Raw genomic sequence first — 72,089 nt, forward strand, 5'->3', positions numbered from 1 at the left:
ACACATCATAAAGAATAAGTCAGGCATAAGATGGGAGACATGAAACTGAAATGACTACAGTACATAGAAATCCAGAGTAATTTTGAATATACTGTATATACCTTTGCCAAGTTTCACAAGAAACTCCAAATTTGAGTAATATGTGTTGGTTCAGGTTCAATGTCTAAATTTTGCTAGTCTGATTTGTATCATTCCTCCCCTTCACCCCATGATCTAGTATGTTTTCCTCTCTCATTCCTCCCTTTTCTTTACTCTATGATCCATCATCTCTCTATCCTACCCCCAAGTTTTTAATATCTCATCTTCATCGCCACATCTTCCCTGGGTCCAATAATTCTCCCCCTCCCCCCATTGACCAGCATGTCTCTATCTAGCCTTTACCTCCATCCACGCCCAAGTCAGATAAACATCTCCACATACAACATTCAACTTTTCCCTGTGATCTGGCATTTCCCCAGTGTACCTTTAAATGTGATTATCCCCTTGGACACTAACAGCTGCACATTAAGCAGCCTGTGTCAGCCCCGAAGTCCTTCTCTCTGCCATGCCTTGCTCCCTCTGATGTAACTTCCTGTTTCTGCAGGGGCACAGCAGAGAAAAGTATTCTAGCCCAACGCAGGCAGCTTAATGTGAAATGCTGCTGCTGTTAGTGCTCAAAAGGGAAAAAAAATATGTTGAAAGGTACATGGCTGACGTGAACTCCCGACGTTGACTGATCTGCACGGGACAGGAGCGTAGGAAGCCATTTCAAAAGCCATGGTACTCCATCAAACCACAATCAGAGTCCTGCTGTATACCATCTTGGATGAATCTGTTCATAAAGGCAGTTAATAAATCTCAATAGGGGGTGTCACGCGCCTGTTACAAAGATGGCTGCTTAGCGATCTTGCTCCGTTCTAGCCCACAGCGAGAAACAGATCTTTTTGCCTCATCCGAAAGCATATCGGTCAGTATTTTACTGCTTTATCTGCAAATATGTCTTCCAAGGTGGCTAAAGCTGAAAACGCCGCCTCTGCGGGCACTCCCGCTGCACACACCGCGTCTAAGCGGTCTAAGCATGAGCCGCCGTCCCCTGTTAAGGCCTGCCCACCTGACTCTGCTGAGCACAGCGCCTCCATTGCAGCCGACTTCCACATACTTCGCGGCCTCATGCAGGAGAATTTGGCTGCCACGGCCGATATAAAAAATGAAATCGGCAACATCATGTCGCAGCTCAAACAACACAATGCCCGAATTGATCTCACAGAGGAACTCCTGGCGGACCATGACTCCCAGCACCTGGAAATACAGCGTGAACTCCGCAAAATAACCCTGCTTCAAAGTGACCTGGAGGATATTTCTAACCGCATGCGATGGAACAACGTACGTTTAATAGGCCTGCCGGAAAATACAGAAGGTAAAAATATTCTGGAATTCCTCCATACCTTTATTCCTACCATCTTAGTCTGGCAGAAGCTTCAATTTACTCCTCCATTAGAAATAGAACGTGCACACAGAGTGCCTTCTGGGCCTCCAGCTCCCTCCAAACCGCCCAGGCCCATTGTCCTCAAAATACTTAGATATCCTCAAACATTACAGATCCTGCAAGCTGCAAAGACTAACCCTTCCTTAACAGTAGAGGGCAAAAGGATTCTGTTTGTCCCTGACCTATCTAAATCTTCAGCACAGAAACGCAAAACCTTCCTCTCCATGCGGCCCCATCTCAAGAGCATTGGCGCACAATATGGGTTGTTTTACCCAGCCAGAATGCGGATAACTTACCACAATACTACGAAAAATTTTGATGATCCGCTGGAGCTGCAGAAATTTCTGGATGATAATGCCAGCGAAATGACCTGAACTGTTTTCACTGTTATCTTGAGTTTCTTTTTGAGGCTCAGTTTCTCTGCTTCTTCTACACTCGCCTGGACTGGGGAGTGAGCTAACTGAGTGCATCTTGTCAGCATGCGATCCCATTTTTGGATGTTCGTTTGTTCTCTGTTCTTGCATTTATTCAGCATGAACCTTCGTTTTATTTTTTGTTTGTGCTCCTTTTCCTTACCTCTATGCCTCTCTGCTCTGGAGTATATCCCTTATTTTGCTTCTATACTTAGACCTGATCCGTCGTCTACATCCACCTGTACGGAGCTCCTCATCTTGCTCTCTGAGGTTTTTCCTACCCTCCTATGGTCAATATAAATATTGTTTCCCTTAACATTAAGGGCATCTCTAGTCCCATCAAGAGGAAAAAAATACTTCATTATTTTAAGCATCTTGGAGCGGACATTTGCCTCATTCAGGAATCCCATCTTAGTCTGGCAGAAGCTCAGAAATTATCTGGAGGCTGGATTCAACACTGCTTCGCCGCTCCAGCCGCAGGGAAGAAAAATGGTGTTATAACTCTGTTAAGCAAGTCCCTCAACTTCCAACTTTACTCTCACAAATTTGATCCTGATGGTCACTGGTCCTTCCTTGATGGATCCATTGATGGAAAACCTTTGAAAATTCTCAATATCTACGCTCTGAATGCAGATGACCCCTCCTTCTTCAACTCCTTCCATATCATTTGCAACTCCACCTTGTCAATAGACACTATCATAGCGGGAGACTTCAATTTCCCCTTAGATCCATTTATTGATAGGTCTTCCTCCTGTCATCCCTCCAAACTCAGAGTTCGCTCGACGGTCTCCAGCCTCATGACAACCTACGGATGGTCTGACATCTGGAGGATTCTACATCCTACCTCAAAGGACTTTACATTTTATTCTGCGCCTCATCACTCATTCTCTAGGATTGACTACATTTTGGGCTCCAAGGACATTGTCAACATCACCACATCTGCGAAAATACATGATATTACCATCTCAGACCATGCAGCGGTTTCTTGCACCCTGAACTGGTCTATCCTTCCCAAATTGAAGCAATGGAGATTGAATAACTTTCTTCTGCAAGATGAATCTTTCATCTCACATATCAAGAATGAGTCTCAAGTCTTTTTCCTTAATAATATCTCCTCTGTCTCTGACTTTTCTATCATTTGGGAGTCATACAAGGCTTGGCTACGAGGTGAATCGATCAGCTTTGCTGCTTCTCGACTTAAACAAAAGAAAGCATCTCTTCACCAACTTGAAACTGAAATTCACGCTCTTGAAACCCAACTTTACCACAGATTTGACTCCTCCACCTATAAGAAACTACAGCAACTGAAATTTAAATATAATGAAATCTTTAGTTCCCTCGCCTCTGCCTCCATATTTAGACGCTCAGTAACATATTATGCATCCTCCAATAAATCTGGCCACCTTCTGGCCACATATCTCAAAGGTAGACGCTCTAAACACCGGATCACTCACATAAGAACTTCAACTGGTCAACTGCACACTACCACAAAGGACATCTTGGAAGACTTCCGTTCCTTCTATGAACAACTGTACGCATCAGAATCCTCTTCATCTGAATTATGTATCATGGACTTTCTTCACTCTCTTAATCTCCCTTCCCTCACCTCTTCTCAGCAACATTCCCTGAGACAACCACTTTCTCCAGAAGAAATCACTACAGCCATCTCTTCGATGCCTCCTGCTAAAGCACCCGGTCCTGATGGACTTCCTTCTGAATTTTACAAAACCCTCTCTTCCTTCTTGACGCCACACCTCCTTACCTATTTTCAATATCTGATCGACTTTCCTGACAAACTACATCGATTTCTGAAAGCGAACATCATCATCCTTCCCAAGTCAAATCGTGATCCTCAACTGGTGAAGAATTATCGTCCTATTTCCCTTTTGAATCTGGACTACAAAATCTTTGCTAAACTGTTGGTTTTACATTTAGAAAAAGTCATGTCCAGTTTGATACATAGAGACCAAGTGGGTTTCATGAAAGGGAGATATGGTGCTGACAATACTAGACTCCTATGTCATGTTCTCCACTCCGCCCTGTCGGATGCTCACGCTTCAGTAATTGTCTCTTTGGATGCGGGGAAGGCCTTTGACAGGGTGGAATGGAAGTACCTTTTTTGTGTGCTGTCTCATTTTGGCCTCCCTCAACCGTTTATTCATATGATCTCTCTTTTGTACCACAACCCCATGGCTAAATTGGTAGTTAACAATGATGTTTCAGCACCCTTTACACTGTACCGGGGAACAAGACAAGGTTGCCCAATGTCTCCACTATTGTTCAACCTTGCCCTTGAACCTCTCCTTGCGGCTATCCGCCAATCCCCGAGTATTAGGGGAGTTACAATTGCCAATGTAGAATTCAAGATATCAGCTTATGCTGACGATGTTCTTCTGTATTTAACTGATCCACATTCCTCGCTCTCTTCTTTAGTCCATCTCATTTCTTTTTTTTCTACAATGTCTGGTTACAAAATTAATTGGGACAAATCTGAAATAATGCCCCTCAATGATTCCTGCATTACCTTCTCTAACTCATCATACCCCTTTACTTGGGTCTCCACTGGGATAAAATATTTAGGCCTACCATTTGACAAAGACATCACATCCTCTTCTCATGTTATAGCCACCAAACTTCTCTCTCAACTCAAAGATACCCTAGCCTCTTGGTCTCCTTTACACCTTTCTTGGTGGGGGAGACTTGATACTCTAAAAATGATGGTGGTACCTAAAATTACCTATATCTTCAACATGTTCCCCCTTATGTTTCCTCTTTCTCTATATAAACAACTCAAAAGTCTTATGCTCCGTTTTCTCTGGAATGATAAGCCACATCGTATTTCCCTCCAAAAGCTGAAGGCTCCCAAACAATCCGGAGGGGTCAATTTCCCAGACCTTCGCTGCTACCACAAAGCTTTCATCCTGAGACAGGGTGCAATGTGGCTTTCCTCCTCGAACGCTTCCGACCTTCCCAATTGGCTCTCCCTAGAAATGGCACTTCTACGCCCCTACCCGCTTTTGAGACTCTTGGGCTCCACTCTTCTTCAACACTTCCCCCATAACCCCATCATTCTGACCACTCATAAAATTCTCAGAGAACTAGACAAAAAACTAGACATTCCTTGGTGCAAATCTGCCTACTGCCACATATGGCATAACCGCCAATTTCTAATAGATAAAAAACCTATTGCTTGGCCTACATGGTTTACTAAACATATCTGGTGTATAGAATCCATCTGCGATTCTGATGGCTCTTGGCTAACCTTTGATGAGCTCATGACAACCTTTTCACTTGCAGAGTCACAATTCTACAAATGGTTGCAACTATGCTCCTCCATAAAGAAATCAGGCTTCCACACCTCCATCTCCAACTCTATCCCAACATTGTTTACCCTCTCCAACCAATATCTAGCTGTTGGTCACACTGCTTCTCATTTTTATAAACTTCTCATGTCCTATTCTCCCAATCCGACCCTCCCTCTTTAAAAATCCTGGGAACTGGACCTAGAACAGATCATTTCTGAGGATGACTGGTCACACATTTTCCGATCTACCTTTCACACCTCCAGATCAACATCTTTTCTCCAAAGCATGTTCTTTCTTTTACATAGGGCCCAATGGACTCCTATCAAATCCCATAACATAAATCCCTCCTACTCCAAGAACTGTTGGACCTGTCACAAAGAAATAGGTTCTTTACAACATCTTCTCTTTTCCTGCTCCATGATACGTTCCTTTTGGAATGACGTTTGGGACACCATTTGTTCCGTTTTCCACATTAATATTGCTCTCACTTATCAAATGCTTCTATTGAAGTCTTCTGCCCTGAGGATGACACCTATCTGATGGACTTTTTGCTCTCCCTAGCTCTCAAGGTCCTCCTTAGTTCTTGGAAAGACCTTACTCAGGTTTCACACTCCCAGTGGTGGAACTTAGTTTGCCTTACTTACCGTACTGAAGCTTACTTGGCTAAATCCACCTATAAATTCCCTCACTTTAAAACCAGATGGAATTCATTGAGGCTATTTCTTCATATTCCTACTTTTTGATTTTTCCAACTACCTTCTCTCTTTTGCTTTTGTCTCCTCTCCCATACATTTCCTTTTGATTCATGCTGTTGAAATGTTTTTCTACTAGTTGTACAATTATGGGTTATACAAATGTTATTTATATTATTTACTGTGTCACTGTTACTTTATCTCATTGCTAGTTTACCTATATCTCTGGCTGTGCAACTCGTATAACTCTAGTTTTGTCATAAGAACATAAGAACATAAGAACTGCCATCTCCGGATCAGACCCATGGTCCATCGAGTCCGGCGATCCGCACACGCGGAGGCCCAGTCAGGTATATACCTGATGTAGTTTTAGTCACCCATATCCCTCTATGCCTCTCGTAAGGAGATGTGCATCTAATTTGCCTTTGAATCCTAGCACAGTGGATTCCTTAATAACCTCCTTTGGGAGAGCATTCCAGGCGTCTACCACTCGCTGTGTAAAGCAGATCTTTCTGTATGTATATTTCATTCCAAAAACTTTTCAATAAAAAAACCTTGACTAAAAAAAAAAAAATAAATCTCAATAAATAAATAATCTCCAAATGTACACGTCAAACAATGGTGAATCTTCCCAGAAGTAGATGGTCTGCCATAATTACTCCAAAGATGCAATAGTAATTCATCTGAGAAGTTACAAAATATCACAGTTGAACATCCAAAGACCTTTAAAAAAAAGACAATTAAAAAAAAAAAAGCCGCCCTGACAAAGTGCCCCTCCCTCCTTGCAAACCAAAATGCCCGCTGCCACCCACCGATGCGCACCACCACCGCAGCTGCATACAGAATGGCAGAAGGGATTCCCACTTCCTCCTGCCATTGGCCCCTCTTCTTTCCCCCTCTGTGCAAATCATATGCATGCAACAAAGATAGTGAATCGATTGCTGTTTCAAAATCGGCCAGAGAATTGGCCAACAGCGATTGAATCGCTATCTTTAGTGAATCTGGGCTCATGTCTATGGGATATATTCAAAGTGTTATGCTAAGAGATTCACAGTTCACAGTTTTTGGATGTTTTCTTCTTTCGATTATGAATCCCATTAGGGTTCAACTTCTAAAATACAACTCATTAAAGCTGCTGCTGATTATTGCGACATGCCTTTCTGGATTTTTTTTAATGTCAGAAATATGATTGCATGAATGGTGATAGTATCGTGGTATGGCGATGCTTTGCTGCCTCAGGATCTATAAAACCTGATATTATAAAGAAACCTTTCATTCTGCATTGTATCAGAAAATTCTTAAGAGGAATGTTGGGTCATTTGTCCATGAGCTAAAGCTGAAGCAAAACACAAGTACAATTCTGCATCTGAATGGCTGATAAGAAACAAAATTAAAGTTTTGAATTGTCTGACTTGAATCTATTAGATATGTTGTGGCAGGAAATGTAATGAGCAGTTCATGCATGAAAACCTCCAAATGTGTCTGAATTAAAATCAGTTCTGCAAAGAAGAGTGGGCTAAGATTCATCACAGTAATATCAAAGACCGATATCAAATTATAGGAAGTGTTTGATTGCATTTATTTCTCTAAAGAAGGTGCAACCAATCATAATGTTTAGGGGGCAGTTACTTTTTTACATGGATGATATCGGTACTGGATAATTTTGGGATGCTTATACTAAACTACATTAAGACCATAATGTAAATGAGGGGAAAAGTCATACTTCAAAATGTGTTAAAGGTTTTTATGGTAATTCACCTGTTAAAAATAAAAACAAAAGACTGTGGATGTTCTGAAGTCTGAATTTGTAATACACGTATGATTGTCCTACGTGCAGGGCAGGATTAATTCGTCGAGGGTCCCTAGGCACACAAGTCCACTGGGCTCCCCTGCCCCGTCCCACCATGTCCTGCCCCCATTTTCTTATTTTCTTCTTTATTTCCACTTTATTTCTTTAATTTTAAAATTCAAAACAAACAAAGATTACCATACCAATCCCAGTGTACACTTTTTCTTCTATGCAACCTCCAAACATCTCTGAACAAATCCCCCCTTCCTTCCTAGAGTAAGAGATCTTCAGCTGGCAGGGCTTTGGGAAGCCCACCAATTTATATTTTGCATTTGGTTTGGCAGGAAAAAAATTTAGCGCCTGTCATTTTATTGGACTAATACATTTCTCAATTAGCTTTCAGAAGTTAAAACCTTTTTCTTCAGGTCAGTAAATTATACTGCTCTTACAATATCCCTATCCTGACCTGAGCAAAGGAGTTATGGTCTCTGAATTAGTAAAAAAAAGTATTAAAATTAGTCCAATAAACAGGATCACCTTATTTCCATTTTCTATTAATAAACGATTATCAACACAGCAAAAATAAATAATTAAAACAAATAGAATTTTTTTTCTACCTTTGTAGTCTGGTTTTTGCTTTCCCCATCTTCTCATCATTCTCTTCCTTCTATCCACTGTGTGCCCTCTCTCTGCCTCTTCTGTATGGCATCTGCTCTCTTTCTATGCCTCTTCCAGAAACTGTCTGCCTCTCCCTTCCATTCCCCCCCCCCCCACACACACACACCTTTGGTCTGGCATCCATCATCTTCCTTCTGTTTTCCTCATGGTCTGGCATCTCTCTCTTTCCATCTCTACTTCCCTCCCCCCTGTGTTTTTTAGCAACTCTCTCTTTTCATTTCCTCCACTAAGATCTGATATCTCTGTCTCTGGCATCTCTCTCTCCTCTCTCTTCCCTTTCCTTCTCTGGTCTTCGATCTCTATTTTCTGCCTCTGTCTAAATTAAATTATTTCTTACTATTCAGCCCTCAGTTTCCCTCTTTTCACTGTGTCTACTCACAGCTTTCCACCCCTTTCCTTCACCCCCTCCACTATCTCACTAACTCTGTCTTCTTCCCCCATCCAGCATATGCCCTTTTTCTTTATCCCCACTTTCCATCCAATATGTGTTCTCTTTCCCATTCAGTATTTGTTCCGTTCAGTATGTGCTCTTCCATTCAGCATTTGCTCTCCCCTCTCATCTCAACTGACATCCGTTTGCCTTCTTCTCTCTCTCCCCTTCTCCCCACTTCCATCATCTGCCCCCTTCTCTCTCTCTCCCCTTCTCCCCACTTCCATCATCTGCCCCTTCTCTAACTCCCCTTCTCCCCACATATCATCTGCCCCTTCTCCCTCTCCCCTTCTCCCCACTTCCATCATCTGCCCCCTTCTCCAATCCCCACTTCATATCTTCCTTGCTCCCTTCTCTCTCTCTCCCTTAAGTTCTGTGCAAAAATATGCAATCAGTAGGTTATTTGCCCTTTTTATTTGTTACATCATCACTCCATACTTGAGCGCGTCACCCACCTGATGCTCCAAATAGCTCTCAGCCAGAGGCGCTGTGCTGTCATGCTAGTGGAACTGCCATAGGAGTGTGTCTTGGTGCGGGCCAGGCTCTGGGAGAGCTGGGCCTCCGACTCGAACCCCGAGCGCAGGAAGATGGGTGAGCTGAAGTGTCCCATCCCGCCCTCAGCGTGCAGCAGCATCAAATCATCCGCCATCTGCCCGCCACCACGGCAGCATGAACGTGGGTATCAGCAGATGCTGTGCAGCACAGGTGGAAGGACGGAATGACGCGACCCCCCGATTCATGTGGCGGAGGTGGGGGAGAGCCTGTGCACGCCACGCTGCTTCTCCTGGGGGGAGGGAGATGGGGGCTGTCATCGCCATATGAAAAAAAAAGCTGAGTCGCTGTTGTTTGCCCTCCTTCAGCAGGCCCCCCCTGACAAGTTTGGGCCCTAGGCACGTGCCTACTGGGTCTATCCGTTAATCCAGCCCTGCCTGCCGGACCCTACATCGTCCATGTTTCGACGAGACTGTCTTCCTTAGGGGTCCAGATGATGTAGAGTATACAGATAAAAATATGAGCTAAAAATGTATGTGTCTTTGAGCAGAAAAACGAAAATGGCTTGAAACAAGCAGAGTGAATGAGATTTTACGCGTAAGACAATCATACGTGTATTACAAATTCAGACTTTTATTTGTATTTTTATTGAGAAGAGCGAATAATAAATCATCTTTCAGAACATCCACATCCACAGTCTTTTGTTTTTATCTTTGGATTGTTTTTACTGTGGAACATTGGGTTTTTTTTTGTTGGAATTCACCTGTTAATGCATGCTAATCTTTTTTTTTTTTTTGGAAGGGGAAAAAAGGGTTGCCCAGCTAGTGTGTTAACATTAGTGTATGCTAACTGGATAATGCAGCTTTAAGACAGGAGCACTTAGGGCTAGATTTTACAAATAGCACAAGCATTTATAGGTGCCTTTAAGCATGGGAGGGCCTACTTAGGAATTGCTAGGCATCCTAAGAGTTTGGCGCAAAACTCTTAAATTGTTTAATTAATGGGGGTTTTTTGTTGTTGCTGTTGTCACCTTAACGGAAAGTGGTAGATGGAAAAATTAGCACAGGACCTGAAAAAAAGAAAGAAAAGAAAATCTTTAAAATACTGGTTATTTACATATGGACTTAGCACATGGGAATTTTCCATGTTAAAATTCAGTAAAGCTATGTTTTAATTAAATGACCCCTTTGTTCCTTAAATAAAAGAAGTCATACTGTATTTTTTGCTCTATAAGACACTTTTTCCAACCCCAAGGAATGATGAAATTGCATACAGTGGGGAACCATAGGAGCGCTCATAGATTTATCCTACTTTTATGTTTTATAAGATGAGTTTTTATGGTGCTCTGTGTATGTCCCACATATAAAAGATGACAAGGACAGGTTATTACATATATAACCCATGATGATTTACAGTGGGTAATAGATTTTAAGACGTAGGATTTATGAGTACATGGATGGACCCACTCATTGGATTCTATAGTGTTTTTACAAATATCACATGTGTTATTGTCACATTTTTTGTGATACCTACTATGGCCGGGGTTCTTGATCTCTGATGAAAATCTAGAATGAACTACATGGTCTGCCACATTTTTAGTCCGAGAATAAGTAATGCATGGTTGGTCCTGAAATATAGAATGGAATTGAAGGACATGCCAATGACGTCTGATACTCCAAGCTATGTTAGCTGCTTGGTCTGAAAATGTCAATACGCAAACAGTCTTGTTCTCATCAGAAGAAGCTGTATTCTGTAACAAAAGATTCCTGTTAGCGTACAAAGCTCTAAGATAAGCACGTTGGAGAACTCGATGAGGATACCCACATTCCTCAAAGTGGGTATACATAATACGAGCTTGTGTCTTGAACTCCTGGATGTTCGAACACAATCTTCGAATCCGAAGAAATTGGCTGACCGGTAAAGATTGCTTCAATCGGGTAGGATGACAACTGGTGTAACTTAAGTAATTGTTGACTTCAACCGGTTTTCTGTATACTGTGGTGGTTAAAATGGAGCCATTCTTCCGGACTAGGACATCCAAAAATGAGACTTGATCCATATCAAAAGTCATAGTGAACCTTAAGTTCAAGTCCTGAGAGTTCAACCATTCAAGGAAAGAGGGTAAAAGTTTCTGTGGACCAATCCAAATGCAAAAATCATCAATAAATCTCAGCCAAGTCTTAATGTATATATACCATGGCGAAGGATATAGATATTGCTCTTCAAATTGGGAGACATATAAATTAGCAATGCTAGGGGCAGCAGCCATGCCCATAGCAACGCCAGGAGTTTGAAGGAAATAGTCTGTGTCAAATCAAAAGTAGTTATGTTTCAAAACTAATTTTGCCAACTGGATGAGAAAATTGGCCCTTATACGATCATGATAAACTTATTGCTTAAAGATCCTAGATATAAGTTCGAGAGCTGTTGCTTGTGGTATGTTGGAATATAAGGATTCCAAGTCCAACGTTATAAGAATATAGGCATCCTTCATATCTGTAATCTGATGAATGACAGATAAAAAGTGTGTTGTATCTTTCACATAGGACTTGGCCTTACTAATCAATAGTTTAAGAAACCAATTAATAAATTTAGACAGGGGTTCCAGAATCGTGCCTCTAAGGGACACAATAGGACGTCCGGGGGGAGGTTATATACCCTTATGGATTTTGGGAACTGTGTAGAAAACAGGACACCGGGGATAGCATACTTTAAGATACTTGGTTTCTGCTTTAGTAATCTGCCCTTTTGCAGTCTTCCCCATTTTGGGTTTTTGTACTGTTCATTTGAATCATGCTTACAGCATTTTGTCTTTGCATTAAAGTGCTCCTAATAAACAACTTGTCACTGAGTCCTTTACTGGGATTGTTTGAACTATGTGAAAGCAAACCTGCCTGGCTGTATCCCTCACGTTTAACAAAACCCCTTGGTGCACTTCGATTTTAACATTAGGGCTTTATCTTTAGGCTTTAGTATTGCTGCAGCCATGCTTGTCAATTAGTGAGGGACAGAGTTAAGGATTCCCTTCCCCCACAGTAAAACTTACGGGAACTGAAACTGTCCTGAGACGTGTCAGGTTTACTCTTCAGTGCTTCTCACTGTAATACACATTCAGACACACACCACACTCATTCCTTATGTTTTAGTCCCCTGGTTCCTACTGCATTTCATTACTCTCCAACAAGCTTATTGTATCACATTCCCCTTCACTCATGCACATGTCATACTCTGGCTGAATACCACTTTCCCCAGATAAAGACACTAGGTCTATCACAGGGGTGTCCAATGTCGGTCCTCGAGGGCCGCAGTCCAGTCGGGTTTTCAGGATTTCCCCAATGAATATACATGAGATCTATGTGCATGCACTGCTTTCAATGCATATTCATTGGGGAAATCCTGAAAACCCGACTGGACTGCGGCCCTCGAGGACCGACATTGGACACCCCTGGTCTATCAAAAGAACATAAGAATAGACTTACTGGGTCAGACCAATGGTCCATCAAGCACACTAGCCCATTCTCACAGTGGCCAATCCAGGTCCCTAATACCTGGCCAAAACCCAAGTAGCAGCAACATTCCATGCTACTGATTCAGGGCATGCAGTGGCTTCCCCCATATATCTCTCTTACAACAACCTCTATATCTTGCCTACCTGCTGCCGGGGTTAAAGCCTGACCAGCCCTTTCTATAGAGCTGGATTTGGAAAATTCCCTTGTCAGAAGTCCTGGGTTAGCTTTGATTTCTCCAGTAGCTTGACCTCCTGAGGGAATAGGCTTCTGCCCTATGACTTCATTGCTGTATCAGGAATGAAGCTTTGGTTGGGAATGGAGATATTCCTGCTGAACCATAATGTACGCAGGTAAGGCTAGACTTAGGGCACTGGTCTTTGACTTAAGGGCCGCCACGTGAGCGGACTGCTGGGCACAATGGACCACTGGTCTGACCCAGCAGCGGCAATTCTTATGTTCTTATGTTCCTTAGCTTCAGTTCTCTCGTCTGTTTATTTACATCTGCAGGGACAGCTAGAGTTTTCATTGGCTGTTCCTTAAATAGCCTGCCTGCAAGCTTTCCTCAGTGTGTTCTTAGGTGGAATTGTTTCCACCCCACATCCTCTCTGGGCTTTTCCTTTACCAGGAGAAGTGGGATTTGGAATAAATTGATGACTCATAGGCTTCTCACCTGGTACTTAGTATACTGGACTACTGTAATTCAGTTCATTTGGCAGGTCTTCAGTCAAATTTGCATAGATTGCACAAAATCCAGAATGCAACTGTGTAAAATTTTTTATTTGAAAAAAAAATTGGATCATGTTACTCCATATTACAGGCAACTCCATTGGTTGCCTTTTGAGGACAGGGTTTGGTTTAAATTTGGGACACTCTGTTATAAAGCCGTATATGTCAGGCACCTGGTTATTTACTAGAACAATTTACATTTTTTAAGGTGGTTCGTCCACTAAGGATAACTTAATTATTTGTGTTCCCTCCAGTACGAGGATATCTTTACAAGAAATTTTTGTATCAAACAATTGCATATCAGGCTGCTAGTTGGGATTCGGAAGTGCGTATTATGTTTGCTTCTTCGATTTCATATTTGCATTTCTGAAAACTATTAAAGACATCTCTTTTCATAAAATTCTTAGGAAAGTAAGGAAGATGATATTTTTCTTGTATTTCACTGTGATGTACAGTCTCTTGATGATGTAAACCACAAAGATCTGGAAGGTATTGAGGTCTAGAAATGTATTTAATGTAATGTAATGAAGGCACATAAGCTTTTGTTATAGGAACGTCTCTGATTTTTGAAGCCTCATGTTTAAACAGAGTGACATTCTTACTGGGCTTCTCTTTAGTGGCAGGGTTTGACACAGCCTGCACCTTAGACAATTTGCTGACTGCGTGCTTTTCCCTGTCACACATTTTATACTCTGCATGTAGAAACCATGTGCTAAAAAATTATTTATTTTTTTCATAGTGGGGGCATGCCCAGGGTAGAGACAGAGTATTTCTATGCTAACCATTTAGTGCATTGGCAATGCCAACATGCTGATTAGTGCGTAAGCTCTTATCACCTAGAAAATAGGGCATGGTAAAGGCTCATGTGTTAATATTTTTTTAATGACTGCAAAGTAATGGGAACATTACCATATAGTCTTTAAAGCCAGAAATCTGACATTTTCCAGATGCAGGAAGAAATGGCCTTAGAGGGCAGGAAAAATCAATTTAAAAGTATAAAAAGGCCACTTTTTCTTGCTCCTTTGAAAAAGGACTCCTTTATGTGTCTATGGGGTTCATTAAAAAAAAAAAAAGTAAAATCATCCAAAAAGTGACATAAAGGGCAGATTGATATTTTTCATGATAAAATGTCAAAATAGTTATTTTTGAAACCCAATTTGTAGATGGTTTTCTATGCTGTTCATCTATAGCATATCTATATCTCAAGGGGGAATGTTAGGTGTGTGTTTTGGATGGGACTAAGGTAAGTTTTTGAATCTGGGTGTTTTTCTGCAATAATGGAACATTGTAGAAAACTTCTAGGGCAAAACTTGAATGAAGTTAAGAGGTGATAGGCTCAGGAGTAATCTAAGGAAATACTTTTTCATAGAAAGGGTGGTACATGCATGGAATAGTCTTCCAGTAGAGGTGGGACTGTGTCTGAATTCAAGAAAGTGTGGGACAGGCACATGGGATCTCTTAGGGAGAGGATATAGTGGATGCTGCAGATGGACAGATTGGATGGACTATTGGACTTTTATTTGAAATCATGTTTATATGTTTGAGGCTAGACCTTTTTCAGTAATGAATAAGGGCCAAAAAGATGCTCAAACTGACAATTTGACCACTGGGGGGGGAGTAAAGCATGACACTCTTATTCCCCCAGTGGTCACTGACCCACTCCTACCTCCAAAGATGTGAAAGAAATAGTACATACAAGCCTGTATGACGACTTCAGATGTTATGGCCAGTCCTATCAGAGTAACAAACAGGTTCTTGATATAGCCTTCCTTCCTTTATACACTAATGCTTAGTGCTAATTTTTATTGGCCAGCTCTGTGGGTGTCCAAGCACCCCCAATATTTTTGGGACCTCACATGGCTGCAGACACACTACTGCTACTTAAACTACTATTACTACTATAATGGCGTACCAAGGGTGGGCAGCCTTCCCCAGTGCAGCTCATCGGAGGTGCTCCAGTCCAGAATCCAGTCTCTCCATGCTGCAGCCTGCAAGCTTCAGACCACTAGCAATGTTAATGAACTGAACACAATGTCTTTGGCAGCCCTGGAAGCTTTCATTCTGCTGCAATGTCCTGCCTCTGCAGGGACAGGAAGTTAAAGCAGAGGGAAAGCTTACGGCTCCGCCAGAGGCAGAATGTTCAGCTCATTAACATTGTCAGCAGCCTGAAGCTTACAAGTGGCAGAGAGAGAGAGGTATGAGAGTATTGTATCTGGTTTGAGGGAGGGAGAAAGGAGAAAGGCACCAAAATGGAAGGGAGGAAGAAAGAAAAAAGGACCACTAGGGAAGGGAAGGGGGAGGAGAAAGAGATGCCAAACTATGGGGAAGGAAGGGAAGCAGAGAAGAGGAGAGAGATAGAATGGAAGGAAACTGATACCAGACCATAGGGTGGGGGCTGGGACAGAAAAGAAAAGGGAAGAGTGAGGAGAAAGAGATGCCAGACTATGGAGAGTTAGGGAAGGGAAGCAGGAGAGAGATGCTAGATCTAAAGGTGGGAGGTCTCATTCCATCTCCCCCTCCCTTCTTCCTTCCTTATGGTAGCTAATCCCCCAACTTCCACCTTACCTACACTAACAGGAGCACGTTAAGAAATGTTTAATTTGGTAATTCTTGCCATCATTAGGATTAGTGAACTGTTTCTGTGATATAGTCCTGTACATGTGCTGCATCTTCCACATTTGAAGAATCCTGTAGGTAACACTTTATCATTCTTATTCCCATCTGGAGTGTTTGTATTGGGAGATAGTATTTCCTTCAAATTTCTCTCTCTGGAAAACGCGATTCTTAGATCCATTTTCTCAAAAATCATATTGGTTTTAATTATTTTCCAGTTATTTTTGAGAATAGTGGCGATATCATTGCCTTGACTGGAATATTTTAATATGCAGGTCATTATTTGTTCATCATTTGTTTGTTCATCTTGGAAATGATCGGTTTTATTGAGGTCAACTTTATCTTGCATAAGCCACTCTCTATGATAGTGCTTGGCTCTTTTTAGAGATTCAAACTTAGAGGGATCAGAGCCCTGATGAAACCCAGTATAGGGTGAAACATGTTGGTGATAGATCCCTTTGAATGCACTACCTCAGATAAGTATTAGCTTTATAATAAGATTATTGGAAAAGAGTCAGAGCAAAGTTCTTTCTTCACAATAGATTATAAGTGACCCGGTGAGGATATAATGTGTAAATCCAACCACTTTTGAAACTAAAATGGAGTGGATGGTGGCATTTCTGAGGGTCTGAAGACTAATTTATTTGAGTGGATTCATTGGTGTTGGTTTACAGTATACCATCTCCTTTGTGTATTGAACTGATATTATCCTCTCAAAAACATTTATTTACTATCCTTCCATCAACATATTCTATATCTTTTAAGACACATTGTTTAAATGTGTGTACTATAGGGTCTATAGGAATTGGGGGATACCAAGTGCTCTTAGGAGATATGATTGTGTGATCCACTGGGGAAGGAGAATCCTTGAAAAAAACTCATAGTTGTAATTTCCTTATTAATTTCTCCAAATCTATGTGAAATTGTACCTGATTAAACATAGTAGACGGCACAAAAGACAAGCCATAGGAGAGAACCTTTTCTTCTGTGGGAGTCAGAACACGTTTAGATATGTTCACTACCACTGATTCCTCCTGGCTTGTGACCGAGCATTGGGTCTTTGGCATTGTGTACCCCTTCCTCGTGTGTGACCCCGTTTCTGTCTTTGACCTCTGTTTAAAAAATGAGTTCTATCATTCCCACTAGAAGATGAGGAAAAAGAAGAAATATCTGAACTTGTGGCCCCTGATTGTACTGTTTCATTATTATCCATTGTGTTCATCCACGGGTATACTTTTTGATTGACGTAATCATTTTCATCCCGTTTAAATGGTCTTCTGACCATTTGACATTTTTTTTCTTTCTTCATGCTCACCATTCATCTTCTATCTCTGTGTTTGTATGTTCCCCATGTTCAGCATCTCCATTCTCTACGTCTCCTATATACCCCTTCCCAGTGTACAGTATCACTCCTCTATATTTCTATACCCCTGTGCAGCATCTTCCTTCTGCATTCTTATTCTCCCCCCATGTCTAGCAATATTCTCTCTGTGTCCATATACCCTCCCAGTGCGGTAGTAAGGGGGGGGGCGAGGGAGGCGGTCCACCCCAGGTGCCATATTCCTCAGGGCACCAGCACCTCTTTTCCTCTCTTTTCCTCTTTTCCACAGAAACAGTTCACTAATCCTAATGATGGCAATAATTACCAAATTAAACATTTCTTAACGTGCTCATCGGATTATATCATTTATATCATTACCTGCTCTTGTAACAAGTTTTATGTGGGCATGACTACGAGAACTTTTAGAACTAGAATGATTGAACACAAATCAAATCTTAAAAACAATAAAGTTAATGCTCCGTTAGTAGAGCACTGCACTTTTATGTACCACAGATTTGAAGATTTAAAATGCTTCTGTATAGACAGAGAGAAACAAAATATCCGAGGGGGAGACAGAAAAAGACGTTTACTTCAAAAAGAAATACGCTGGATATACAGACTCAACATGCTGAAACCAAAGGGATTGAATACTAACGTAGATTGGACTCCTTTTCTCTAATCTCTAATTTCTTTTTCTGATTTCTAAATCTTTTTTCTAATTTAAGAATTTTAATGTTTTGAATATATTACACGTACACGCTTGAAGTTGTAGTCTGTCATTAAGACGATTGAGTAAATGTTTAAAAGTGCATGCGTTGGCGTCTGCTGGTTGCCAGCGCCATTTTGTCTCGTTAACTGAGCTAAGCTGCACAGTAAGTTGTTTAAACAATTGAACTAAACTGCACAGTAAGTTTTCTATCTAAAGTTTTACTAAGATGTTTTTATAGTAGAAGGTTTATTGCATTACACTTTTTCGTTGTAGATTTTGACCCCTGATGAAGCCATAGATGGTGAAACGGGTCCCCGTAGGGCTAATATCTGACTACAACTAATCTAACATCAGCACTTGAAAATTAACAAGATAAGTGTGATGTTTGAGTCACTTGGCATTATTTATTCAATAAGTTTATTTAAGCACAATCTTTATTGAAGCACAATTGATTTTCCTACTGTACTCAATGAATGATACCTACTCCTGCAATTCTGGATAGAAATCTTTGATGATTCACCAGAGCAGGCATCTGAGAGTTCAGTAGAGCTTTGATAACATCATTAGTTGTACAAGTCTTTATTACAGTTGATCTTGGGATTTATTTGACTTGTTTCCATTGATACTGATTGAGTATCTCCAGAATTGTACACAATATTCTAAATGAGGTCTCACCAAAGTCTTATAAAGGCCTTTTTCCTACTGGCCATACCTCTCCCTATGCACCCTAGCATCCTTCTAGCTTTCAGCATCATCTTTTCAACCTATTTGGTCACCTTAAGATGATCACGTACAATCACACCTAAGTCCTGCTCTTCTGTCATGTGCATAAGTTCTTCACCTCCTAAACTGTGCCATTCCCTCAGGTTTTTGCAGCCCAAATGCATGACCTTGCATTTCTTAGCATTACATTTTAGCTGCCAAATTTCAGACCATTCTTCTAGCTTCACCAGGTCTTTGGTATCAGCTGCAAAGAGACAAATCTTACCTGACTGCCCTTCAGCAATATTGCTTATAAAAATGTTAAAAAGAACAGGCCTAAGAACAGAACCTTGAGGCATACCACTGGTAACATCCCTTTCGTCAGAGCAATCTCCATTGATAACTACCCTCTGTCACCTTCTACTCAACCAGTTCTTGACCTAGCCCATCACTTTGGGACCCATCCCGAGGGCACTCAGTTTATTTATTAGACATCTATGTGGAACACTGTCAATTTCTTTGCTAAAATCTAAATACACCACATCTAGTGCATTCCCTCTATCCAATTCTCTGGTCACCCAGTCAAAGAAATTGATCAGATTTGTCTGACAAGACAATTGATGTGGTGACCACTTGAAAATTTCATATTGAGGCAGCATACTGCTGTTTATACCAGTTAAACATAGAAGGCCATATTGTGTTTTCACCTTGTAACTGATGTCTGGGACTGCGTTAATCTATTACTATTTTCACTATAACTGCTTTCAATTGGAGCTGGTGTGCAGTGGCGTGCAGTGAGGGCTTTTTTATTTTATTTTTTTAACTTTTTTCTTGATGCAGTTTGATTTGTTGAGCAGGCAGCCTGCTTAACCAGTCAAATTGAATCAAACAAAAAGTAAGCAAAAAAACCAGGGCTCTTGGGTTAGGGATTCTCCAAACTCCCTGAAGGCCCCAACTATACTGCTTCTGCCTGTTGCTTGCTCAACCAATCAAATTCAGAACAGTACCCTCAGGGACTTTAGTGGGTGGAGTGAATCGCTGAAGGCCCTGACCGCATGCCACTGCTGGTGTGGGAGTACATCTTTTATTAGCCATTGACAACTCTCTCTAGGAGAGGATTAAGTTATACAAAACAGGCTTCTTCTGTATGGACAGAATTCTAATCCAGCTTAATTGTTACAAGTGATCTGTTGATTATTTAATTTGTCATTAATTATTAAAAGTGATTGGATTAAGGATTTGGAGTCTTTCTTATTAATAGAAAGCAGTCTCAGTATAGCCATAGGTTTAACTTCTGGTATATGCTTGAACGGAAGATCAAGCAGAGTTCTAGACAGTGAAAACACTTTTGAATTACTATGTTAAAAGATTTCAGCTTGAGAAACCAAAAATAAGAACAGTGGTGTTCAGTTTGCCTGAATTGAGAATTCAGCTGTTAAAGGACATTGAATTAGTGCCAGAGATAGTCAGTGTTGAAGCTACTAACGGCAATGAACTGTGATCTGTGATTTGTGTGGGACCGACAGGATTAAGATTTCAATATAAAGCTAATTTAACATTTTAAAATGTGGTCAAAGTCTGTCATTGAAGCTGGGAGCTTTGCGACAGCTACGCTTGTGCCATATAAGAAATCTATTAGCAGCCCCCACCTTTGCTACCTTGGCAACATACATTTAAGCAGTTCCTTCACAGCCATGCTACGTCAGTACTCAGAGCTTAGAAGAAAAAAAAGGTTTATTTCTCATAGTGTGATAAGATGATGGCAAGTGAAGAGATTGCAGTAAGTGAATTGGCAGAATAGCTGCCACAGGCCACTGCAGAGGAAGCCAAACACACATTAACAGATACTTCTGAGAGTGGAGAGAAGCTGATCAGATCCCATAGACTCTATAATTTAACTAAGAAAGCTATGCAGAATTGCATAGCAGACAGTCAAAACCATCTGACTAAACTGAATAGGAAGTGACACAAAATACAGCAGCTTGCAGAGAATGTACTCCTGCCTTCTTCAATGTAAACCGCCTAGAAGTCTTTTGACTGTGGCGGTATAGAAGAATAAAGTTATTATTATTATTATATTTCCTACAAATCTCAATATTCATATTTAGTAGTTATAAGCTAGCTTTTCAGAATACCAACTTAAAGATAAGAACTTAAGAATAGCCATACTGGGTCAGACCAATGATCCATCTATCCCAGTATTACATTATATTAGAGATTTCTATTCCGCCATTATCTTGCGGTTCAAGGCGAATTACAAAAGAGTTATAGAAGGTGTGTTACAAAAGAAGATCTCCATTTCCACAGTGGCCATTCCAGGTCACAAATACCTGGCAGAAACTCAAGTGGTAGCAAAATTCCATGCTACAAATCCCAGTGCATGCAGTAGCTTCCCACATGTTTGTCTCAATAGCAGACCACGGTCTTTTTCTCCACAAACTTGTCCAAACCTTTTTAAAACCCAGCTACACTAAGTGCAGCTATCACACTTTTCAGCAACACATTCCAGAACTTAACTATTCTTCAAGTGATAAAAATATTTCCTCTTGTTTATTTTAAAGATATTTCCATGCGACTTCATGGAGTGTCCCCTAGTTTTTGTAATTTTTGAAAGAGTACAAAATTGATTCACTTTTACACATTCTACACCACTCAGAATTTTGTAGACCTCAGTCATATTTTCCCCTCAGCCTTCTCTTCCAAATTGAAGAGCCTTAACCTCTTTAGCCTTTCCTCCTATGAGAGGAGTTCCATCTCCTTTATTATATTGGTCGCTCTTCTTTGAACCTTTTTTAATTCTACTATATATATTTTTTAGATACAGCATCCAGAATTGAATGCAATACTCAAGGTGAGGTTACAACATAAAACAATACAGAGGCGATATAGTATTCTTGGTATTATTTACTATCTCTTTCATAATAATTCATATTTGCTCTTTTGGTCACCATCATACATTGGACAAAAGATTTCAACATATTGTCTACGATGACACCCAGATCTTTTCTTGGATGCTGACCCCCCTAAGGTAAACCTTAGCATCAGGTAACTGTGATTTTGATTATTCATCCCACTATGAATCACTTTGCATTAGTCCACTTTAAATTTCATAGTAACATAGTAACATAGTAGATGACAGCAGATAAAGACCCGAATGGTCCATCCAGTTTGCCCAACCTGTTTCAATTTAAAATTTTTTTATTATTATTTTATTTTATTTTATTTTTTAATTTTTCTTCTTAGCTATTTCAGGGCAAGAATCCAAAGCTTTACCCGGTACTGTGCTTGGGTTCCAACTGCCAAAATCTCTGTAAAGACTTACTCCAGCCCATCTACACCCTCCCAGCCATTGAAGCCCTCCCCTGCCCATCCTCCACCAAACGGCCATACACAGACACAGACCGTGCAAGTCTGCTCAGTACTGGCCTAGTTCAATATTTAATATTATTTTCTGATTCTAAATCTTCTGTGTTCATCCCACGCTTCTTTGAACTCAGTCACTGTTTTACTCTCCACCACCTCTCTCGGGAGCGCATTCCAGGCATCCACTACCCTCTCCGTAAAGTAGAATTTCCTAACATTGCCCCTGAATCTACCACCCCTCAGCCTCAAATTATGTCCTCTGGTTTTACCATTTTCCTTTCTCTGGAAAAGATTTTGTTCTACGTTAATACCCTTCAAGTATTTGAACGTCTGAATCATATCTCCCCTGTCTCTCCTTTCCTCTAGGGTATACATATTCAGGGCTTCCAGTCTCTCCTTATACGTCTTCTGGCGCAAGCCTCCTATCATTTTTGTCGCCCTCCTCTGGACCGCCTCAAGTCTTCTTACGTCTTTCGCCAGATACGGTCTCCAAAACTGAACACAATACTCCAAGTGGGGCCTCACCAATGACCTGTACAGGGGCATCAACACCTTCTTCCTTCTACTGACCACGCCTCTCTTTATACAGCCCAGCATTCTTCTGGCAGCAGCCACTGCCTTGTCACACTGTTTTTTCACCTTTAGATCTTCGGACACTATCACCCCAAGGTCTCTCTCCCCATCCATGCATATCAGCTTCTCTCCTCCCAGCATATACGGTTCTTTCCTATTATTAATCCCCAAGTGCATTACTCTGCATTTCTTTGCATTGAATTTTAGTTGCCAGGCATTAGACCATTCCTCTAACTTTTGCAGATCCTTTTTCATATTTTCCACTCCCTCTTCGGTGTCTACTCTGTTACAAATCTTGGTATCATCTGCAAAAAGGCACACTTTTCCTTCTAACCCTTCAGCAATGTCACTCACATACATATTGAACAGGATTGGCCCTAGCACCGAACCCTGAGGGACTCCACTAGTCACCTTTCCTTCCTTCGAGCGACTTCCATTAACCACCACACTCTGGCGTCTGTCCAACAGCCAGTTTCTGACCCAGTTCACCACTTTGGGTCCTAACTTCAGCCCTTCAAGTTTGTTCAACAGCCTCCTATGAGGAACGGTATCAAAGGCTTTGCTGAAATCCAAGTAAATTACATCTAGCATATGTCCTCGATCCAGCTCTCTGGTCACCCAATCAAAAAATTCAATCAGGTTCGTTTGGCACGATTTACCTTTTGTAAAGCCATGTTGCCTCGGATCCTGTAACCAGTGTTCCCGCTAAGCTGCGCTGGCGTGCGCTGGCGCACAAAATATTACATCGCAGCGCACAAGTTTCACGTCACAGCGCACACTCGAGCGGAGGTGAGAGGAAGCGGCGGCGGTCTGCCCTGATCGCCTAAGATGCAGCAGCGGCGGCTCCTTTCATGATCCCCGTAAATTACGGGGATGCCGCCGCTGCTGCATCTTAGGCGATCAGGGCAGACCGCCGCCGCTTCCTCTCACCTCCGCTCGAGTGTGCACTGTGACGTGAAACTTGTGCGCTGCGATGTAATATTTTGTGCGCCAGCGCACGCCAGCGCAGCTTAGCGGGAACACTGCCTGTAACCCATTAGATTCAAGGAAGTACACTATCCTTTCTTTCAGCAACACTTCCATTATTTTTCCAATAATTGAAGTGAGGCTCACTGGCTTGTAGTTTCCTGCTTCATCCCTGTGACCACTTTTATGAATAGGGACCACATCCACTCTCCTCCAATCCCCAGGAATCACTCCCGTCTCCAGAGATTTGTTGAACAAGTCTTTAATAGGACTCGCCAGAACCTCTCTGAGCTCCCTTATTATCCTGGGAAAGGATCCCGTCTGGTCCCATCGCTTTGTCCACCTTCAGTTTTTCAAGTTGCTCATAAACACCCTCCTCCGTGAACGGCGCAGAATCTACTCCATTTTCTCGTGTAACTTTGCCAGACAATCTCGGTCCTTCTCCAGGATTTTCTTCTGTGAACACAGAACAGAAGTATTTGTTTAGCACATTTGCTTTCTCCTCATCACTCTCCACATATTTGTTCCCAGCATCTTTTAGCCTAGCAATTCCATTTTTTATCTTCCTCCTTTCACTAATATATCTGAAAAAAATTTTATCTCTCTTTTTTACATTTTTAGCCATTTGTTCTTCCGCCTGTGCCTTCGCCAAACGTATCTCTCTCTTGGCTTCTTTCAGTTTCACCCTGTAGTCCTTTCTGCTCTCCTCTTCTTGGGATTTTTTATATTTCATGAACGCCAACTCTTTCGCCTTTATTTTCTCAGCCACTAGGTTGGAGAACCATATCGACTTCCTTTTTCTCTTGTTTTTATTGATTTTCTTCACATAAAGGTCCGTAGCCATTTTTATCGCTCCTTTCAGCTTAGACCACTGTCTTTCCACTTCTCTTATGTCCTCCCATCCTAACAGCTCTTTCTTCAGGTACTTTCCCATTGCATTAAAGTCCGTACGTTTGAAATCTAGGACTTTAAGTATCATGCGGCCACTCTCCACTTTAGCTGTTATATCAAACCAAACCGTTTGATGATCGCTACTACCCGGGTGAGCACCCACTCGAACATTAGAGATACTCTCTCCATTTGTGAGGACCAGATCCAATTTCGCTTTTTCCCTTGTGGGTTCCGTCACCATTTGTCTGAGCAGAGCCTCTTGAATGGCATCCACAATCTCCCTACTTCTTTCCGATTCCGCAGACGGAACATTCCAGTCCGCATCCGGCAGGTTGAAATCTCCCAACAGCAGAACCTCCTCTTTCCTTCCAAACTTTTGGATATCCACAATCAGATCCTTATCAATTTGCTGTGATTGAGTCGGAGGTCTATAGACTACACCCACGTAGATAGAAGTTCCATCTTCTCTTTTCAGAGCAATCCATATCGCTTCTTCCTCTCCCCAGGTCCCTTGCATTTCAGTCGCTTGGATATTGATCTTTACATAGAGAGCTACTCCTCCACCTTTATGACCATCTCTGTCCTTCCTAAAAAGATTATATCCCGGTATGTTTGCATCCCATCCATGTGATTCACTGAACCATGTCTCTGTGATAGCAACAATATCTAGATCTGCCTCGATCATCAGGGCTTGCAGATCATGAACTTTGTTGCTTAGACTGCGAGCATTTGTGGTCATCGCTTTCCAGCTATTTTTCAGCAATAATCTCCTTTTTCGTATGGATTTTTGTGTTGTTTCACTTTCCATTGCAATACTAAGAAATGAGTTGCTGATATTGCTTATGTTGCAGCCTTTACTACTATCACATCTTTTCTTTTGCCGGGGGTGGTCTCTATAATTGTCCTTCGTACATACACCACCCCTACCTTCTAGTTTAAATGCCTAGAAAAATATTGTCTAAATTTCTCTGCAAGGTTTCTTTTTCCTGCTGTAGTAATATGTAGCCCATCAGTGCAATATAGCTTCTTGTCCTCCTATGTACCTGAAGCCTTCTTGATGACACCTGGCTCTGAGCCATCTATTAAAGTCCTCTGTGTTTTTCACTCTTTGCTCTCCCTTTCCATATGCAGACAGTATTTCAGAAAAAGGTAAAGTCTTTACAAAAGGTTTCACGCCCTCACCAAGCTTCCGAAAAGCTTTCTGTGCTGCAAGTGTGGAGTTGTTGGCCAGGTCATTTGTTCCCAGATGGATAACAACATCAGTGTTAAAATTGTTAGTTTCTTCCTTAATTATAGTCAGTATTTGCCTGGAACTCCTGGTAGCTGAGGATCCTGGAAGACATTTCACTATTTTGGTCTCCTCGCCCTGTGTTCCAAAGTTAATGCCTCTGATGATGGAATCCCCCAACAGTAATAGTTTTCTGTTTTTGGCTTTTTTATTTGTACTTAGGGTGCACTTGTTCTCTTGAGTTACCTTCATTGGTTCCAGTCCCACCTCCCTTCTGTTTTCTTGAGTATCGCAGTGCACTAGTGGAGCGAAGGAATTCTGTAGAGGTAATATTAGTGAAGGTGGATGTTTCTGTGTTACATGTCTCAGTCTTCCTGAACCTATTGTGACCCATTTATTCCTGGGCTGTTTTATTCTTTGAGGTAGAGGTGGTAAGTTGGTATGATTTTGTGGAATGATGGAAGCTGCTTTAATTGTATTCAATTCCTGTTTAAGTTTGCAGAGCTCCTCCTTAATACTGGCAAGTTGAAGACAGATGGGGCAAGCCTTAAGCCTCCAAATAGTATGTCTTGGAATTAAAGCACCACAGTGATTGCATAGAATAAAGGTCATCTTGATTGGTTGTGAAGTGACTTGATTTGACTAGTCCTGATTATATGGGTCTCTATATATGAATAGTGGTCCCTGGGGTTGGTGGGACTATAAGTCTTACCCTTATTCCTATGAAGGGAAAGGGAAAGAGGAAATAAGATTTAACAGAGGAAAGAAAAGGGTTTATTTTTTTGTGCTTTTTTTTTTTTTTTTTTTAGTAAGAAACAGGGATGAGAAGAGAAATTAAGCAGATATAATGCTGAAAACCAGTGATTAGGATCTACCATCTACCATCTATCATCTACCATTTGGATGTCCAGTCTTCCAGTTTCCTAATGTCTTCCTGTAATTTTTCTCAGTTTTGAGTCATCTGCAAATTGAATCACCTCAACTGTCATTTCAATTTCCAGATCATTTATACATTTGTTAAATAGCCCCAGTCCTAGTACATAACCCTGTATCACTCCACTATTCAAACTCCTCCATTGAGAGAAATAGCCATTGAGTCCTAACCTTGGTTTTCTGTCCAATAAGGAATTCCTAATCCAGAACAGAACATTGCTTCCTATCCCATAACACTTTAATTTTCTCAGGAGTCTCTCATGAGGAAAGCTTTCTGAAAATTTAGATATGTTGCATCAAGTGGTTCACTTAAAGCAGAAAGCTATTGTAAGTTTGTAATAAAAACCAGCACAGAAGATAGTTTACATGAGCAAAGGATGCAGGAGAGTCTATTTAGAGATGAGACAAAGAGTGATAACAGTGGCATCAATGGCAGTAACTTTTTTCTCTTGTTGCAATGATTAACTATACTTTCTTATATGCCATGATGGCGATAGTAATGGCTTCCTCAGCAACTGCTTTGGCAGCAGCCTGTGCAATTACCTTATTTCTTTCTTCCTCTATTCTTAGCCTCTCTAGATTTAAAGCTGCTTCTTGCTTTCTACAGAAAGAATTTGATTTAGCAGCCTCTTCCTTTGCCTATGCTCAGATGGCTGCTAAACTGGTTGCAGATAGAATTAAATTGATCTGTTTCATGTGACTATGATGTCCATGAACTATATTTTGAGGTGCAAGAGTGCTTAGAGGTATCATCTCTGATAAACCTTGTCCTTAATTCTGCCTTTTTAATGGTCTTAACTAAAGCTCTTGAAGCAGCTACAAGGCAGGATGTCAAAGAGAGCTAGATTAGTCACATTACTTCTGTATATCCTGCTCAGTGAACCGAAGTTTACTGTAAATACTCAAATATAAATCAATCTGAATATAAACTGAGGTAACCCTTTTTTTCCCCTAAAAAGGAGGCAAAAAGGTTGACTCAAATATAAATTGAGATTAGAAATTTGGGTATGTGAATTTTGTTTGTCAGGGATCATACCATAAATAATCACCTGGCCTCAGTCATACATGCAAAAAAAACAAAACAGAAAAAGAAACCCTTTTCAAATACAAACCCACAAACTAAAAATGCTGTTGTACACAAACAAAACCCTGATATTCCATAAGAGAAATAGAAAAAAAATACATTTCTTTCTGAACAGTCCAAAATATAAAAACAGATGTAAATTTTCAAAATTAACATTGACATATTTCAATCACTAAATTGAAAATAAAAACATTTTTCTACCTTTGTTATCTGGCAATTTTATTTTTCCGATCATCTTGTTCCATCTGTTCTCTTAACTGTTTCCAAGGCCTCCTTATACATGTGAAGTTTCTTTCCTTTTCACTTTTTACACTATATCCTTCTTTGGCATTGATTTTCATATTCAGTTTTCTTCCATTTTTCTGCTTCCATCTCAAATCTATCTTTCCAACTCTTCCCCTCTTCCCTCTTTTTTCTTCTCTCCTACTTCCCTCCATCCATCGGTACCATTTCTTCCCTCTCTTCTCTTCTCTCCCACTTCCCCGTCCATGTGCTGCCATCTCATTCTCCTCCCCTTCATCCATGTGCACCATCTCTGCCCCTTCCCTCCATCCATATGCACCATCTCTTTCCTCCTCTTCCCCTTCCCTCCATCCATATGCACCATCTCTTTCCTCCTCTTCCCCTTCCCTCCATCCATGTGCACCATCTCTTTTCCCTTTCTTCTTGCCTTTCCCTCCCCTCAATCCATGTGCCACCATCTCCTTCCTCTCTCCTCCAGCCATGTGCCCCATTCCTCTCCTCTCTGCCCCTCCCATTCAGCATGTCTCTTCTTCATCCCTCCCTCCCTCCTCACCAAATGTTCTCCCCACATGGTTCCAAAGCCCACCTCACCACAAAAACTACAAAGAAGTTGCCAGTGTGGCAGCAATTTTCTTGTGCTGCCTGTGGCCTCCTCTGCACGGTCCTTTTGCTGCAGTCTGCCCAAGTGGAAACAGGAAGTTTCTTCAGAGGGGAAGTAGACCACGGCAAAAGAACAGTGCAGAGGAGGCCACCAGCAGCACTGGAGAAATGATGCTGTGTCAGTGCACTTCTTGGAGTTTTTGAAATGACAGGACTTTGGAACCTGGTGGGGAGCTGTGAGCTGCATAAGAGGTCCCCACAGACTGCCATGGACTTGCAGGTCTTGCAATGTAGGCACTTCTATCCTCCACTACCAGCTCCCCCCCTGAGTGCAACATTGCACTTACAGTTCTTGTGCTCAGGAAGTCGAAGTCAATGCTCTGTGTTGGGTTGATGCATGGCCTTAAGCATCTTCACATGCTCACGACTTGCTGGATTTCCTTCAAGAATCTCAGAGAGGGTGAGAACCAGCAGGCCTTGAGCATGCATAGATGCTCAAGGCCCCTCACCATCCCAGCACAAAGTATTGGTGTTGGCTTCCTGAATACTAGAGCTATAAGTGCAATGTTGGTCTAGATGAGGTGATAGTAGATAGTGAAGGATAGGAGTACTGATCATTAGTGGGGACAGAAGTGCTAGTCATCAGTGAGAAGACAGCAGTGCCGGTCATTAGAGGGTCTGGAGGATAACAGTGCCAGTCATCGGGGAAGGAGATAGGATAGCAGTACCAGAAATCTGGGGGGTGGAAGATAACAGCCTTGGTCATCGGATGTGGAGGGGAGGGAAAAAGTACCATAATCAGAAGGATGCTCAAATATAAACCTAGATCCACATTTTTGGGCTATTTTTTTGGCCTCAAAATCTCTGTTTATATTTGAGTATACTGTATACAGTATGTGACAGCTTATGCCTCAGCATTCAATAGTACACATACACAAACCGACTCAGAAGAGTCCCCAGATTCAGAGGAATCATGGCTCCTTTCTTTAAGAGCTATCTTGCCCATAAGAGGCAAACTTATGAGGGGGTGCTGAAAAGTTCTCAGCCCAACCAACCAGTTTCATAAATTCTGAACATTATTTTGCCACTGTAGATGAAAAGAGTGTTCTTATTTTGTTAAGTGCCAATTTGCAGAAACAAAATTCTTTGTTTTGGCATTGTTTCAGATCACTGATTGAATCATATCCATGTCATTCTCTTTTTGGTTGGGCTGAGAATTATTCAGCACCCCCTCGTAAAGTATAACTTACCCTGAAAGCAAATCACCATTACAGTGATTAACACACTTGCATGCATACAAATGCACTACCCTTGGCTTATCCATCAGGTATACACAGCAAGGAAGATGCTTCCTTTCAGCCACAGAGTTCAGCAGCACTAAATGGAAACTTGGCACAAGAAAGAGTTGAACCGGTTGAATATCCTTTGCTCAAGCAAGAGGCACCTGAGAAGCCTCATGCCACATCTATTTTTAAAGAGACGAAAACTAACAACCAGACAAAGAGTGATTCTTCAGCTAAAACTTCAGAAAGGAAAGATTTAGGGCTCCTTTTACTAAACTGCGATAATGGTTTTAGTGTGCGCTGAATTGCCACACGCGCTAGACCTTAATGCCAGCATTGAGCTGGCGTTAGTTCTAGCTGTGTAGCATGGGTTTAGTGCACGCTAGAATCTTGCGTGCACTAAAAACGCTATTGCAGCTTAGTAAAAGGAGCCCTTAGTATCTTATTTTGCTTATAAAGACATGGCAGCACAAGTACAAGCTCTACAGGGAATGGAAAACAGGGGATGGAAATCCGACTTCAAAAGATGCTCTCACACATATGAAGCTCACTGCAAAGCAAGAGATGAATATGAAGCTGAAACATGTGGAAGGATTAAAATAATCTTATTTACATGATTCCGCTAAAGGTTTGAGAGAGATGTGGGAAAGACTTGAACTCAATTATGGCAGCTCAGATGTTATAGAAGACTCCCTGTTAAAAAGAATGGATAACTTTCTAAAGATATTGAGTAAAGACAACTGCAAGCTGCTGCTATAGCTAGGTAATCTCCAAGAGCTAGAAGCAGCCGAGGCTGAGCAGTTTGACAAAGACTGAGGCATAAAGCCCATCTTAGCAAAGCTATCATTGGACATAAAGGAGAAATGCTCACCACTGGGCACAAAATGCAAAGAATAAAATCAAGGGAAATTATTCTCCCTTCAATATCTTCACAAAGTTCTTATGAGACTTAGCAAAGAGGATAAACAATCCCAGTTTCATGATCAACACACCAGAAGTGAGCAAAACAAGCCACTTGTTCCATGACAAGGCAGTCAAGGAGTATGACTAGTATGTATCTGTCAATAAGACTGAGGTGTTGTCTATTTCCTACACACTTTCTGATCATCCTACTACTACAGACAAAATAGAGGATCCAAATTGACAGTGTAAAATCCAGAAAAAACTTCATCCTCTCAAAAAATGTTGAGGGTTTAGAGTGAAAACCTTGAATGTGCATAAAGAATTGTTGAAATAGTACAGAATATGTTACATATGCTGTTCTTCAACCAATCATTTGGCCAAAGAATACAAGGCCAGCATCAAATGTACATTACATTAGTATTTATGGATCGCTAATATGACCCAGAAGGAGTTCAAAGTGATTTATAATTTAGAAGAGCCTGGCCATATAGAGGAATTATATTATTTCATTAGGGTGCATGACATAGATAAATTGGTTTGTGTTTGTGTAGGCATATGGTTTGGAGAGAAGACTGGCTATTTTTGATATTGTCTTGATATTATGGATTCTAGTATGGGTAAATGTGACAGTAATCGACCTGTTAGTTCTCTGCATTCTGACAACGTCAAATCTGCTCCTCTAGAAATATCAGCTCTTGAGTCAAGCCATGGCGGGGATAAAGAGACAGAACAAGACACATCAACATCTGATGTCACACTCAATTGCACAGAAGTGTGTGAAAAGGCTGCAATATAATACCATGCACTAAGATATGCTCAATTAGAGTATATCCCAAAGAGCATACTAAGGAAACAGTTAAGGTGTATGCTGCTGTAGATGAACAGAGTAACAAGTCTCTGATGAAATCAGAATTCTTTGATTTGTTCAACATCCAAGGAGATTATTTTTCTTATAGCCTTAGAACCCATTCAAGGGTGGAGAGTTATGGGGAGAAGAGAAAGTGGGTACATCATGGTTTGGCCTCTCTAGCCCGGGAGTGGTCTACTGATTTAGGGTTGGGGGTCACGATCCATGATCTCCATCGCCATGGCTTGACTTGAACTGCATGTACACTAATGCAAGGAACCTAAGGAACAAAATGGGAGAATTGGAAGTCATGGCCAAAAATGAGAACCTAGACATCATAGGGATCACGGAAACATGGTGGAACGAGGAAAACAAATGGGACATAGTACTGCCAAGGTATAAACTCTACCGAAAAGATAGGACTTATCAGAAAGGAGGAGGAATAGCACTGTACATAAGGGAAACCATTCACTCAACCAGTGTGGATACAGCAGCGGCAAATGGACAACTAGAGTCATTATGGGTTAAAATACCAGGAAGAAACGGATCCGAGATAAAGATGGGACTGATCTACCGTCCACCTGGGCAATCTGAAGCAGTGGATACAGAAATGGTAGCCGAGCTGAGGAGGGAATGCAAGAACGCTAACACTATAGTTATGGGAGATTTCAACTATCCCGGGATAGACTGGCGTCTTGGAAATTCAAAATGTACGAAGGAAACGGAGTTCCTGGAAGCCGTCCAAGACTGTTTCATGGAACAACTTGTCCAGACTCCAACGAGAGGGGCAGCGATCCTGGACCTGATCCTCAAAGGGCTTAAAGGACCTGCAAAGGGAGTGGAAGTAATGGGACCGCTAGGAAACAGTGACCACAACATGATTCTGTTCCAAGTGGAAGTAGGACTACCAAAGGGGAAGAGAACAAAGGGAACAGCGTTTAACTTCAGGAAAGGGAACTATGATGCCATGAGACAAATGGTGAAGAAGAAGCTCAGAAACAGCTACAAGAAAGCTCTATCTGTGGAGCAAGCCTGGTCCCTACTCAAGGACACGGTAAGCGAGGCACAAAACCTATATGTACCCAGATTTAGGAAAGGAGGCAAAAAGAATCAGACTAAAGACCCAGCATGGATAAACAATGAAGTAAAGATAGGAGTAAAGTGATAGGAGACAAGAAAACATCATTTCGGAAGTGGAAGAAGGACAAAACGGAAGGAAATTGGAAAGAGCACAGGAAGCATCAGAAAAATGTCACCGAGTGGTCAGAAAAGCCAAGAAAGAATACGAGGAGAGACTAGCCAAGGAAGCAAGAAATTTTAAACCATTTTTCAGATATGTAAAAGGGAAACAGCCAGCGAGGGAGGAGGTGGGACCTCTGGATGAGGGAGACAAGAAAGGAGTGGTGAAGGAGGAAAAAGAGGTGGCTGATAGACTAAACAAGTTCTTAGCGTCGGTCTTTACAAAAGAAGACACATCCAGCGTGCCGGAACCGGAAAAAATCTTCAAGGGGGATCAGGAGGGTATATTATCATGCATGGAGGTAAGCCTCGAAGGCGTTCTAAGGCAGATAGATAGATTAAAAATTGACAAATCTCCTGGCCCAGATGGGATCCACCCGAGAATACTGAAAGAGCTCAGAGACGAAATAGCGGAGTTACTCAGACATATTTGCAATCTAACCTTGAGAACAGGGATAATCCCAGAAGATTGGAGGATAGCAAATGTTACACCAATCTTCAAAAAAGGATCGAGAGGCGACCCGGGGAACTATAGACCGGTGAGCTTGACCTCAGTTCTGGGGAAGATGGTCGAATCACTGATCAGGGAAGGTATCAATGAGCATATAGAAAAAAATAAACTGATGAGATCAAGCCAGCACGGTTTCTATAAAGGACGATCGTGCCAAACGAATCTACTACATTTCTTTGAGGGGATAAGCAAACATTTGGACCAAGGTAACCCCATTGACGTAGTTTATCTGGATTTCCAAAAAGCCTTTGACAAGGTACCCCATGAGCGCCTGCTGAAGAAACTGTGGAACCACGGGGTGGAAGGGGACGTCCACAGATGGATCCAAAATTGGCTGGCAGATAGGAAGCAGAGGGTAGTAGTAAAAGGACACTACTCTGACTAGAAAGGGGTCACGAGTGGTGTCCCACAGGGGTCAGTGCTGGGACCGCTGCTGTTCAATATATTCATTAACGATCTGGAAACGGGCACGAAGTGCGAAGTTATCAAGTTCGCGGACGATACAAAATTCTCCAACAGGGTCAAAACTGTTGAGGAATGCAAAGAACTGCAGAGCGACCTGAACAAACTGTGTGAGTGGGCAAAAAGATGGCAGATGAGCTTCAATGTGGAGAAATGTAAGGTCTTGCACATGGGGAAAGGGAACCCCCATGTATAGCTATACGATGGGAGGAAGGGTGATGGGGAAAGGCACCCTAGAAAAAGACCTAGGGGTATTGGTGGATACAACAATGAAGCCAGCGGCGCAATGTGCAGCGGCCTCAAAGAAAGCGAACAGAATGCTGGGCATTATCAGAAAAGGTATCACTACCAGAACGAAGGAGGTTATCCTGCCATTGTATCGAGCAATGGTGCGACCACATCTGGAATATTGTGTCCAATACTGGTCACCGTATCTTAAGAAAGACATGGCGATACTTGAGAGGGTCCAGAGGAGAGCAACTAGGATGATAAAAGGAATGGAGAACCTTTCATATGCCGAAAGGTTAGACAAATTGGGGCTCTTTACCCTGGAAAAGCGGAGACTGAGAGGAGACATGATACAGACGTATAAAATCATGAAAGGCATAGAGAGAGTGGAGAGGGACAGATTCTTTAGACTAGCGGGGACAACAAAAACAAGAGGTCATTCAGAAAAACTGAGAGGGGACAGATTCAAAACGAATGCAAGGAAGTTTTTCTTCACTCAGAGGGTGGTGGACACCTGGAACACACTTCCAAAGGAGGTAATAGGACAAAGTACAATACTGGGTTTCAAAAAGGACCTGGATGACTTCCTGGAAGCGAAGGGGATTGCAGGGTATAGATAGAAGGTTACTCTACAGGACATAAGCGAAAAGCGTATATGAGTTTTAGGTAGGAGCACTTTCAGGTCCTGGACCTGAGGGGCCGCCGCGTGAGCGGACTGCCGGGCACGATGGACCTCCGGTCTGACCCGACAGAGGCAATTCTTATGTTCTTATGTCCATCAGTTTTTCCAATCCCTTTATGCTCATATAAAAGCTGTTTCCCTTCAGGAGACCCAATTCAAAATTCTGCACAAAGCATATCTCACCCGTTCTCGGGGGCACATAATGGGCCTCTGGGATGATTGTCTATGTCTTAAGTGCAGACTCTAGCAGGGTACCTTTTTGCATTGCTTTTTTATTGTACCAAATTGCATTTTTGGATTCCAGTACATGCCTGTTTACAGAGTTTACTTAATTGTGCTATCCCATGGAATACTCCTGCTTTATTGCTAGGGGATGTAAAGGAATGGATCCAGCTCAGCTTGGACCCATCCTCTTTGAAATTTGCTATGCATGCCATTTTGTTGGGGAAAAAACTTATTTTACAATTGTGGGCCTCTGAAGACATTCCCACTTATGCTATGTGACTTGCTGTGATGAAGCAGCAGGCCTGATATGAACTGGACTTCTATTCATCCCGACCACAGGATTCTTGGAAAGTGTATTGTGGACTGTGGGACACTTGCTTGATGCTGTAATGTTCTGTTTCCTGTACCATTGTCTCTTAGGGAGGCTGAGATTCCATGATTTCTTTCTTCGTTTCTCCTCTGCACAACTGTCATATAGAGCTGCTGCCATTCACCTTACTCACCTGAGGCTCAGTTGGAGTATGTAGTTTATCTGTGTGCGTGTATGTGTGTGTCTGATGTGTCTGTGGTGCAAATTGGATTTTGGCTGGTTTGAATTGTTTGGGGATTCTGTTCGAGTTTTGGATTAAATGACAGAGATACCGGTGGTGCCAGCCCTCTTTTTCTTCATTTCGTTGGGCCCATTCTGCTTCTAGCCTACTTTGATATTTTTCTCTGTAACATTGCACTTGTTTTCTTTATTTATTTCATTTCTCCACTATTGTATGGGACCCCTCTTTATTGTATACATCTTTTGATAACCTGGTCGTAATCCCTGTCTTTCTTAGACTTCTGTGTAGATCTTGGCTGTTGTTTCTTGTCTTCTTGCTATGTATTGCCGCTTAATTGTGCTTTTGTATTGATTCTATGCACTGTACCTGGTTATCCTCTGTCTCCATAAATATATTACAAAAAAGAAGCAATGGATGGCAGTAATAAGACACAGTTACCTACACTTATTGTAATGTAATGTAATTTATTTCTTATATACCGCTACATCCGTTAGGTTCTAAGCGGTTTACAGAAAATATACATTAAGATTAGAAATAAGAAAGGTACTTGAAAAATTCCCTTACTGTCCCGAAGGCTCACAATCTAACTAAAGTACCTGGAGGGTAATAGAGAAGTGAAAAGTAGAGTTAGAGGAAAAATAAAAATAAAATAAACATTTTAACAAGACAGCATTGATCTAAATACTTTGGAAGGTAGAAGAGAGGAGAGAAAAGAATAGAAGCATGGTGAATAACTGAGATAAAATTCCCACACCAGAGGTGGCAAATCATTACACTCATTTGAAGCCCTTAGTCAACCATCTATAACTTTTAGACCCAAATGCTGAGATTCTGCTTTTGCTGGGAAGAGATTTGCTAATATTGGTAAGAGTTGGACAGTCATGTGCTGGTTCACCAACATTCCATACACATATTGACTCACCTTGGGATGGGTAATAGTAGGTGATGTCTGCCTCAATAGAATGAGAAGACCAAGTATGAAGGTATATACAACTAGTGTCCTAGAAAACGGGCATACAACATTACTCAAGTCATGTTCCAACCATCTGTACAAAAAGAGGTTTTCAGTTATGGAGAACCAAGCCCTGGCTTGGTTATCAGCCAGGTTATCTCTCCATCAGATTTGGAAGAACATCTAGGAAATACAGTATTTCAAGTCACCAAGGATGATGATAAACTGACTTTCTCAATAGAAGACAAAGGGTTCTTGAGAATCATGGACAAGGAATTCTCCAAAGATAAGTCGAACAGTTGGGTGGCAACCTTCTTCTCACTGATCCTATACTAAACTATTCTGTCTCCCCTTCCACCAGTGTTGCTATGCCCACACAACCCCTCTCTTCAAGTCACCTCATTGGCTCCGTATCCATTTCCACATACAGTTCAAACTCCTCTTACTGACCTACAAGTATATTCACAGCAGCTCCTCAGTATTTCTCTGCTCTCATCTCTCTCCCCGGGAACTCCACTCATTAAGTAAGTTTCTCTTATCTATATCCTTCTCCTTTTTGGCCAATTTCATGCTCTGTCCCTTCTACTGTGCTGTCTAGAATAAAGTGCCTGACTCAGTACGTTAAGTTCCATCTCAGGTAGTGTTCAAATCCATACTCAAAGCCTTTGAAGCTGCTGTCAATTCCAAACTCCAACCCACCTGCTATGCACCCATACCTCTCTTATCATTCACTCTGTAATTCATTACCTGAACACTGTGTATAGATGCACCTTTTTGTCCATTTTGTCTATCTTAACTGGATTGTAAGCTCATTTGAGAAGGGACTGTACAGCGCTATGTATGCCTAGTAGCACTATGGAAATGATAAGTAGTAATGGTAGTAGCAGCAGCAGTAGTAGTAGATACACCTCTGTTTTACTTCCATTGATAACAATGGAAATAAAACCCAGATGTCTCAATCCATCCTCCTTTTTCTGGAGCCATTTGGTAACCCTAATTAACTAATCATGCAAATGGAGGCAGACCATATGTGTTAATAGGACATGCATAGTGAACTTTAGTAAACAGGCTCTCAAGTCATCTTTCTTGGGGAAAACAAATAAACAAAGTTTTTGTAGCATATTGTGTCTTGCAATCCAAATAAATAGAACTGCAAATTGAAATGTACAAGTATGTTAGACTAGCTTCTAATTTACAAGGAGGTGCAGAAAAATTCTCAGCCCAAACAACCAACTTCCTAAATTCTGAGTGTTATTTTGCCACTGTAACTGAAAAGAGTATTATCTTAAGTGCCAATCTACAGAAACAAAATTCTCTGTTTAGATGTTGTTTTAGATCATTGATTGAATCATTTCCACATCATTCTTTTCTTGATTGGGCTGAGAACTTTTCAGCACCCCATCAAATAAACAGGAATCTTTTCAGTGATCAGGATTATCTTGGTTCTACCACATGAATTTTCCATCACACTCATATATTCCAATAGTACTCAAGTAGAGTCAGTTTGATTTGAATACACCACTCCACTGGGATTAAACACAAAAGCTCCCTGCCACTGTTATGCTTCATTGCACATGAACAGTAGAGAATGGGCTAATGTATTAGTCAGTTTTCTTAGTTCTGTTGCTAGGATGCCAACACAGCTGTTGGCTGCAAGACGTGTTCTTTCTTTTCTATATTTGTCAGGCTTACTGCTTCAGTGACTCTTCTCATTTAATATTTATCTCATAGTTCCTCAATTCTACTCATAAGTGTCCCCATTAACTAACAAAGCAACATGTGTATTGTAGTACTGCCTTGATCAGTGAAATGATCTTTCATAATTAATCTGGTAATATGATTTTAGCAAATGAAAACAATATTTAATGTTTCCAACTAGGTCTTCACAGAGCAGTTGAAGGTAGCACCTTTGGTTTCAGCTGTTTCCAAACCATAGCAGGTGTGTGTTTGCATGTATTGCATGCCTTGCTTTATTTATCATATTTTGAATCGCACCTGCTTCTAAGACATTTCATATTTTTTTATTTATACATTTTTTATACTGCACAATCCAAAGTTCTTAGGCCCCCTTTTATCAAGTCACATTAGATTTTTTTTATCACCGGCCACTGTGGTAAAAGTTTCGACGCTCATAGAATTCTTATGAGCTTCAGAGCTTTTACCACAGCGGCTGCTGATAAAAAACCCTAATGCGGCTTGATAAAAGAGGGCCATAGATCGGTAAATAATGAGAAAAAAGAAAAGTTGAACCAGTTTTAAGGGCCTATTTTCAAATAACCTATCTAATTGTAGAGTACATGGTGTTTTATTATGCAGGTATTATGCAATTATTTAAAGTGACAATAAGGGGTAGTATCTCTTTGAAAATTAACAGAGTACCTTAGCTAAGAATGCTTTTGTTTATACTTGCCAATTTGTGTAGACAACTAAGGAGAATAAAATAACTTGTATACTATTACAAATGACAGACACATATGATATTTTCCTCCATCAACCTTACAAGAAGGTGCAGAAAAGTTCTCAGCCCAGCCAAGAAAAGAATGACTTGAATATGTCCAAGACTGAGCTGCTCCTCTTTCCTCCTAAACCCTCTACTCCTCCTCCTCTTTTTTTCATCTCTGTAAATAATACTGTCATTGTTCCAGTCTCCTCTGCTTGTAACCTTGGAGTCGTCTTCGATTCTGACCTCTCATTTTCTACGTACATCCAACAAGCTGCTAAGACCTGTCATTCTATCTCTTCAAGTATCACCAAAATTTGCCCCTTCCTCTCTGAGCACACTACCTGGACCCTTGTCCAAGCTCTCGTAACCTCATGCTTAGATTACTGCAATCTACTACTAACTGGTATCCCTCAATGTCACCTCTCCCCCTTGCAATCTGTGCAAAAACTCTGCTGTTTGACTCATTTTCTACCAACCTCGCTAAGCACATGTCACTCCTCTCCTTAAGTCACTTCACTGGCTCCCTATCTGCTATCGCATACAGTTCAAGATCTTATTGCTGACCTACAAGTGTGTTCATTCTGTTGCCCCTCAATATCTTTCCTTGCTTCTCTCTCCTTATACACCTCCCAAAGAACTCTGTTCTTCAGATAAGTCACTCTTAAAGTTACCCTTCTCCTCCACTGCCAATTCCAGACTTCGTTCCTTTCATCTAGCTGCCCCCTATGCCTGGAATAAATTACCTGGGTTTATCCGACAAACAAGGATGGTGAAGACGGAAAGTGAGGTGATATACAATCTTGCAACAAAATTAATCCTCACTCTGTAGGGAAATTCTTTCCAGAGCTGAAACTCTTCTTTATCATGAATCCAGAAATCCAGACAGGACACACAGTGATTCTTAATCTTTATCTTTATTATTCTTAGAAATTGCTTGCCCCAACATTTTGGCCCGATGGGACCCGTTTCACCTCACAAGAGGCTTTCTCAAGGGTTCCAGGGGGAGCACTCCATTAGCGTTCTCACACTCACAGGGCAGGATCAGCTGTAGCTTTCCTTGCTTCTCTCTCCTTATACACCTCCCAAAGAATTCTGTTCTTCAGATAAGTCACTCTTAACGTTACCCTTCTCTTCCACTGCCAATTCCAGACTTCGTTCCTTTTATCTAGCTGCCCCCTATGCCTGGAATAAATTACCTGGGTTTATTTGACAAGCCCCTTTCCTTCCCTTGTTTGAAAGCAGACTGAAAACTCACCTTTTTGATATAGCTTTCAATCCTTAACCCTACTCCTCTGCCCTCCAACCCAGGCAGATGATTAACCGTTCCCCTTAACTGTATCCATGACATCCTGTTTGTCTGTCTTGCCTGTTTAGATTGTAAGCTCTTTCGAGCAGGGACTGTTTTCTTACTCTTTGTGACTCTGTACGTCTGGTAGCGCTATAGAAATAATTAGTAGTAGTAGTCATATGTTTCAATCAATGATCTGAAACAATTTTAGAAAGCATAGAATATAATTTCTGCAAATTGGTACTTAGGTACTTAATGAAATAAGACAACACACTTCAGTTACAATGGTTGGTTGGGCTGAGAACTTTTCAAAAACCCCCCCCCCCCCTCTGTATCATTACTCCCAGGACTGCCTCCTCACAATACAGCTTTAAAGTATATGCACTATGGAACCTTACTTGGTATGGTAGCTTTCTGCTAAGCTGCATTTACCTTGATAATTTGCTTTTTAAATGACTTTCAAAACTGTCCTCAAAGATCCCACCAGGATTGTTAAAATGAAAAAAAACCCCAAAAAACCCAGCATTGTTTTACAATAATAGTACATCACCAGGGAAATAAAAAGTAAGTGACTGGATTAGTCCAATCCTCTTAGATGATTCCTGCTGACCTGCTTTCTTTTTATGCTATTGTACATCTCTGCAGTTATGTTTTTCATTGTAAATAAATATCAACTATTACTGTGTAAACAACATAATGAGACTCATGGATAAAATTACCAGAAGCTGAAAAATACTGAAAACAATTAAATATTAATGCTTAAAAAACTATATAGATAGATATTTGGTGATGAGCCAGGGGGAGGGGACCTATCAACTGTATCTATATCAAGCATGTGGGGCCCCTATGGTTCAGGAGCCAGTATGTAGTGCCTCCTTGTAGTCAGAATAAATATAAACAAGATCAGGAAGCTCTGGGTGTAGAGTCTAAGCAAGGGGCTGAAGAAACCTTAAGGCTACTTCTTCACAGTTCCAAACCATTTTAAGGTCTATAGTCCCACTTAAGAGAAAAGTGGTATGGGAATGGTGTAGACAGAAGAGCAGAAACTAGGATGTGTAAAAGCTAAGGATACAACCAGGTTTAGGAGGCCCATAGGGAAGTCCAACTGCCTATGCAACTATATATGAATTGCAATCACATCAACCAAGTTTGGTTTGGAACCTTGCAACTTTATATCTTTGATGCACTTGGACACAGGCTGGTCCAGGTAAACCGTTAACAACTCTGGACTAGTAACTCTGGGGAGCTGGTCATAGCCTACTACATCTAACACTCTTCTGCAATCCAGCTCTCTGATCACTCAAAGAAATTGATCACATTTGGCTGACAAAGACCTACTACTACTTTGGGTTCTGTAATCCACTGGATTCCATCCTGAAGGACTGGCATACAATGACTGTCAACACATAACCCTAGAGATGTAGAGGTGAAGGAAGGGTCAATGCAAACTAAGTACTTAAAATAGTAGCTGAATTGGTTGTACATATGCATACTGCACCATGAAATACATGCTCAAGGTTAATCTTGCCATTATGTAAGAACAAGTGGCCACCTAGGCAATAAACATGTTGCAAGCAGTAAAAATCAATATAAATCAGGGGACAACCATGGGTTATGGAAGCCATGTGTATGCTAAAAGAATCATTATCATATATATAAATCTGTTTGTGTCTTTGTTGAATGTGGGCATTACAATTTTAGGAAGCTCTGAGCAGAAGTTTAATAGAGGGTATGGTGAAGCTAAAGGTTATCATAGAAGGGAACATCACCCTCTTCATGTGCTAGAGCAGGGGTGTCAAAGTCCCTCCTCGAGGGCCACAATCCAGTTGGATTTTCAGGATTTCCCCAATGAATATGCATGAGATCTATTAGCATACAATGAAAGCAGTGCATGCAAATAGATCTCATGCATATTCATTGGAGAAATCCTGAAAACCCAACTGGATTGTGGCCCTTGAGGAGGGATTTTGACACTCCTGTGCTAGAGTATTACCAACCACTCTCATGCCAGTATAAAAGCTTTTGACCTCACAATCATGTATGTGGCATACATACAGATCACATAAGGCCAACAAGCACTGTGCAAAATAAACTAGGAGGAGGATGAGGGAGAAGTAGAATTGTATCTGATAGGTTTGCCTGTGCATGGCACAAGTGAGAATCAAAGACTTTAATATAAGACTCAGACCACACAGAGGGTATGGAGATAAGCCATCTCTATCTATCCCAAGTAAGATAGCATAAATACTGTACATTCATGTGTAGAAATAGTCACTCAACCCCTCTCCTTTTTCACACAGTTTGAAGACCTACAGAGAAAGACCTACTATCTTCATCAGCACAAACTGTGAAACCTGGATGGAGTGTGATGGCAGTTAGAGAGAGAAGCAGGTGAGTAAGACTGCAATCAAAAAAGCTTAACACAGCTTCATAAAACGGGGGTAAATAAATTGCCATATTTTGCTTTGAATGGAGAGTCTTATTGGTTAAAACTTAAGAGCTACTGTACCAAGTTATTCAGTTCCAGGAGGGAAATTCTGAGCCAGTCCTAGATTTTTCAACTTTATCCTGTTCATTATGGGATCTGAAGAGCTGATTTCAATTTGTGGAATCAGGGATTACAAAATTGGGATGTAAGTTCAAAAACAAGACTGGCCAAAAAGTCTCCCTTTTGGTGCTGGGTAACTTGGCAGTTCTGCAGCTGTGGGCTGAGAACCAGGGAATCTAGGCAAATCACTTCACTCTCTATTGCCTCTGATACAAACCAGAGATTCCAAAGATTCACTGCCTGAAAGAGTAAGATTTAATGGCTATGTATCCAAGATATAAATTTTACAAAGTTTTACAAGTGAAAAAGGTTCACAAATGGAAGAAGCAAAATAAAATATTTAGCTTTATTGATGCTTCTGAAAGGATATAGGCAGAGTGGAGGCAGTATTAGATTAGCATTCAAAGGATTATACTCAAGTAATTAACTGGTTAACAGGATAAATTCCCTTAACACTTTCTTTTACTTAAAGTAGTATGTGCATGCATACATTTGTATCAGTAAACCACTCCATTCTACCCATATTTTCAAAGGGACGCTTTATTTATGAGACTACTCAGAGTACCTGCAAGGACAGATTACCTTCTTAGCCATTTTCTTCCATCTCTGAATGAGGCCAGGTAATAATACCCAGACACAAACTAAAGTTAACCATTGCATTGAGAGGTAGTACGCAGCAGGAGCGTGATAGACTCTCTGGAGCTCAGCAACATTCTATTATCCCCTGAGGAAGGCTTGTTGAAGCTGAAACGCCCTTGATAAAGGAGGGCATCGGGTATTGAATGGAACATCTATCAACTTTGGAGTGGGCAAATAGCCATCTAAGCTAAGTGTTGCTGTTTCTTCTTAGCAATTTAGGCACTATAGATTATCACTATAGATTATCACTTGAGATAGACACTAAGGCCCTGATTCTCTAAAAGTGCGTCCCGATTTTAGGCAGCTGTAGACATCCTACAGCTGTCTAATCAGCCAATCGGGATGCACGTTTTTTTTAAAAAAATGCTCCCCAGGCAGGCCTGAAGACGCCTCCGGGAGCCTAGGGAGACCCGCAAGATGCCTAAGCTCGTCTAAGGGCCTTAGGCGGGCCTTAGGCTGAACCTAGGTGGCCCTACGCGTCTCCCTAGTAGATGAGAAGCTTAAAAATGTAGGACAGCAAAATGCTGGTCTACATTGTAAGTAGACGCGGCCGCTATACTTATCGCGGCAAGGGATCTCTCTGCCGCTATAAGTATAGCGGGCCATGGCCCCTGACCGATCACTGGCAGGAGGGTGCCCAAACCCTCCTGCCCGAAGACGCACCCCCCTCCCCGACACTACCGACCGCCCCCCCCCGACACTACCGATCGCCCCACCCGACATTACCGATCTCCCCCCCCGACAATATCGGTCGCTGGCAGGAGGGTGCCCAATCCCTCCTGCCCGAAGACGCACCCCCCCGGCGCTAACAACCCCCACTCCACCAAACCTGTTCTTACAGATGGGTCTTGCACGTCGAGCAAGCAGGCACGCCATAGAAACATAGAAACATAGAAATAGACGGCAGATAAGGGCCCACGGCCCATCTAGTCTGCCCACCTTAATGTCCCTCCCCTACCTTTGCCCTGTGAATAGATCCCATGTGCCGATCCCATTTGGCCTTAAAATCAGGCACGCTGCTGGCCTCAATCACCTGTAGTGGAAGACTATTCCAGCGATCAACCACTCTTTCAGTGAAAAAGAATTTCCTGGTGTCACCTCGTAGTTTCCCGCCCCTGATTTTCAACGGATGCCCTCTTTTTGTCGTGGGACCCTTGAAAAAGAAGATATCTTCCTCCGCCTCGATGCGGCCCATAAGATACTTGAACATCTCGATCATGTCCCACCTCTCTCTGCGCTCCTCGAGCGAGTATAGCTGTAATTTGTCAAGCCGTTTTTCGTATGGTAGATCCTTGAGTCCCGAGACCATCCGGGTGGCCATTTTTTGCACCGACTCCAGTCTCAGCACATCCTTGCGATAATGCGGCCTCCAGAATTGCACACAGTATTCCAGGTGGGGCCTCACCATGGATCTATACAATGGCATAATGATTTTCCGCCTTACGACTGACGAAACCCCTTCGTATGCAGCCCATGATTTGTCTTGCCTTGGACGAAGCCTGCTCCACTTGATTGGCAGACTTCATGTCCTCACTGACGATTACCCCCAAGTCTCGTTCTGCTACCGTTTTTGCTAGGATCTCGCCATTAAGGGTATAAGACTTGCATGAATTCTGGCTGCCCAGGTGCATAACTTTGCATTTTTTGGCATTGAAGTTGAGTTGCCATGTCCTAGACCATCGCTCCAGTAGGAGTAGGTCGTGCATCATGTTGTCGGGCACTGAATCTTCGTCTGTTGTGCATTTGCCCACTACATTACTCAGTTTGGCGTCATCGGCGAATAATGTTATTTTACCTCGAAGCCCTTCTGCCAAGTCTCTTATAAAGATGTTGAATAGGATTGGGCCCAAGACTGAGCCCTGTGGTACTCCACTAATCACCTCCGTCATTTCGGAGGGGGTGCCGTTCACCACCACCCTTTGGAGCCTACCTCCAAGCCAGCTCCCAACCCATTTCGTCAATGTGTCACCTAATCCTATAGAACTCATCTTGCTCAGTAACCTGCAGTGTAGTACGCTATCGAATGCTTTGCTAAAGTCCAGGTACACGATGTCCAGGGACTCCCCAATATCCAGCTTCCCCGTTACCCAGTCAAAGAAGCTGATCAGGTTGGATTGGCAGGATCTCCCCTTAGTAAATCCATGTTGTCGGTGATCCCGTAGATTCTCCTCATCCAGGATCTTATCTAATTGGTGTTTGATTAGAGTTTCCATTAGTTTGCTCACTATCGATGTTAGACTCACTGGTCTGTAGTTTGCTGTCTCTATCTTTGAGCCTTTCTTGTGGAGTGGAATGACATTAGCCATCCTCCAGTCCAACGGGACGCTGCCTGTACTAAGGGAGAGGTTGAAGAGCGCGGACAGTGGCTCTGCCAAGACATCACTCAGCTCCCTAAGCACCCTGGGGTGCAGGTTGTCCGGCCCCATTGCCTTGCTAACCTTGAGCCTTGACAGCTCACCGTAGACACTGCTGGGCGTAAACTCAAAGTTACTAAACGGGTCAATTGAGCCAACCCTTGTCTGTAGCTGAGGGCCGAGCCCTGGCGCTTCTCGGGTGAAGACTGAACAGAAGTATTCATTTAATAGTTGGGCTTTTTCCAAATCCTTTTCCACATAGTCTCCATCTTGTTTCCTAAAACGTACAATCCCGCCTGAGTTTTTTCTTCTATCACTGATATACCTGAAGAAGGATTTATCTCCCTTCTGGATGTTCTTTGCTAGAGACTCCTCCATGAGGAATTTAGCCTCCCTGACTGCTGTTTTGACGGCTTTTGATTTGGCCAGGAAGTCTGCTCTAGAGTCCTGCTTCCCTGATTGTTTGTAAGAGATGAATGCTTTTTTCTTCTCCTTGATCAGGTCTGAGATCTCCGCAGTAAACCACTGTGGCTTATTGTTCCTTCGCTGTTTACTTACTGATTTTACATAGCGGTTTGTTGCTTCTTGTATGGTTGCTTTCAAAGTCGACCACATGTCTTCCACGTTATCGGTTTCTTCTTGGCTTTGTAGCGCCTGGTGAACAAAGACTCCCATTTCTTTGAAATTTGTGTCCTTGAATTTGAGGACTTTGGTTAGTGTAGTAGATTTAGTGAAACCTTTCCTGATATTGAACCATACCATGTTGTGGTCACTGGAGGCCAATGTGTCGCCCACCGAGACCTCTGTGACACTTTCTCCGTTGGTAAGTATCAGGTCCAGTATTGCCTGATCCCTTGTCGGTTCCAACACCAGTTGCCTGAGGCTTGCTCCTTTCATAGAGTTTAATAGCCTCCTGCTGCTGCTGGAAGCAGAGGTAAGTGTAACCCAATCCACATCAGGCATGTTGAAGTCACCTAGCAATACTGTGTCCCCACGCAAAGTGATATTTTCTATATCTTCGATTATTTCCATATCCAGGTCATCCTGTTGTCTTGGGGGTCTGTAAATTACGCCAAGATACAAGCATTTGTCCTTCCCTCTGGCCAAATTAACCCAAAGGGATTCCCCAGTATACTGGACATCTGAGATTCTCGTGACCTTAATGTCATCTTTAGTATATAATGCTACACCCCCTCCCTTCCTACCCTTTCTGTCCCGGCGAAGCAAGTTGTAACCCGGTATGACCATGTCCCACCCATGGGAGTCTGTGAGCCAGGTTTCGGATATCGCCACCATATCCAGGTCGGCATTCCTTATTTCTGTTTCCAATTCCAGGATCTTGTTTCCTAAACTGTGTGCGTTGACGTACATAGCCCTCCATGTTATATTTTTGTTATGTCTCAATGGGGATATTCCTGTTTGAGCTATTTGAACACCTTTAGCATTGTTTGTGTTATTTGTGCTTTCCTGAGGCTCAGAACCACAATGTGTACTCCCCATATACCCAGAACTACAGTGTGCACTCACCCCTGACCCAGAATTTCGGTGTCTACTTTCCTCAGCCTCATAAATGTATTGGCATTTTAGTTCGCCTGGTATGTTGTTTGTGCCTGTAACCTCCCCCGACTTACCTAGTTTAAAGCCCTGTGGAGTAGGCGGGCTAGGCGGTGTCCAAGGACATTCTTCCCTCTTCTGGTTAGGTGTAGCCCGTCGTGTCCCTGTAGTCCTTGCAATGCTTCTCCATGGTGCAGAAACCCGAAGTTCATCTCCTTGCACCATCCTCGCAGCCAGTCGTTCGCCCTTTGTATTCGATCCTCTCTGGCTCTGCCCTTGCCCCTCACTGGGAGAATCGAGGAGAAGACTACCTGCGCATCCATCCTCCTCAGCTTCTCCCCCAGGGCCCTGAAGTCTTCAGGTATGCTGTCCGGGCTGCTCCTTGCGGTATCGTTGGTTCCGACATGGATTAGAACCATGGGGATGTGGTCTCGGGGTTTGATGAGTCTGTCAATGCAAGCAGTGACATCCCGGATCCTGGCCCCTGGCAAAAAGCAGACCTCTCTTGATTGTAGGTCTGGTCTGCAGATTGGTCCCTCGGTGCCCCTCAGCAGCGAATCTCCGATGACCACCACTCTGCGCTTCTTAGGGGTGGGCTGTACTGTTGATTCCGGAGTTGGAACCGTCTGCTGAACAACTACTTGTAGCTCTTTCTCTGGACCTTCCTGTAGCAGCTGATATCTGTTCCTCAGACCAATCAGACCTTAGACTTAGTGGGGATGGGCGGACCCGCTATGCCTAAAGCCTGATTGGTCCAGGCTTCTAGAGCCTGGGCCAATCAGGCCTTAGGCTTCGGCGGGATGGGCCAGGAAGGGGCGGGCCCGCCTCATTTCGACGAGGCGTGCCTGCTTGCTCGACGTGCAAGACCCATCTGTAAGAACAGGTTTGGTGGAGTGGGGATTGTTAGCGCCGGGGGGGGTGCGTCTTCGGGCAGGAGGGATTGGGCACCCTCCTGCCAGCGACCGATATTGTCGGGGGGGGGAGATCGGTAATGTCGGGGAGGGGCGATCAGTAGTGTCGGGGTGGGGGGCGGTCGGTAGTGTCGGGGAGGGGGGTGCATCTTCGGGCAGGAGGGTTTGGGCACCCTCCTGCCAGTGATCGGTCAGGGGGCCACAGCCCGCTATACTTATAGCGGCAGAGAGATCCCTTGCCGCGATAAGTGTAGCGGGCCGTGTCTAATCTAACCCGATTCTCTAACCCGCGTCTGTAACATGGACTCCGGTTACAGAATCGGGGTTTAGTTTAGGCCGATTCTGAATAGGACGCCTCTCCCGGGTGTCCTATACAGAATCAGGGCCTAGGTGTCTTGCGGGCCTCGCCTTCAATATAGGCGGCCTGCCTGGGGAGCATTTTTTTTTAAAAAACGTGCATCCCGATTGGCTGATTAGACAGCTATAGGACGCCTACAGCTGCCTAAAATCGGGACGCACTTTTAGAGAATCAGGGCCTAAGGGCTCCTTTTATACAGGTGCACTAGCGGTTTTTGCACGCGCTTAGCACACGCTAACCGCTACCGCCTCCTTTTAAGCAGGTGGTAGTTTTTCGGCTAGCGCACGCTAATCTTGTACTAAAAATGCTAGTGCACCTTCGTTAAAGGAGCCCTAAAAGAAAATTTATGTTTTAAGGGTGGGAAGGAGGTCCGAAGAAAATGATTACATGGCAAGTTCTAATTCCAGGATAAGGACTTGAAATAATATAAATTTATAAGAGGTTCTATGTACTGACACACTGCCTCTTATGATAATTCAACCTCTTAGTTCAGGGGTGCTCACACTTTTTGGGCTTGCGAGCTACTTTTAAAATGACCAAGTCAAAATGATCTACCAACAATAAAATTTAAAAAAATACAACGCACACTGTACACAGAGAAAATGTTAATTATCATTTATATTCCCGAATTTTTTCAAAAAGGTCAAGGCAGATGACTTTATGCAATGTCACCTCAGTAACAACTATACAAATATAGACAAATATACCCCCTCCTTTTTTACTAAACCATGATAGTGGTTTTTAGCGCAGGGAGCTGCACTGAATGCCCCATGCTGCTCTTGACGCTCATAGGCTCCCTGCGCTAAAAAATGCTATTGCGGTTTAGTAAAAGGGGGCCATAGTACAAAATATAGACAGCAGATATAAATTCTCAAAACAAACACATTTTGATCACTAAATTGAAAATAAATTATTTTTCCTACCTTTGTTGTTTGGTGATTTCATGAGTCTCTGGTTGCACTTTCCTTTTCTGACTGTGCATCCAATATTTCTTCCATTCTTTCAGCCTCCTGTATGCTTCCTCTCCTCCAGACCTCATTCCCTCCCCCAACTTTTTCTTCCTCTCTCCCTGCCCCCTCCCCTTTCTTTCTTTCTCCCTGCCCCCTTCTTTCTTTCTGTCTGTCTTTCTTTGTTTCCCTGCCCCCTTTCTTTCTGTCTGTCTTTCTTTATCTCCCTGTCCCCTTTCTTTCTTTCTGTCTCCCCTTTCTTTCTGTTTCCCTGTCTCCCTTTCTTTATTTGTTTCCCATCTTTCTTTCTATCTCCCCTCCCCCAAGCCATTGCCGCCGCCATCGGGGAACAGCCCCCAAGCCGCCCACCGCTGAGTTGTGAGCTGTCCCTGCTTCTCAACATGGTAAACAGAAGTGCCGGGCCAACTAACCTTCCACCCAACGTCAATTCTGATGTCGGAAAGGAAGTTCCGTGCCAGTGATCGGCTGGCCCAGAACTTCAATGTCAGAATTGATGTTGGGGGGTGGGGGTGGGGAAAGCTGATCAGAAGGGGGAATATTGGAAGGAGGAATATTGGAGTGGGTTTTGAAACAGGAGTTACACATTTGTAAAATCCTGAAAAAAATTCAGATAGTTGGCAATCCTAGCCTCCTGAATCCTGAGCACAACTGACAGCAATCCCCCACCCCACCCCAGCATTTGGAACCAAAGTTTATACCTAGTTTGCCTATGTCTTAATCTGACTGGTTTGAGCAAGGCAATAATCTATTATTTACTCCCCATTTTACAAAGGGAATTCATATACATGGCATTAAAAAAAATTTTTTGTCAGGCTTTGGATCAGTTCAAAGGCATGCACTTCTCAATTACCATATGGGTCCAGAAAAAGGAAGACATATTAAGATCAGTGGCATACCTAGCATATGTGGCACCCGAGGCCCAATGTTTTTTGACACCCCCCCCCCCCATTTGTATGAAAAACATGATTTTTAGTAACAATCCAAACGTCACACAAGAGTATTCCTAGGAAAAGGCAGCATCTTACATACTGCAGTGAGCAGTACATCAATACACCCATTGTAAAACTAAACAAGCCAGACTAGTATAGATCAATCCTGCAGTTAATCCTAACAGAAAACCATGTCTTTTGAACACACAGAACACAGAAGACACCGTCGCCTAGTATGGAATATGTAATCACAAATTAACCCCTTTTACAAAACTATAGTGTGATTTTTAGCCATGGTGGTATAATTCTGAGCATCAGAGCTGCTACCATCACGGCTGGCGCTAAAAATGCTCCACAGTTTTGTAAAAGGGGGGATAAAATAAAAATACATAGACAAAGGTTAAATTGAACCAGTAAGAAGCTGGACTCTGCATACAGTGCACCACAGAAACAGTGACACATGCCTCCTAAAGCAATAAATAAATATAAAATTTTTTCCAGCTTTGTCTTCTGTGGTTTCTGCTTTCCTCATCTTCTTGTAACTCTCTTCCTTCCATCCACTGTCTGCCGTCTCTCTGCCCCTATATGGCATCTTCTCTCCTTCTATGCCCCTTCCAGAAACTGTATGCCTCCCCTTCCATCTCTCCTTTCACCCCCATTGGTTTGGCATCTCTCTCCTCTCCTTCCCTTTCCCACACCTCTCCTCTGAAATCCCTTTCCCTTTTTCCCTCATTTTCCTTTTCAATTTATTTTCTGCATCCGTCTAGATTACGTTCTTACTACCTTCTCAATTTCCTTTTTACTGTCTACCTACAGCTCACCACCTCTATCCCTCACCCCCTCCAGAATTTTACTAATTCAATCCTTTTCCCCCCATCATCATGTGCCTCCTTTTATTTATCCCCTCCTTCCATCACGTGCCCTTTCTCTTCCCCCTCCCAAGGTACGCCACTGATTGAGATATCTGGGTTTTAATTCCATTAACAATTCTATTGTCCTTACTTCCATTGCTTTCAATGGAAGCAAAAGCCGGATGTCTCAATCTGTCCTTTTTCTGGATCAATATATCCACACCTAAATGATATTCATCCACACTCCTAATATCAGAAACTGTATACCACGTTTCTTATAGTATTTAACCGGAGAAAAAGACCTCAGTGTTTCTCGGGTCCAAGCCTTGGAAACTTTCTATGGCAAATACTTCATTGCCATAGAGAAATACATCCTTGGTCTTAGAAAAAAACTCTGTAATCTCTTATAGCATTCACTATTATGTTTCTTTAAAATGATCACTATTCCATCATTTATTATAAGTATTCAATGTATTTCAAAAAAGAAACGGGCACTTATCTCTTTGTCTTATATCTTCTGATATTACAAAATCACTGCAGTCTGCAGTTGAAACCAAGTGCCGATTTACCGCACTCAGGAAACTAGTTTAAATTTCATTTATAGACTTCATTTAGATATCCTGACAGGCCCTGTTTTGCGCATCCGCTGCATCAGGGAAATATCTGAAAAACACATTAGATCTAATAACTTTTAAGAACAACTATTTTCTTTATTGTTCTGTATTAGTATTGTTTTATTCTTATGTTATGTTAAAAAATTTTCAATAAAACATACTGAACTTAAACTATATCCTTATTGCAATGTTACTTACTTTAAATTGAGCTCAATGATTCTCTCCTTAAGAGATGGTGACTCAGCATTTCTGGACACATAACAGTGTCAGAGTCTTTTTTTCAAATTTCAATAAATTATGTTATGTATTTTATAAATTACTTCTTTGGGTGTGGAAGATCCAAGATGGCCACGGTAGCCTGTGCATGAGAGAGACGCCATGCTCTGTTCCTGTTTTTCTACTAACCTCAGTTTAATAATGTCGAAGAGAAGAGGTAAAGGAGTTGGTGGAGCCTCCCGACGACCGGAGACCCCCTCAAGCGGCTCTATTGATGAGATTTTGTGGCGCATCGTTGGAGGAATGGATTTGTCTGGGAATCGTCCGTTGTCGACGCCGGCGATGAGTGACGCCGTTCCGGATGACCTGGAGCTAGATGCTACTCTGAGCCCAGACTATAGAGTTCCTCCTCTTCGGCCACAGCAAGCAAGCTCTCCACAGGAAGTGAGCACGTCCAAAGAGGCTGTGCTCCTACTGCGAGAGGCTGGTTTAACAGAGAGCTTGCCTCTGGAGTCAGCGGGGAACTTGTATCCCTGGAGCTACCTGTGGCCGGAAGATCAACTGAGGAGTCAGCACAAGGGATAAAATTCATAAATCCAGCAAAGGGTAAGACTGAATTAGCACTACAAGACTTTTCTTCATTAGTAAAACCTCCTAAAGTTACTTTGGAGAATATTTGGGACTTAGTTGTAAACCTGGGGAAAACTTTTTCCCCAAAGGTTGAAGAGATAGAAGGAAAATTAAAAGTACATCAAGAGATTAATCAAAGCAAAAGTGAGATTCAAAAAATGACTATAGAATTGAAAACAATAAAAAAATATCCAAGAGACACAAGTTAAAGATAGTAATAATATACGAAGAAAACTAGAAACTCTTGAAATTATAATTGCTTTAATAATTTGAGGATATTAAATTTTCCTAAAGACCCTTTGATAAATCATCGAGATATGTTAAAGAGATATTTTCTGGATGTTCTGAATATTCCAGAACAATCATTACCTCCTTTTGTTAGGGTATATTATCTTCCGGAAAGGAAAATCCAGGAACAAACAGATCCAGAACAAAATGGTCAAGATAAATCTCTTAATGTCTCTGAATTATTGGAAACCCCTGAGGAGAAAATTGTGAAATCATCAACATTATTGGTAACAGTTGCCTTAGCTCCTGATAGAGATTGGATATTGAGATTATTCTTTAAAAATAAATAAAAAAAATTTTGGGACATAAAATATTAATGATTCCTGATGTCTCTAAAGATACTCAGAGAAGAAGACGAGAGTTCCTGTTGATGAGACCCGCAGTTACAGGTATAGGAGGAGTTTTCTTTTTACGATATCCATGCAAGTGCATAATCAGATACAAATCTTTTAAATATGTTTTTTATGATACATCCCAGTTGATTGGATTTCTGTCTCTTAAACGCCTTGACAAAGAATAGATGACACTACTCTAATGAAGATAATTTCCTTCCACCATCATAGGCTATTGCTTTATCGTTAAATTTTTCTTAGTTATCTAAGTATTTCTATGTTGTAATTTTCACTCATTGAATTTTGGATCTCTAAAATAGAGGACTTGAGAATGATAGGAATTGCTGTAAATTCCTTGTAATATTTAAGTTTCTTCTTTAATTCATACTATTTGTATGTATGTTTTTATTTCTGTCATTCTTTCTGTTCAAGATGTTTATGCTTGGAAATGTAATTGAAAATTAAATAAATAATTAAAATAAAAATTAATTACTTTTTTATATATAAGTAATGTGCTCAGACCCACAACCTCAAATTAAAGTAAAATGTAAAATTCACCAGCATGGGTTGTTACGGGAACATCATAGCCTCATCTGGTCCCTCCGCCTCAATCTAACTTCTTAAATTACTTTACATTTTTCTTTTGATCTTGTTACTTATCATGTCGAGTCCTAGTGCTTTGAAGCGGCCACTGCTGGTATTCCATGAAATAAATCAGTGTGCTCCCACTAGCTGCTATATTCAAGCCGGCCCCCCAACTCAAATTTCACAACTTAAAGCTTCCTCAGGATGGGATGCTGAAAAACAAAAAAACAGTAGTTGATTATCTGCATACACTCCCACCTTGAAAAAGTTTTAATACTATACTAATAAAATTACATATTGTAATCCTACATGCACAGATGTTAAATGTGAAGGGTTAAAGGAATAATTCTCAATCCCTTATTCTTTATGTCTTCCTCTAAAATTAAAAACAAACCCATGAATAAATAAAACTTGCATCCCCAGTATTTAATTGGCTGTGTTTACATGCATAGATTTATAAAATAAGACATCAATGATTGGAAGTTGCCTAGTCATTGCTTCTATGTGACTGTGCTGACACTTCCACATAATAGAATATGCTGTGTTCATACCTCTTACTTTTTCCATGTATATATTTCTAAAATGGCTGCTCCATCTGTGTCTATCAGCCAATTTACTTACACTCCTGCATGCTCTTATAAATACAATATTTTACAAAAGGCTATGTGTCTGAATGAGTGTCAGCTGTCATGATTATTACTATTATTCAGACAGAAAGCAACATGAAATGATTATTTTTATTCCTTTTAATTTTGAACTTTATGTGAATCAGACATTATTGACAGCGGACATCATCTTCAACTGATCGCTGGTTATACGTTGTACATAGTTTGGATTGAGTGAAGGGTTTGATTTAAAGACATTTTGGGGTAAATTCTCTATTAGTACGTCTAACTTAGGCGTGCCTTAGATGTCCGGCAAACGCAAGTGCCAATCAAACGGTACTTAGGCGTGCGGTAGACGTCCCTACAACCTATTCGCGCAAGATAGACGCAGATGTCTGAACCGTCATTAAGACGTCTCCAATGGACCCGTTATAGACGTGGGTATGATTTTTTTTTAAGATTATACTTTTTTTATACTCTTTATTATCACTCATTCAGCATTGTAAGTATAGGATGATGAAAAAGATAACCAAAACACAGTATACCATTTTGTAAACTATATATTAGTTGATCTAGCAATATCAGTGAGGTAGGGAATGGTAGACAGAGAACACTGCTGTGTTGTATTTTTTTCCTCTAGGATATCAGAATTGTACAGTTTACTATTAATACAAGGAAAAAAAATATGTTATGTTTCAAAGGAGAACTAGAAGATGAAACGTACCGAGTGGGTGTTGAACTTACATTATCAGTATGGAAGGGGGGGAAAACGGTAGATGTATGCTAGACAGAAAGCTGTATAGAAATGTCATACTCACCTCCTATTAGAAGTGGAAAGGATAGGACTTTGAACACCATATAGACTTTTTATAAACTTCATTTAAGTTCCACAAAGACTGGCAGGAAAGGCACCCTAAGTCATCCAATAAGCTTTCTCTCGATTTCCCAGAGACATTATTTCAGAGAGGATAGTTTAGAAGTGATATCTTGCTCGAAAGAACACTCTCCTGGTCTTAAAACATTGCAACAATCAGCTCATTCTTCAGAACAAAGGTAAATCCCATAATTTACACTGGCCCAACTTAGAAACAGAATCAAAACACAGATTAGACCTGAATGTGGCTTCCAGTTCACAGGAAGAGGAAGTAGCAAGCAGCACAATGCTGACCTCATTGTGCCATCATCAAGGTAAACCTGGAAGGTAGATATGCCACAAGTAAAAGACAAGCCAGGAGTTGAACTCATAACCTACAGATGATCGATATAGTGCTTTTACTCACTGACCTACACCTGTGTCTCTGGTTCCCCTGTCATAGCATACCTTAGTGATGTGCTAAAGTATACTCTACTTAGCTATCATATCACAGTCAGTTGAGGCAAAAGACTGGTAGCTCAATGGTGTAAAGCACCGTTGTCACGGATGCAACATCCATATTCTTAAGTATGGTTCAATAAATGTAATACAGAATCAAAATTATGCTGTTTATTTTATCAAACCCAAGCTCAACTTTGTAATGTATTGTGTATAGTCTCGCTAATGTGTTTGTGATGAAAATGAGATGCGATAAGTGTATATCCTATATAATAAAACCCTAGCCGCGCATGCGCACATACCTGCGTGCTTCTGTGATCTTTGCTCTGTGATCAGTAGGTCTGTGGTCAGCAGGAGTGCAGATGCAGCAGCCAGGCGACTCCCCCCTCCCGCCCTCACTCAACACCAAAACCACCACCACCAAAGCCACCTCCTTCTGCCCAGCCGGGAGGAGGGCTCCGAGTCGCTGAAGTCTGTCCCAGATCAGCTTACACAGTCCCTAAAAAATTAACCTTTTCATCTGAGGCGCGAGGCTGCGGTGACCTTCCTCCCCCGGCTCACTAAGGTTTCATCTTAAGAAATTCAAATGCATTGTTGAAAATGCAAGTGACTATTCTCTGTCATCCTAGACACCCCTGCAAAACCCCAACAACACACTCCTGCAGCATAAACCATTTGTAAGGTGCACATTTCCCTTTCCAGGCAAACCTATTTTCAACTTACCATGGCTCGGACATCCTAAGCAGTGATGAGAGGAAACCTTTCCTCTGACAGCAAGATGACATTTGTGGATCGCCTGGTTAATGTGCTCTCATCACTGCTTAGGATGTCCGAGCCATGGTAAGTTGAAAATAGGTTTGCCTGGAAAGGGAAATGTGCACCTTACAAATGGCAAAGTCCACCATGTAGACCCTGTTATAAGAGCTAATAGGAAAAAAACTAGGACCTTATTAAAATGAGCAAAGGTGGGAGTTGAACCGGGGAGTTTCAGAGGTCAGAGCTTGGAACAGGAGCATTACCGTGTTGAACTAGTAATGCTTTCTTGTGCTTATAGCAGTTTGGTGAGACAAAACACAGCAGTTGTATATTATTGTTTCTTCACCATTTCAGAAATGTATACTTTACCATGATAAAAACTAACAAAGTATGCCATGTTTAAAAGGAGAAATATAAGATGAGTTGAACTCAAATTCTTAGCATGGAAGGGGGAAAAGTTTATTTTTCTGCTACACAGCAAAGTTGTACAGTAATGTTATATTCAACTCCTATAAGAAGTGGAAAGCATCATCAAAGTGCACCTGGAAGGTAGATATGCCACAAGTAAAATACAGGCTGGGATTTGAACCCTCAAAGCCCGGAAGATTGGTAGAGAGTGCCTTTCCTCACTGAGCTACAGCTCCAATGCCTCTGGCTCTCTTGTCATATCATATCTTAGTGAAGTGCTAAGGGAAAAGGAGTTTAGCTATAATGTCATAGTAGGCTGAGATAAAAGAGTGGTAGCTCAATGGTTAAAAGTGCTGCTTTCACTGAGCCCCAAACCCATATTCCCAAGTGTGCTTGAATACATGTGAGGTGGAGCTCCATTTTTCTCACACGCTAATCTTCATTCTAAGCACTGTACTAATGCATATATGACTGTAAGTAATCTGTTCCGTTTAGGCGTCATACCCGGAAAAGTGGTGTTTTTTTGCCCTTGCCGATCAGCGTCATTTGTGCTGCAATTCTTTAATACATAGTTGATATTTGTTTTCTACTTGAAAACCTTCCAAATCTTTAGGCATTCCTTTGCTTAAACTTATTTGAGTTCATCCTGATATGATCGCTAATGAACATAGACAGCTCAGTCAAGTATGATATGGAAGGGTGGTGAGATGGACCTAAGTAGAAGCAGCTGTAGCTTTATGTGTTAGGAGCCTGTGCTCCTAACATCCAGAGGTTGTGAGTTCTACACCCAGCACATCTTTTAATTGTGGCATACTACTTTGAAGGTGCAGATTGATGAGGTCACAATGAGGTCAGTTTTGTGCAACTGAAGACCTCCATTTTGCAATGAGGGAAGCTGAATGTTAAGGTGTGTATCTGTTTATTCTCTTTTTAAGTGCTGATAATATGTGCTGTTTTTTCTTTGCTTTCAAAAGAGAGCCGATTGCAGTGCTGTTTGTTGAGAAAAAAAAGGGGTTGTAAAAGCCATATATAAATTATTGTTTGGGCAGAAATGTGGTTTGTTATCCATGCAATATAATGTGTTCCATTGTTATGGTGTCATTATATTTATTAGGACAGAGAAAAGATGAAAATTACCTATTCAAACTCACTATTGGAATTATTGATGAAAAAACACAGCGGACGTCTGCCTCGCGTCTAACAAAGAGCCGCAATTACGATAGTTGAAACGGCATTGAAATCCAAGTTAGACCAGGGTTTCTTACGTCTACATAATACACGATATTTAGACGCAGTTGCTCGCTCAGGTAGCGCTCATCTAGCGTCCCCATTTGGAACGCCCACGGAACGCCCACGTCCAGAGCTGGAGACGGGACTATGCTTTCTATAGACGTCAGTCCATCAACTACGTCTTAGGGACGTCTATGTGTCGTTTATTTCCCAATTAACATTAATTAAGACCCTTAACTCCATAATTATTCACTTACATCGGACGCCTAAAGCACGCCTAAAATAAACGCAGTAATAGAGAATTTACCCCTTTGTACATACTATCACTTTTATTTTGTATCAGTGATTCCTCTGATGGTATATGGAGAGCCTTAAATGATTGGCTGCCATATAGCAGCAATATCATAGTAGTAATATGAACAAGGACAGGCCTGAGGCCAGAATAAACCAGGACTACACTTGGGTTATGGTGAACAAAATAACTTTAATTTTGAAATATCAGGTAGGGATTCTGTTGAATTCAGAGTAGGGGAAAAAAAAAATACAAATTAGTCCTTTCATGCAAGAGTCCTTTTGTGGCCTGCTCTTGCAGGGCCATAACATGCAGCATACACTGTTGGGCTCTGGTCTGGCTCCCCAGAGTTACAAGTACAATTGTTAGCAGATCACCTAGACCAGGGGTAGGCAATTCCAGTCCTTTAGAGCCAGAGCCAGGTCAGGTTTTCAGGATATCCACAATGAATATATATGAGATGGATTTGCATGCACTGCCTCCTTGAGATGCAAATCTATCTCATGCATATTTATTGTGGATATCCTGAAAACCTGACCTGGCTCCGGTTCTCGAGGACTGGAATTGCCTATCCCTGACCTAGACCATCCTACATCCAGCTGGGTCAAAGATATCAAGTTGCAAGGTTCAAAGTCAAACTTGACTTACGTGACTGTTGAGGATACAGTTCATACATAGATGCATATGCAGTTAGGTGTGGCTGTTTTTCTCTGGGCCTCCTTAATCTGGCTGTGCCCCTTGCTTCTATATTTCCTAGATCCTGATTTTCAGCCCCAGTCCTCCCATGTCACTTTCCCTTTGAGCAGGTCTGTGAACCCTAAGGGATTCCCTAAGGGAAATGGTCATGTTCTGTAGACTCCTTCATATACCTTCCCTTTAAGTTCAAATATGACTGGATGAACACCACCTACTAACACTTGGGGTTCCCCAAATGGTACCAGACAACTAAGAATCCCACCTCAGACAGGTAAGGTTCCAAAACAATATAATATAGGCAAGGCAAATAAGTTATAATAGCCATTGGACCCTGCCACACCAATTATTGTTTATGATATTAGTGATTGTACTGTAATTGAAGGTATGTTGTAATTGTACAGTCTCTGAACCACTGTGAATATTTTATTTGTTAACCGCTTAGTTATAGGCGGTCTAGAAATGGTAGAAATAAATAAATAAATAATCACACGATGCTTGTACTGGGTTTTCTGCATGCATACATTGAGTACCATATTTTCACGCATATAACGCGCGCGTTATACACGATTTTACAAACCGAGCATAACCATGAGCGTTATATGTGTGAGCGCGTTATACAATTTTTTTTTCCATTGCAATCTGGCATCCCCCCTGTGAACCAGCATCCTCTCCCCCCGCTTGTGTCCCCCCCCCCCCCCGTGATCCTACACCACCCCCCAGCACCGCAAAGACATCGCTTACCCCGATTGGGCACCGGCACCAGCACCAATGCACAGGACGTTCCAGTGCCAGTGCCCGAAGATCCTCCCTCGCCTGGGCTGGGCTGGGCTGGGTTGGGCGATGCGAGGGAGATCCTCCCTCTTCCCTGTGCTGGGCTGGACTGGGCTTTGAGCATTTGCGCATGCTCAAAGCCTTCTGGTCTCGCTATCTCCGAGATTCTCAGATTTAGAATCTCAGAGAGAGCGAGACCAGAAGGCTTTGAGCATGCGCAAATGCTCAAAGCCCAGTCCAGCCCAGCACAGGGAAGAGGGAGGATCACTATCGCACCGCCCAGCCCAGCCCAGCCCAGGCGAGGGAGGATCTTCGGGCACTGGCACTGGCACGTCCTGTGCATTGGTGCTGGTGCCGGGTGCCCAATCGGGGTAAGCGATGTCTTTGCGGTGCTGGGGGGATGTAGGATCGTGGGGGGGAGGGGGTGTCACGAGCGGGGGGGAGGATGCCGGTTCGCAGGGCCAGAAGAGGGAGTAAGCGGGGGTGGCGGGAGGAGGTTTTAGCAGCATGCGCGGTATATGCGTGTGCGTGCTATATAGAATTTTTTTTACATAAATGCGTTGTTCCCGTGCTCTATATGCGTATGCGTGTTATACACATATGCGCGTTATATGCGTGAAAATATGGTACTCATAATATAAATTTGCATGGAGTATCTTCCTGAAGCCTCATTTTAAATAAACTGGATCATCCATGCATTCACATTTCTTCTGACATTTTACAAAAGACTCTTCTGAAAATGGAGCCTTTTGTAAAAAATATATAAGGGCACTGTCAAATAAATGTGCGTTTTTTTTTAGCAACACACAGTGTACAATTCTATTTAAGTAAAAAAAAATTCATAATATGAGCAGCATTAAATAGGGCATTATACATTTAAGAACCAGTAACTCTATGTGAAGGTACAAGTCTTGCAACATACATATGTATTTTCAGGCACATGCAATCTTGTGAAATCTGGCATTTGTACATGTACGTAGGAGAGGAACTAATTAAGGAGTTTAGTAAAATAAATTTGAACTGCTGAAGTGGTGTTAGACACCACAGAGGTTAGCACAATTTCCCCCCTCAATCACTAATGGAATCTCAGGACCAAACAAGAAGATAATGAACACTTGTGCATGCCTTGGATATAGTGAAAAAGCTGAAGCAGATTTTTTTCAAAATATATATTTTGGGTTAATATTCAATAGAATCTTTTGGGATAGGACCAGCTCCCACACAGATAAATCATATTCACTAGAGCCACATTTAGAATTACAGTAGCATTATCAACATAAAAACAATGAAGAACCTTTCTGTCCACCCCAGCACTATCTGTATAGTGTCAGGGAAGTCCAGGGGTAGAACCAAGGCAGACTTTCAAGGTCACCAGGTTAGCAATTTAGGTTCACTAATATGGTAACTACCCAGATAAGACAACAATAAGGTTGATCTTGTTGGTTATCCAAACACCAGTCTGAATATCACTGGCATCCAGATATTGGCACAGAAAACCTATGGTGGCCAACACTTAAATCAAACGCAGACCACTGCTGCAGAATTTCAGGGGTATGAATAATCCTATTATAAAATGGGAATTCCATGTTCAATTTTATTTGGCGCTCCAAAATCACAGCTCCTTGAAATCTCATCATCTTGGAGCTTCCACTCTGTAAATAGAAGCTTTCTGAAATAGACAGTTACAAACAGTATGTAACTGCTAATAACACACTCTAAAATGACCTTCATTGTCCACCAGTTTACCGCTTACATCTTCATTGTAGGGATCCTGTACAATCTGATAGGTTGGATATGTTTTGGAGACTGGAATGAGAATTACTGTCCAAGATTAAAAAAAAAAATATCCCTGCCATTAACCAGATCTTTTTAGTTAGAATTTCACTTTTCTTGCATCCTTCTTATCCACTATTGTCAACTTGCTGTCTGTCTTTTGTATTTGATGTTTTCAGCTCACTCTTCTATCCTCTTGTTCTGTCTTGGTTATCTTTAGCTCTGTACCTTCCTGATTTATGTGCTTTTCATCTGAAGATTCATTGTCAAGGGATGGCATGTTAGAAAAACTAAATATGCCATCTATTGTTGCATTGTTACATTCAAATTACTTATTTTATTTTCATTTTAGCTTGAATTTTGCTATTGGTTGCAAAATTCAAGCTAAAATGAAAATAAAATAAGTAATTTGAATGTAACAATGCAACAATAGATGGCATATTTAGTTTTTCTAACATGCCATCCCTTGACAATGAATCTTCAGATGAAAAGCACATAAATCAGGAAGGTACAGAGCTAAAGATAACCAAGACAGAACACGAGGATAGAAGAGTGAGCTGAAAACATCAAATACAAAAGACAGACAGCAAGTTGACAATAGTGGATAAGAAGGATGCAAGAAAAGTGAAATTCTAACTAAACAGATCTGGTTAGTGGCAGGGATTTTTTTTTTTTTTAATCTTGGACAGTAATTCTCATGCCAGTCTCCAAAACATATCCAACCTATCAGGTTGTACAGGATCCCTACAATGAAGATGCAAGTGGTAAACTGGTGGACAATGAAGGTCATTTTAGAGCGTGTTAATAGCAGTTACATACTGTTTGTAACTGTCTATTTCAGAAAGCTTCTATTTACAGAGTGGAAGCTCCAAGATGATGAGATTTGAAGGAGCTGAGATTTTGGAGCGCCAAATAAAATTGAACATGGAATTCCCATTTTATAATAGGATTATTCATACCCCTGAAATTCTGTAGCAGTGGTCAGCGTTTGATTTAAGTGATGGCCACCATAGGTTTTCTGTGCCAATATCTGGATGCCAGCGATATTCAGACTGGTGTCTGGATAACCAACAAGATCAACCTTATTGTTGTCTTATCTGGGTAGTTACCATATTAGTGAACTGAAATTGCTAACCTAGTGACCTTGAAAGTCTGCCTTGGTTCTACCCCTGGACTTCCCTGACACTATACAGGTGGAGGGGCATAATAAAAAAAACGTCTAAGTCCCCTTTTGGCTTAAGTCCTTAAACATTCAAAGCAGAAGCAGGGAAAGTGTCCATAACCAAAACAAACGTCCTTGTTTTGATTATGACCTGCCTCTACTAAACGCCCAGATCACCATTGCGTCTACAAGTACACCCCCACTTTTTGCCCATAATGAACCAAAAAAACGCCTAAGCCCCAAACGTCCAACAGAAGGGCTTTTAGGCGAAGGAGGAGCCAGTCCTTTGCCTAAAAGCTGGATTCTGTAACCCAGCCCAACCCAGCCCATGTGCCTAAGGCCCCGCCACAGGAGAGGCCTAAGGCTTTCGGGCCTATTCTGATTGGCCCAAGTGCCTCAGGCCCCACCTGTGGGCGGGGTTTCTGTTGCCCCCATTCTGGACCCGGCTGGCCTGTCGGACAGGCGGGCTTGGCACCCGTCCATCTGGCCAACTTACAGGTACAGGGAAGGGGTGGGGGTGGGGGGGTCAGGGGGTCAGCCAGGGGGGGTCACGGGTCAGTGGGGGGGGCCGATTGGGGGTTCTGGGGGGGCAGTTGTTGGGGGGAGGTGGATTGTGTTGAGGGCAGGAGGGCCTGGGATCCCTACTGCCCGTATTGTGATGGGGGTGGGGGTTAGGGGGTCACCGGGGCCAGGAAGGCTTGGGCTCCCTCCTGGCTCAATCCAGTAGGGGGTTCGCCAGGGCCAGGATAGCTTGGGCTCTCTCCTGCCCCATTCCTTTTGGAGGGGGGGTTGCCGGGGCGAGGGCTTGAGCTCCCTCTTGCCCCGATTTTGTCGGGGGGGGGGGGTTGCGTTTCGACGGGGCAAGAGGGCTTGGGCTCCCTCTTGCCCCGATGTTGTATGTGTGTGGGAGGGTGATGCATTGCATCAGGAGAGATGCCTCATCTCCACTAATGCGATGCCATCACTCCTCTGCCCGAGCTGCCGCGACCCGCGGCAGGAGAGATAGGGCATCTCTCCCGCCGCGGGTCACGGCAGTTCGGGTAGAGGAATGATGGCATCACGGTAGGGGAGATGAGGCATCTCTCCTGCCACGATTGTTGCGGTGGGTAGGTTGCCGGGCCGCTGAACTGATGGCACCAGCAGCCATCAGCTCAGCGGCCCCTTTTTTCGGCACTTAGACCTGGTTTGACTTCGTCTAAGTCAAAAAGGTCTAAGTGCCGACTAGGCAACCTGTAAATGTTTTGGTTCTACCTATTGTACGCCTAGGTGTAGGTCAGCCCACCTCCCACCCACTGCCCGCCCTTTCCCCTCCTCTAAACACAACTCTTTTCTCTCTATGCGTCTAGAGCAGGGGAATGGCCTAAGCTGTTTTTAGATACGTCTAAAAACCAGCTTTGGTTATGGGTACTTGGATGATCAGGCTTTTTGGTCATCCAAGTAGATTTTTTTTTTTTTTTTAATTATGAACCCCATGGTGCTGGGGTGGACAGAAATGTTCTTCATTGTTTTTATCTTGATAATGCTACTGTAATTCTAAATGTGGCTCTAGTGAATATGATTTATCTGTGTGGGAGCTGGAATCAAAAGATTCCATTGATATTAACCCAAAATATATATTTTAAAAAAATTCTGCTTCAGCTTTTGCACTATATCCAAGGCATGCACAAGTGTTCATTATCTTCTTGTTTGGTCCTGAGGTCTCCATTAGTGATCGAGGGGGAAACTGTGCTAACCTCTGTGGTGTCTAATACCACTTCAGCAGTTCAAATTTATTTTACCAAACTCCTTAATTAGTTCCTCTCCTACGTACATGTACAAATGCCAGATTTCACAAAGCTGCAAGTGCCTGAAAAAACATATGTATGTTGTAAGACTGGTACCTTCACATATAGTTACTGGTTCTTACATGTATAATGCCCTACGTGATGCTGCTCATATTATGAAATTTTTTTTTTTTTTTTAACTGAAATAGAATTGTACACTGTGTGTTGCTAAAAAAAAATGCACATTTGACAGTGCCCTTATATATATTTTACAAAAGGCTCTATTTTCAGAAGAGCCTTTTGTAAAAAGTCTGAATGTCTCTGCCTGGATGGTCCAGTTCCTGCCTTGATATTTTATATAAAATGAGGCTTCATGAAGATACTGCATGCAAATTTAAATTATGCTTACTCAATGAAGACATGCAGAAAACCCATCTAACTAAGTATGTCCTCAGTACAAGCATCTTGTGACAAATTTATTTCTTTATTTCTAACATTTCTAGACCGCCTATAACTAAGCGGTTAACAAATAAAACATTCACAGTGGTTCAGAGGCAGTACAATTACAACATACCTTCAATTACAGTACAATCACTAACAGCATAAACAATAATGACAAAAACTGGTGGAAATTATATGTTGTTCCTGTATGGAAATTTCCTGATCTGTGTGTGCAAACCACATGCTAAAGAATACTTTTTTATTTTTGCATGGAGGAGCAAGTCTGGGAGTAGAGAGTAGACATTTCTGTGCTAATCAGCACAGCTGCATTTCTATATATTTACTAATTAAATTAGTGCAGGATTAGTGTGCAAGACCTTACCCCTATATTCTGTATATGGTGCCTTACACTGTGTGCGCAAATCAGTGCACATAGCAAATTTACGTGCATAACTTAATTGTTTAACAAACCTAGTTGTTGCCAATAATTTGCAATTAATACCTCATAACTGATGCTAAGTAGCACTAGTTAAAAGTTGTGCATACAACTTGGTCAGCATATTCTATAAAGTGCTGCGCACCAGTTCTAGTGTGTGAATCTGAAAAAAGGGCATGACCGGAGGAGGGGGGGGGGGAAGGGAGCATGGGTAGTTTGTGAGCTTTCCTAAAATGTATGCACACTGTTATAGAGTACACCTGATGCATGCATAAGTTAGAAACAGGAATTTAGGCCTAGTTTTCCCTGGTATAAATGAGTGTGCCTAAATGTTAAGTAACATGCCACACTAGCAGTTATTATGATGCTATAAGGTATGTGTATCTTTTTTAGAATCACACTACATGCCATTCTAGTCTGTGTTGATTTGTTGGGTTATATATATATATATATATAGCCCAACCTAATAGTGGAAGGAAACAGGCTGAAAGGCAAGTAACTAACATGGAGAAAAAGACCTCAGTGTTTCAAGGAAACAACTAAGAAACTATATGTTCAGTTATAAACTGCCATAGAAAACACATCCCAGGTCAAAAAACTCCATGGAAAAGATTCATAAAGATACAGTTTAAAATACACAAGTTAAACTGCAAAAAAAACCTGCAAAAAACTGTAAAAACTTGCACTTATCTTCCATTCATCTCCCACAAGCAGTGGAAATAAATATCCGTTGCTCCAATACGGAACCAGACACACTTTTCAAAGAATGAACTGTTACAGTTTTTTGCTGTTTTTTTTGCAGTTTAACTTGTGTATTTTAAACTGTATCTTTATGAATCTTTTCCATTGAGTTTTTTGGCCTGGGATGTGTTTTGTATGGCAGTTTATAACTGAACATATAGTTTCTTGGTTGTTTCCTTGAAACACTGAGGTCTTTTTCTCCATGTTAGTTACTTGCCTTTCAGCCTGTTTCCTTCCACTATTAGCAGCTTTATTCTGAATATTTGTTGGTTATTTTTTTGATTTTTTTTGGATATTCAGCTTGTATACTTTTTGATAAAATATTAGTGCATTGCCATTTAAGTAAAAGTGTGAAAACCCAGCGCAAGAGCTTGCTAAAGCCTTTTTCTTTTAGGGGTCCTTTTACAAAGGCGCGGTAGCGGTTTAACGCGCGGAATACTGCGTGTTAAACCGCCTGCCGCACTAGTACCTAACACCTCCATTGACAAGGCGCTAGGATTTTAGGCTGCCGCGGGGGTTAGCATGTGATGAAATGTCCAACGTGCTAACCCCCCTAGTGCGCCTTGATAAAAGGAGCCCTTAGCGTGACCAGACTATCCATTCCAGAAGGAAGACCTTTTGGCTAGTCCTGATTTTCTGCCAACCTCATCCTGGTGCATTATGGGACCTGCAGCACTGATTTCATTGGACAGAATCATGGACTGCAAATACTACATTGCTTTGGGATGTAATTTTAAAACCAGGTCTGGCCAAAAAGTCTCCCATCTGGAATGGGTAACCTGGTCACCCTACTTTCTAGTGAAATTTAGTAAAAGACCCCTAAGAGAATATACACAATTTCCAAAGCTGTTTTGTTTTTTTTTAATCTGCAGAACAAAGTTATATTCATCTGTATTCCCCTTCTCCTATATCTAAATCACCACCTTCCTTTTTAATTGTTGTACTTTTATCTTGGGCTATCAGAACCTATAAATCTCTCCTAACCTCTTCACTATGGTCTTCTCACTGAAAGCATCAATTTAAACTGATACCATGTGACACAGGATGACATGACAGTGTACATTTATTTTTTATTGGTTAAGAACATATACACATACACAAAAATTCATGTTTTTTTTTATTGTTTTAAAAGTATTGATCTGAGTTTTTTGTTATCATATGTGTGGATCCACACTGACACACTGTCCAGGGTATGATGATTCATGGTTCCAGAAAGTTCCAGTAAGGACAAGTTACTTGGCTATAAGCCACATAAAATAAAATTTAAAAATCCCATCTAGAATAAAGCAGCGGATACATATAGGCGAAGGGAATAAAGGAGGAGTAAGGCACAATAAGCACAAAGGGCAGCCACTGTAACTGCTTGTTCTGCATGGAGCCTGTGAGAGAGTAATATTTCAGCACAGAAAACATAACCTTTAAATTTCCATTATCATAGAAAATACTCCTGAGAACAGGCTGCTGAAACTAGCCACCCCTAGTTGCCACTGATTCAATAAATAAAGAGAAAGAGAGAGAGAGAAACCCCACAAAAAACAGCTAGCGTTTGACAACACTTGTTCAGCTCTTTCCTTAGCTCTTTTTTGGGATTGAATCAAAGTGATACTACACTAGTAAAAAAAAGTGCAATAAAACTTTTTGAGAAGTGTTCTGGACTTATTTTAAAGAATTGTTAGAAGTTTAATACAGATATTCACAATTTTCACAGTTTGGGACTTATTAGAATTAAGTTTTTTGGGGGGAGCTGCTACTTCTGTGTTGGGATGCCGGAGGAGTTTTTCATCGCTGCCCCGTGTTGCCCGCAGCAGCGGCTGGCTCCGGAGTGGAAATTCAGGCAGGCAATGTGGAGGACGGATCCTGACATCACTGGGTCCATCTCCCCTCATTGGTTTTCTTTAAATTCCAGCCTGCTGCCGCGGTGTCTTTGGGAGCTGCTACTTCTGTGTTGGGACGCCGTAGGAGTTCTTCATCGCTGCCCCATGTTGCCCGCAGCGGCAGCTGGCCCCGGAGTGGAAATTCGGGCAGGCACTGTGGAGGACGGACCCCTGACGTCACTGGGTCCATCTCCCCTCGTTGGTTTTCTTTAAATTCCAGCCTGCTGCCTGAATAAACTCATGTAAACCGTTCTGAGCGCTTCTGGGAGAACGGTATAGAAAATTGAATGAATAAATAAATAAATAAATTTGACTTAGATATCCATATACTGAGTTTTTGAAATGTGTTCTATATCTCTTGTACACCATCTTGGGTACATCTTTTCATAAAGACTGTTAATAAATCCCAAAAAGTAAAATATAGAGTCTCATGCCCTGGACAATTTTTGAGAAGGTAATTTCAGCATCTAAATCACTATTTTATATGAAGAAATGCCTCAAAGTCCCCTTTTTACAAAGGTACACCAGCAGCTGCCATGCAGCAAAAGTCCCCAAACCCTTTAAATCTCTATGGGCTTTGGGACAGCCGCTAGCACAGCTTTGTAAAAGGGGGGGGGGAATTATCCCACATTTTGAAATTTAGTACTATAAGATTTCAAATACATACCGTATTTTTACGTAGATAACGCGCACCCGTGTAAAACGCGCACACGGGTATAGCACGCGAAAAACACAAATTTATGTACATAAATTTTTATATACCGCGCACACCCGTATAACGCGCATGCTGCCCGACTCTCCTTTCGCCCGCCCCGACTCTCCTTTCGCCCACCCCGACTCTCCTCTCCCCCTTGAAGTCCTGTCCCCACCCTGAAAGCCTAATGCCCCCCCCGACGTCCGATTCACCCCCCCCGCAGGACCGCTCGCACCCCCACCCCGAAGGACCGCTCGCACGCACCCGCACCCCCACCCCGAAGGACCACTCGCACGCACTCCCACCCGCACCCGCACCCCCACCCTGAAGGACCGCTCACACTCCCACAGCCTCCCGACCCCCCCATCATGTAGAAGCTCCTACCGGTGTCCTGCTGCTTCCTCTTGGCGGTCCTGACTCCCCGACACGATCGGGGCAAGAGGGAACTCAAGCCCTCTTGCCCCAGCCAACTGCAGCACCCCTGACACGATCGGGGCAAGAGGGAGCTCAAGCCCTCTTGCCCCAGCCAACCGTGGCACCCCCGACACGATCGGGGCAAGAGGGAGCTCAAGCCCTCTTGCCCCGCCGACTCCCCAACTCCCCGACAATATCGGGCCAGGAGGGAGCCCAAGTCCTCCTGGCCCTGGCGGCCCCCCCCCCCCGGCTAGTTGTTCGGGCCAGGAGGGAGCCAAACCCTCCTGGCCACGGTGACCCCCTACCCCCACCCCGCACTACATTACGGGCAGGAGGGATCCCAGGCCCTCCTGCCCTCGACGCAAACCCCCCTCCCCCCAACGACCGCCGCCCCAAGAACCTACGACCGCCCCCAGCCGACCCGCGACCCCCCTGGCCAACCCCCACGAAACCCCCACCCCCCTTCCCCGTACCTTTGTGTAGTTGGCCGGACAGACGGGAGCCAAACCCGCCTGTCCGGCAGGCAGCCAACGATGGAATGAGGCCGGATTGGCCCATCCGTCCCAAAGCTCTGCCTACTGGTGGGGCCTAAGGCGCCTGACCCAATCAGAATAGGCCCGGGAGCCTTAGATCCCTCCTGGGGGTGGGGCCTTGGGCACATGGTCGGGTTGGGCCCATGTGCCTCAGGCCCCACCCCCAGGTGGGACCTAAGGCTCCCGGGCCTATTCTGATTGGGGGGGGGTCAGGAGGCTGTGGGGGTGCGAGTGGTCCTTCAGGGTGGGGGTGCGAGCGGTCTTGTGGGGGGGGTGAATCGGACGTCGGGGGGGTAAGTATGTAAAAAAAATTTTGTACAACGCGCTCACGCGTATAACGCGCAAGGGTATGTGCGGTACGTAAAAACCACATATAACGCGCGCGTTATATGCGAGAAAATACGGTAGATGTCTGTCACTTTGGCCTTGAAGTTGACTGAATCACACTAAAGGGTTCATGTTTAAAACCTTCATTCTATTGGAACTAAAGCTCATAATACTTGACTATACTAATTTAAAGTTACAGCTCCTTATTAAGAATGTACTTATAGAGTTGCTTTGTGACCTGAGATACCTATTATAAATCCATTTTAAACTTCTTTTTCTAAAATAAAATAGTGATTTAGATTATCTGTCCAACCCGAACAATTAGATGACAGGTCTAGGAACAAAATGTTATGTTTAAAGCATATAAGAATAAGATATATTTTAAGTTATTTAAATGACTTGGCAAAGGTCAATCCATTTCTAAGAGAAGTTAAATACAAGGCTTTATTTCGCTTCAGATTTCTTTTGTAATTTCTTAAATTAGGGTCTTGTCTGAGAAATAAAATTAAAATGGAAATATTCATGAGATTATTCTCTGAATATAGGGAAAGAAAATACAGTATGTTTTTTTAAACCATTTTTATTTATGCAGCATCATTTTACAAACAAAGAAATTTTTGAGAGGAAAGCAAAACTGTACGATGAAAAAGGAATAAAGAAAAAAAAAAAAAATAGATGAGGTTCAATCCAATTCCTCCAAGATCAAGGTGGGATTAAGAGTAGAGTTTCAGGCAGTGATATATAGAGAATGAGAAAGAGAGAGATTGACTAATCATCAAAAGAGAGGTACAATCTAATATATTAAAAAAATCAATGACTCTATACAGTATTCAAGAATGAAATCAGTTGACAATACAATACACTGAAAATATCTTTATATTTAACTAAGGGCTTCTTACTATGGGCTGATAAGGTAAATGCTTTGATGCTCATTCAATTTCTATGAGCATCAGAGCATTTACCTTAAGGGCCCGCATTAATAAGCTCTTCTGCAGTTTAGTAAAGCCCAGTGTAAGTATGCACATGTGAAATTCAAAGAAATAATACTCCCAACTTCAATACCCCTGCTTTCTTCCCTGCTGGAAGCCTTGGATACAAATGATAAAGCTTTAGCTTCATTTTAAGAAATGTTTGCTCATGATGTTCGAAGTACATACCATGGAGTTAGACCTTGTCTAGATCCAAAGCTAAAGAAATGAATAGGGAGCCAGTGAGCCAGTTTATCACTAGAAATTTCCCAATAACTGCCCAAACTCAGTTAAAAACACTGTTCAAATGATGTTTTTAACTGAGTTTAAAGGTGCCTATTGGCACCTATAAAATCAATGCCAGAATGGCACCTACATATGGGTTTTAAGCCGCCTAACACCATTATTGGCATGACTAATGCCAGAAGTGGCATTAGGCAGCCTAAAGTAACTATGTAGGCATGATTCACGTCAAAGATAAGCACTGGAAATATAACATAAGAACATAAGAAGTTGCCTCCGCTGAGGCAGACCATAGGTCCATCCTGCTCAGCGGTCCGCACCCGCGGCGGCCCATCAGGCCCATTGCCTGAGCAATGGTCTATACCTATCTATACCCCCCAATCTCTTTTTCTTCTAGGAATCTATCCAAACCTTCTTTGAAACCATTTAATGTTTTCTTGTCTACAACAGCCTCTGGAAGCGCGTTCCATGTATCCACCACCCTCTGAGTGAAAAAGAACTTCCTAGTGTTTGTTCTAAACCTGTCCCCTTTCA

This window comes from Geotrypetes seraphini, chromosome 6 (assembly GCF_902459505.1).
Source record: "Geotrypetes seraphini chromosome 6, aGeoSer1.1, whole genome shotgun sequence".
NCBI classification, from domain to species: Eukaryota; Metazoa; Chordata; class Amphibia; order Gymnophiona; family Dermophiidae; genus Geotrypetes; species Geotrypetes seraphini.